A 72,089-nucleotide genomic window follows, 5' to 3' on the forward strand; every position below is an offset into this window, starting at 1 on the left:
GATCGAAAAGGATGAAAACATACTAGAATATGTGTGCCTCCATATAACAAGTTTATAAACTCACCTCAAGATCCGACTTCAGTCACCATCGCAGCTGCTCTCATTACTTCTTTAGGGTCATTTGAAACTCTGCCCATCATCACAGCTTGTATTGAGTTTCTAGTTTCTAGTGAGATGGCATTTTCGATGCAGAAATTCACAATAAACAAACACGTGCAGTTTATTTTTAACACAAGAACAATTAATTTAATTAAATTTGGGACTACATTATACTGCGGATATATACACAAAAGTTTTGTTTTAATTTAAATGTGTTTGAATTATTTTTCTTCCCACAAACGACAGGTGTTACAAGCAGTATAAAACACTTCGGGTCATGTGGTTCGGATGGTATATACCACCTCTGGGGTGGTTAAAGGCCACCTTTATTGCCACCTCAATCGTGGTATATATCATGGGAACCGCACGGCCCTTTGTGGTTTATACATATTACACTAAGAAGCCACATTTTTCTAATAGGTTAATTGGTTTACTGTCATTACACAAGTTCAAGTTCAATTCCCACCAAAATCTTTTTTTTTTTTCTTATATTAAGCAGTAGTAAATACAGTGGTTTGCAGATGTAGTCACCCCCTACCATAGTTTTTCAAACAAACTTTTTTTTTAATTCAAAGCTGCAGTGGTTAATCTAAAACACTGTTATATGAGGAAAATAAATGTCAGCAAAACTTGCAAAGAAAATGTACACAATTTAATTTACTGGATGCATAAGCATTCATCACGTTAAGTCAGTACTTAGTAGAAGCACCTTTTGCAGCAATTACTGCTATGTCTTTTTGGATAGGTCTCTACTAGCTTTGCACAGTAGGATGGTGACATTTTTGCCCATTCTTCACAGGAAAATTGCTCCAGTTCTGATAAGTTTGTTGGGGATCGTCGATGGACTGCAATCTTCAAGTCTCGCCATGAATTTTCAATTGGATTCAAGTCAGGACATTCACTGGGCCACTCAAGAACATTATTGGCGTTGTGCTTCAGGTCATTGTCCTGCTGAAATGTGAATTTCCTCCCCAGTGTCAGTCTTGGCTGACGCAAACAGGTTTTCCTCAAGGATTTGCCTGTACTTTGCACTGTCCATTCTCCCCTTCTGACAAGCTTCCCAGTCCCTGCTAAAGAGAAGCATCCCCATAACATGACACTGCCACATCATGCTTGACAGTTGGGATGGCATTGACTGGGTGATGTGCAGTGTTGGGCTTGAGCCAGATGTAACACTTGGAATTTAGACCGAAAAGTTCAATTTTTGTCTCGTCTTACCACAAAAACTTTTTTCCCCACGTCTGCAGTATCATCTACATGCATTTTCACAAACTCCATACATGCTTTAAGATGAGGCTTTTTGAGTAATGGCTTCTTTCTTGCCACCCATCCATACAGGCCAGCTTTGTGTAGGGAACCGCTTATTGTTGATGTGTGAACACTGTCTCCCATCTCAGACACAGAACTTTGCAGACCTCTCAAGGTCATTGTTGGCTTCAGAGTGACATTCCGAACCAGTTTCCTGTTTGCCCATCTGCTCAGTTTGGGAGGGTGACCTGATCTGGATGGTGTCTGGGTGGTATGATACATCTTTCACTTCTTAATGATGGAATTCACTGTACTGAGGGATAATCAGTGCCTTTGAAATTTTCTTTTACCCTTCTCCTGCTGTGTCTCTGTAGCACTTTATCCCTGACTTGTGTCAAACGTTTCTGTTTTTATGGTTGCTTTGTTGGACCACTATGCGAGTTGCAGCTTGAAAGTCTTTATATACCTAAGGGAAGTTATCTAAAAGTTAAACAACTTTGAGCACGCACGGGCTGAAACCATTTCACAAATTTTGTGACCTTTCAAAAAAATAATTTGCACCTGACCTGGTTTAGGGCTGCAGTAGCAAAAGGGTTGAATACTTATGCAACTGAGATTAAACTGTTTTTCTTTGTAAATCTTACTTATTTATATTATATATGCATTTTTTAACTTGATAAATTGTGGAGTAGTTCTTGTAGGTTCTACACGTAAAGTCTAATTTGAAGGCATCGTGGAGTACGCTCAGATGCCAACAAAATGTGAAAACTTTACATGGGGGTGAATACTTCTGCAAACAACTGTGTGTGTGTGTGTGAGATTATATATACACACACACACGCATTTGATAAAGTCTTGTGTCCTGTTTGTGAGTGTACAGTAAAACCTGTACAATCTGGTGTCACTTCAGACAGGAGCATCGTGCCAGATTACAGTTTCTTTATAAAATCTAATAAAGGTAAAGTCACAAAACTATTTGAACTCTAAGAAAACTTCATTACTGTACAGTATAACAAACATAATGCCTCAACAAACTTTAAATCGTTAAAACAGGCTTGTGCTATTCGCACAAGCTTGTTTAAGAGATTCCCATAAAAACGTCCTCTTGTTTGTATTGTAGCTGCATGGAGGTTTAAGGCACTTTCTGCTGGCATTTATGTTTTCTCCATTTTGCTTTTCAGGTCTGAAATGGATTGCCTCATGATTTCAAATTTTTCACTTCCCTCTTTTTGTGTTGACTTTAAATGTTCAGCTTTTCATTTTTTATAAAAACACACATTTTCTTTCCTTTAAGCTCATTGTGTGGATGTTTAGACATTTCTTGCTGTTCAACAGCTGCACAATTCAGAATGGCACCAGCAGGATACGCGAGTATATAAACAAGGTCTTGTTTTAGTTTTTTAGAATAGTTTTATACTTAAGAAATGAAAAATGTGGTCAGGACCCAAAAATCATGTTGAATTATATGCCGGTATTTAGTATGTTTTACTGTACTGGTTTCTAATGCTTTACCGTTTGTGTACTATATTTAAAAACTGCTTGGACTTTAAAACTATTTATTAATGCTCTAAAATGTCATTTATATGTTAATGACTGCAACTGCACACTTCACAATTAGGTCGCAATCATCTGACAAGCGATTAGTTGAGTACCAATTTCTGTCACTTTTCTATTTAACTATTTGGTACTACCCCTAAATCTACCACAGTTAGACCACTGGGTAAGACAATCTGTCTAAAATCTTGGGAAAGATGGCAGATAAGATGAACAAACAAATCACTGAACTCTAGATGCTACTGATTGTGCAGCAAGGCATACCCATGGGAGGGGCTGGAATCCAACTATGTCCTTTATCTGTGATGTGGTTAGATGCTGACATCCTACTCTTACCCAGTTTGGGGGGAGGGGGGGCTTAAAATCAGTCTTGTGCAGCAACAAACATGGCAAGCCAGAAGAGAATAGCACTTTGTTTATGGATGAAAAAAGGCTTTATATAACAATTTACTAAGGCAACAGCATGAGTTGTCTCGACACAATTTCAGTTGGACTGAAACCAGCCACAGATGATAAGCGAGCATCAATCTTTAGGGTGGTAACTGATTGTGACACAAACTGATTTAAAAGGTTCAGATGTAAGGTCTGAGGAACGAAGTGACCCTGTACATATAAGAACAGACGAGACAGATCACTGGAAGGGCAAAACAAGAACCCTGGCTATAAAATACACTTTATATGCAAAACAAACACAATCATTATTAATTTCTTCATTTTTTAAACATTGATTTCTGATGTGCCACACCCTGGTGGACAAAAACTGTTCCTTCAGGGAATGACAGACTAAATGTGGCCCACAATGAAGGAAAAAAAAAAATAAAAAAAAAATCAGTACCATGTTTTTTTAAATTTTTTTTATTGATGATGTATCTTAACAAAAGTGCCTCACCAACAGTATTTTATTAATCAACTACTTTCCTTATGTTTAAGTGCTCTGTTTTTTATTATTACAATTTAGGTCTTGGTCTGTGATTTGTTGGTTGGTTATTAATATTATTATCATGATAATTTTTTTAAAATTTGCATACCAAGAGTAAATTCCACCATGGGTGTTTCACTGTCCCTCAGTATGGTCCTTAAGGGATGCATGATTCAATAAAGAAGAGGAGGCAATAACATACAACAGAGAGAGAAGAGGAGGCAGGAAGTAACGAGGCCATGGGAAATGCATTCATCAATTAGCTTTCCATCAATCCATCCTTTTCCAGCTCACTTTAGAAGAGCTTTGATATCTGCACTCTCTGCTGCTTCGAAGGCTTTCATCCCATCAGGTCCTTTCGTTTCTTTATCTGCACCCTAGAAAGAAACAGAAAAAACACTGAAGCGCTCCCACTGCCTGCACTCTCCACCACAAGAACTTTTTTTCCTCCCCTGGGTAAGACATATGCAACCATTGTTTCATTAAGCTGACAGTAATTTGCGCTATACTGCTTCTTATTTATTTTGTAACTGATCATACTCATCAGGAAGAGTTTTCATACAGTAATACATCTCAATCCAGTCTACATGCAGCAATGTATTGGTTACCTGTAGAATGTCCTCCAACCAGCTACAGAGAAGGGACAATTTATCAAACTAGTCCTTATTGCACAAATTCTCAGCTCTGGGGTAGTTCTGAAACCCAGGACTGTGTTGGATCGCTGCCAATGTCAAACTCTGACATGCTTTTAACTCCAGGCCTCTCGGAGAAAAGTAATTTCTTTCCTCACTCTCAGAACTGACACACAATTACATGCACACTGCACAATTAATCCCAGGACAAAATTGTAATTATTTAAACCTGCTCACTGGACCAGGTAGACATCAATTGCAAACAGAGCTCTGATATTCTGGGTAGCTCTTGAGCATGGGGAAATCTATATAGTGAACTGTAACTGTGATTAATGGTGCGAGTATCTCTTTCAAGCTTCCCTCCTTATTACAAGGATGAGAAACAGATGACTTCTTTCCCACCCAGGTTAAGTGGTTGCACCAGAAATAATCAGTCAGCCATTCCTGGGATGGATCCATCCATCCATCGATGCCAATCTGATGTTTATCGCTCATTCCCATCACCCCTCATTCCAGACTCTGGGAGGCTTGCTGCTCAATCTGCACATCCCTCTAATAAAGCCATGGCATTCTCTAACCCCACAAACCACATTTTCAAGCTGTACAAGAAATAACATTAAAAAGCTACATGTTTCTGAAGCTCGATTGCATGGGAATAAGGATTTGCTGGATTAAAATTAAATGTTTGCATTACTGTTCTACGGTTACCTTCAATCAAATTTTCCACAAGTTCTGTATACTTGTGTTTTATATCCAGTATCACCATTACCTGTGTAGATTGTTTAAAGAGTTTTACAATCATAAACTTACTGATGTCTTCACAATCTAGGCAGTTAAATGACTTTTTGGTGGTGGGCTCTGATTTATGAAGAGTACTATAGATTACAGGTTGCTTCCAGGCAATCAGAACACCAGGTTCTGCTGTACGCCACCACACCTCACAAATAAACTCCAATCACAACATCAACTGCACAATAATAAGTTTATACTGCATTTTATTCTCAATATCAGTAAGGTTGATGTTGCCTGCTTTACAAAAAAAAAAAAATAAACAACATGTCCGAGGCACCGATCTGATTTCCCTTGAACTGCAACATCACAATCAGACTAAGCACATATTTAAAAAAATAAAATAAAATAATAAATAAAAAAAAAAATATGGACTTGTAACTTGTACGGAAAATAAAAATCACCGGACTGCAAGCATCTGTGTTTATGTTTTACAGTCCTAACACACCATCAGTACACAGATGGTCACCATGCTATAACCTGATAACATTCTTTTTGACTGGCATGGAAGCTCACATGGCACCCGCAGCACCAATTAAAGCCCCAATACAATCACAACTGAATAAAAAAACAAGAGGATATAAAAGCGTACTCTACATGACAGTTAGGGAAACTTTTCAACGTCACTAAAAGCCCACCCCCACACAATCTTTCTGCCTGAGATAACGAGGTCCTTAGCCTCTCATGATATTGGTCTGTCTGTGACAGATTTCTTCACTGTCAGAGCAAACTAATTGCAGCTTATAAAATAGTGGGCTAATTCCCCAATAGCACTCTGTGACAAGCCAGCCTCGTTATCTTTCCCATCCTCTTGTTTTATCGAAGAGGCCAGTAAGAATCCTCTGCCAAGAGGCACTTAATTACTCTGTGCCTGCTTATTTTTAGAAAGCTGAGACTTCAGGTATAAAGTTATCACCTGCTCATACACCTCCCGGTGGCATAACTCTTCTCTGGTTCATTAGAAACATCTCAACTTTAAAATGTATACTTCATGCGGTGACCCAGTTGTTCTATAAGAAAAATTAAGGGTTTGTCTTTGGTTCTCATCTGCAATAAAATTCAAGCTGCTTTGAACAAGACTCAAATCAATCCCAAATCAACTTCAGAAGATGGTGCTGGAATGAAAATAATGAGATAAAAAATAATAAACATTAGAGCGAAGCTTTCCATCTGTTCATACATGCACAGCTTTAATGGACTTCTAAGCAATGTGATAAAATGTTATCAGTCTATGCTTGTTGTCTGAACTCCACGCTACTGGGCGAATCAACATATTACCAGGTAAGTGTATTGTAGTTAATTTGACAGTTAAAATTGTTGTTGCTGAGGTAACTATCTCTGCATTTAATAAGTGTAATTAAGTTTTGTTAACTGAGGGCTCCTGAGTGGCACATCCAGTAAAGGCACTCATGTAGAGTGCAGGATGTGCCCTATACATCGCCAAGGACCAAGGATGGGAGCTTGGTCCTTGGCAATGTATAGGGGGTGGCGCATCCTGCAGAGCTGACAGAATTCCTCTCCCTAATTTGCACTTCAACTGACAAAATTCTATTCCTAGGTGATTTCAACAACCATGTTGATTTACCTTCTTCCCCTCTAGTGATCGACTTGTCAAGCTCTTGACATCTCCAATCTCCCCATCTCAGATCTCTCTCTCTGACCACTTCTTAATCACTGCCAATGTTAACATTCCTTCACCTTCAGCTACTACCGATACTGTTATTTCTGTCCATCCCAAAAATCTGCTAAATCCTATAATACTCTCGGAATGTGTCTCTTCTTCCCCTCTGACTGATACTCTCTTGTCTTTGGTTGGCGATAAACTGACCCTCTACAATACCACTCTTACCCAGATCATTACCCAGATCACTGACCCAGTTGCTCCACTCACAACAGATCAGTGAAGAAACAATCGCGACTGCCAATGGTATACCCTTGAACTCGAAAACTTAAGTCTACCTGCCGCAAGGGTGAGCGCAAGTGGAGGTTGTCCGGACTAACAGTTCACAGAGAGATCTGGACCGATCGCTGCTACCAGGTGAAATGTTTCTCAGAAATCATATCCATGGGACATGGTAAACTCAATATGCTCTTCAAAACCATTGACCAAATCCTGCACCCAGCTGCTGATAAATACATCTCCCATTTATTCTCTTCTTACCAGTCATGATTTCTGCTATTTCTTTCAGAACAGAATTGACACCACCTATTCTACGCTTTCCTGACACAAACCCAGTACAGTACTTGACCACTTTGACTCCCCTCTGTTTTCCCCTCCTGCTCTTTCCATTACCGATATTTCCAGCATATTGCTGAAATAAACTGCTACCATGTGCTCCTTTGACCACTGGCTGACAAATCTTCTCCATCTCTGTGCCTCTGATCTTGCTCCTTCCATTATGCACTCTCAACCTGTCCTTGGACTCAAGCTTGGTTCCTGCTGCCTTCAAGAATGCCAGAGTAATGCTAGTACTCAAAAAAAAAAAAAAAAAAAAAAAAACCTCCCTCGACTGGACTGTCCTATCTAATTTCCGTCCTATATCCAACTTCCTTTTTCTCTCCAAAACTCTTGGAAGGGCTGTAGCCAGCCAACTGACGAAACACCTCACAGATAACAATCTGCTTGAATCTCTGCAGTCTGGCTTCCAGCTGCATCACAGTTCTGAAACTGCTCTGCTCTGGATTGTAAATGATCTCCTGCTTAATGCTGATGCTGCTGCTCCCTCTGTCCTTGTCCTCCTGGACCTAACTACTGCTTTTGACACCACAGATGATAGCATTCTTCTTGACCGCCTTCAGAAGTATGTTGGGGTCTCTGGAACCTGTATCTCCTGGCTGTCTTCTTAACTATCTGGACGAATGCAGTCCGTTTTCTATGACGGAAGTAGTGCTGATGCAAACTTGGTCAACTGTGGTGTCCTTCAAGGGTCTGTTCTTGAGCCTCTTCTCCAACATCTACAGCTTCCCTTGGGTCACCTCATTCACCAACATAGCCTCATGTTTCGCTCAGTACTAACAAATCTGAACTTCTAGTAGGATCGAAAACTCAAGAATCTTAATATTGCTGCCTTGAACCTCGGAAACCGTCTGCTGCCTTCCCCCACAGTACGAAGCCTTGGTGTACTTCTGGATAGTAACCTCTCCAAATTTCCTCTGTAGTAAAATCCTCCCTCTAAACATCTCAAAGGTCTGTCCCTACCTTTCCCTCCTGGATGCAGAGATACTATGTCATGCATTCATCTCCTCTCAACTACTGCAACTCTCTCTATGGTGGTCTTCCATCACGTGCCACAAACAGATTGCAGCTGGTTCAAAATGCTGCTGCTAGGATCTTTACCAGATATAAAAAACAGGATCACATTACCCCCTGTCTTGCCCAGCTGCACTGGCTACCTGTAGTTCAGGATTACTTTCAAAATTCTCCAGCTTGCCTACAAGGCCCTTCATCACACAGGGCCAGAGAACCTCTCCAACCTGCTGACCCGCTATGTCTCTGCCCACAAGATGAGGTCCTCCGACTTAAGCCTGCTGGTTATACCCAAGCAAAAGTGCACCACACTCTGAGAGCGCACTTTTAGCTTCATGGCCCCGACTCTCTGGAAATCTCTCCCAGCTTTAAGCTCTTTAAGCCTGATATCTGTTATTAGCTGTTGTCTTTTATTATCTTATTATTCTTACTTGTATGATTCTATATGACACACACATCCACAATGTTTAGAATTCACATCCTAGCCTTGTATTTAATGTATTTACATAGTTTTTCATGGTTTGTATTTAAATGTACTATGCCCTGTATTTCACTATAGTTAATGTATTATGCATTGTTTCTCACTATCCTGTAAAGTGCTTTGTAATGGTGGTCCACTATGAAAGGTGTTATATAAAATAAATATTGATTGATCATAATCCTGGTTCCCTGAAATTGAAATGTAAACATTATTTGCATTTGTATTATGTACAGAGGATTAATAGAAGGTACTGGTTACATTTCTATTTCAGGAAACCAGGGTTATGTTAATAACATCCACTATCAAGCACACAATGTAACTATTACCTCATGGGTATGAATACCAAAGCTGTTGCAAGGCAATACTGCAGACCAACTAGAATGCTACAAGGTTAAGCCAATGGCCACCTTATGCGTTACCATGAGGAACCCCAGTACAAGTAGCTATGGCTCTATGTTTATGCTGTAATGCTGTAAGGGTCAAGCTTGAAGCCACCATTAACACTCGTTCCACACGACATTCAGCCATTTGAACCGAGTAAAAGCATGGGGAGTAGGCCACACTGATGTATCGCAAATGTCCCTGATAGATGTGCCCTGGAACAAAGCCCACAAAGTTGCCATGCCCCTGGTAGAATGGGCAATGAGTTTTTCTGGAGTGGGCAAGCTGGCTCGTTCATATGCAGTCTTAACTGTGTCTGTAATCTATCTCGACAGCCTCTGTTTAGACAGAGGTTTCCCATGGGACTTAGTTCCATAACAGACAAAGAACTGCTCATACTGCCTCCAACTCTGTGCCAAGGCATCTATTGCCACCGGGTCCCCGGCTCCTGTTATGGAGAAACAGAGGGGGCAATGTGTTGATTCTAGGGAGGCAAAACGGTTCACTTGTGCTCTCCCAAATTGTTGCCAAATGAGGCTCAGTGCTGCAATAATTCATCTGCAGCAAGTCAAACAAATATGCATAAAAAAAAAAAAAAGATTCAGCAGTATGACAAGAAATAGATTATGTTCCATTTTAGGGTTATGGCTAATTATGGGGTTAGTCTGGAAGCCCGACAAGAAAGAATACTAGAATACGAAAAAATACACTACAATGCCAGGATTCGCCTGAATAACGTTTCAAGAAAAGTTTCTATTTTGTCTTGCAAACCTGCATTTAAATGACAACAGAAAGCAGAAAAAAAGGTGAACTGTTTTGTTTACCAAATCCAAGAACTAGAAATATCACATAAAAACAGATTGATTTATTCACCAAGCCATAGAACTGGATTTACAAAACATTAAAAAGGACTTTACTGCAAAAGAACTGAGAATAAGCTTCCCTGTGCTAATCCTGACGTGTCTCAACAAATCTCAGTAAGTTTATTTAATACTTTGCTGTAGGTGTTTATGGCATGCTATATTACTGCAGTTTATGCTGTTTGTTTGGTTTTCGTGGTGCATAACAATGCAGGCAAAGATTGTGGTTAAAAAAAAAAGAAATAAATAAAAATTATATTTTTTTTGTTAAAAGAAACTAGCTGGTAAACAAATGTCTGCTGATGGCGTTACTTGCAGAAATGCCTATTTTATTAAGTGTTTATGCAGATTTTTTTTTTTTATATAAAAACAAAAAATAAAAATACATCAGGATTTGTAGTAATATTTATTAAACATTTATTTGCTTGTTTGATTTTTAAAATGCTGGATGATTGTAGGATAATGTTTGGCTAGTTCATTTTTGCACTTAGGTATAAGTAAAGAAATGGCTTTTGAGGGCAAGTCCATTTCCCTGTGGTTCTGGCCTGTTTGTAGGTAGATGCGTTCCTTGCAAAATTGCAAAGTATTTGTAATAAGTGTTTATTTGCATTGTTGATTCTGGCAATTAATAACATTCGTATAACAAGTGTTTCTTTGCAAATAACTATTTCTACATTCAGTCCAAAAATTATAAGAATAAAAGACGGAACAAAAAACTTACAAATGTCTTAAGTTTCTTGTGATATATAGGTTTCATATAATAAATTTTATTTTTGGTGTAAAATTAAGTAATTTGCTGATCTATCACAAGCGTGGTCATTTGTGTGCGACACGTGTGGTCCTGTAGGGTACAGTGCAGTGGCCATGCCTTAGTCCATTAATATCACTGTACCTTCACAAAGATAAACCCTGCTAGGTAATGACAATTTTTTTTTTTTTTTTTTTTTTTAAATGACCCTTTCAGATGAGCCTTGTATCCATGTTGTTTCATGTTATTCTTTCCTTTCACACTTTCAGCGTAAGTGCTCTGGCTTCAGCCTTCACCTAGAGACAGTTATTTGCATTTGCAAACCACTTTTAAAAATGTATACTGTTAATGCATTTTGCAGAAGTGCAAGGACAGATTACATACAAAAAACAAGGAAGACTACAAAACTATATACAGTACTATACTATTAAGTAATAACCAATGTTACACATTCTTAGCTTGAATAAGCATACCAACAGTCTCAAAGGTCCTATCATTTTTCTGCACATTGTGTTGCTTTCCAGATGGTGTTTTCATTTTGGCTCATGTGAAACCCATTGAGATCCATCAAGTGAATCTACAGTGTGAATCTACAGTTAGTCTAAGTGAAACCGAAAAACAAAAAATGGTAAGCCAAGAGGAACGAAAATGTTGGTTACTACCCCTTTAAATTATAAAAATAACATCCCTGCCAATAAGAGTTTAATATTAAAACAGTGTGTACATTATATTACAAAAAGAAAAAGATGAAAGCTTTCCAGGTGGCCACACTACCTGCATGTTATTGTATTTACTTGGTATTCTGTTATAGGATCTGGTATAGGAAATGCACAGAAAACACCACAATATTTGACCACTGGGACATCATGAACAATCTACTGCTTCTGGGCTAAAACAACAAGCATGCCGTGTCAGCCAAAGCAAAGGAGTCCAGTTTATAAAATAACAAAACTGATTATCTGCATTATCTTGGCATTAAAAAGCACCTGTTACTTAACAGCTATAAAAAGGACCCTAATATGTATCTATTTTTTATTTTAGAGTGTACAGTTACCCAATTTTCTCTCCAATGTACAATATTCAATTATGTTCCCAGCTCAGGAGAACTGAAGGTCAGTGGGCATCCTCTGTTCCCAATAGGTTCTTTACAATCACGTGCTCTACAGCTGATGTTGGTGAGCTACGAACTCCAGAAGGACAAAAGGACAACCTTGCAGGTGTCTGCTTGAATGCAATGAGTCAGTGCAACGCTCTGTGTGGAATCCCCAGCAAACAGACAACTCCGCAGTCAAGATCAAATAGGAAAACTCTTCCAACTGCAGAGTAGTCAATCAACTACTACAGCCCTCTTTTTCAAGCCAAACAACCTTCATGGCACAGTGCATGAAAAAATTTGGCAATTCTTCTGTTTAACAATTACGGAAATATTAATTAACAAAACTAGAACTGGTGAGTGTGTTGGTAATCTTTCACTTTTATTTTGATGACCCCAAATACACTCAATTTCCCTTCCCAAATTATTTCTTATAATAGCAAACAAAGTAAAACAGCTTCTTCCATTTTTGGCTGTAATCATGTTATCAGAGGTCTTCTGTGAAGTCACAAGCTTGGCCTGGGTGGAGTTAGAAGTGTTAATCAAGGCTTTCAAACCTCTTTGATCTCAACTCTTATTAGCATTAGCTACATTATCAGTGAAATTATTCAGGAAGATGCAATTTAATCCTTTAATCTCTAGCACTGTATCAAGAAAAAGGGACTGGTCACAATGTTGATAGCGTTAACAAGCGCTGATATATGTAGCTTTGAAAAACATTTTTGTAATCTATCCTGCATTCATTTAAATCCAAAAGACAGTATGACGAGGCAAATCTCACTGCTCCAAATTACAGCGCATTGCTAAGCAGATGCGGAACTTGATCTAAAGAATTAACTTTCTTAATTCAGATTTAAACCTATTTTCTTTTCCAGAATTATCATTGTTATATAAATAGAATGAATATTCATAGAGTCCTGTAGTATTTCACTCATATGACACCCTTTAGGGGATTGTGGGTTATTTGGCTATCCTCATTCGTGGAATAACTACTCTATGAAAACGTTCATGGAGTATCCTCAATGTACATACCCTGCCACGTCTATCAATCAAAAATTAGAGCTGCACTTTCATGAAAAACCACAATGATCTACAGCAACAGTTTGTACATGTACAAATGCAAGGAGAGCGCAACCTGCATGTACAACATACAGAAGGATTAACAGTCAGGTTCTTCGATGCTCTCATCTGCCAAGAAATGTCTGAATCAAGCTTTATCATGATCGGATAAGTAGTTCTCTAGATGAAAACTCTAAAGCGTGACATACAGACACTTCCACTATAGCCTCGGTAAGAAAATGTTAAAGCTTCACAGATCTGTGTACATTCACAAAGAAACCTGCCAGACAAGGCTAAAATATCTGCAGCAGGGTTTAACTTATTTTCTTTTTAAAAAGAAAAATCTGCCTGTAATGATTAATAACTTCTGTCTCTGCCACGAGCAGTGCTATTAATAATACTGACGTCCGTAACTCCATGGAGGACACCTGGGATCTCGCAGAAAAGAGAAGAGACAATCTGCGTTGATCGAGTCTAGGTGCTGTCAATGACGAACACTGCTCCTCTCAGGAACTATAGGGGGTGCCAGTGGAAAAAGCTTACCTCCATCAGCGCGTAAAATTCCTGCTGGAAACTGCTTTACGTGATCTGCTGTAGTCACATTTTTAGCCTTTAGGAGACATCCATTTTCTTGTTTACAGTGTGTAGTATTTTAAATTTCCACCTAGATTGCATATAGTCACATGACAATCACTGTACAGCACTATGTGCATGGCGAATAGTACATTAAGGCACAGTGTATTAAGAATATTGTAAAAAAAAAAAAAAAAAAAAAAAAAAAATCGCAGTATTGGGCTAATTTCAATTTCCGCGCAGCCAGTAGGAGCGGGATTTACAAAAGGGCCTTAGTTATAAATCATAATACAGAATGGTACAAAGGATCCAGTTTTGTTAAGACCGTGCCAGCAGATACTAAAAAAGTCACATTGTCATTCAATCATTCAATGTACTCAAGATCCGTTGGTTTCTAGTTTGTTCAGAAAAACAGAATTTATGTCTATAAAAATAACCCAATTTAGTTTTTGTGACAGCCTATCGATGTGTTGTAAAATTCTGCTAATCATTGATTACTGATCATCTGTATTTAAATTTCCCAAGCTTTGACTACTTATTGGCGAATTGATGCATCAAATTAGAACCCAATTTGAAGTCTCCTGTTGCTAGTACGGTAGATTAGCGCGTTTCTAGGATACACACTTTAGGCCTCTATATTCGAGTTGGATAAGCCAAACCAGAAGTAGGCCTATTGTATTATTTTTTTTAAATCAAGAAAACCTGAAGTTAATAAAAAATTTTTTAATCTCTTAAAATCTACCGATTACCGATTATTTAGTTTCAAAGCATGTAATATTTGGATTATATGGCAATATTTTATAAAAAGAAGCTGAATTTAGTAATGGTTCAAATTAGTCAGGATTTGTGAGACTAATTTAAATGTTTTGCTTTTAGACAAAATGTTAACAGTAATGAACAACCATAGCTCAGATAGAAATTACTTCTGTTACAACATAGCATTTTTTATTACAATGTTAAAGGGACATCTGATGCGGCCACACACAAATTCTAATTTGAACGCAAGTTGTGCGTTTGTGTTTAACTTGTGCACAACTGTTTTTAGTTATTGGATCTTCAGTTTAAAAAATAATTAATGGTCTTTACTTTGAAAAATAAAACGTTAATGCATCGATTAGCATTGATAAATGCTAATACAATAATTGAATACAAAATTAGCTGAGTGCACCACTAATCTACATTACACTTTGGGTTCGATTTATAAAATAATTATTAAACCATTCAACCACCTTCTCACCTATAGCACTATCCACAATCCGAGTCAGAAGCTCATGATCCACTGTGTCAAAGGCCTTAGAAAGGTCAAAGAACACAGATACAAACACAGATGCACACACTTCATGGCCAAGGTAACAACTTACATAACTTTTAGAATTTCTGAACTGTACGATGATTACACAGAAAACCAAACTGAATTTCATTAAGAATGTTATCAGAATTAAAATCGTGCTTTAACTATATATTAACTAGTGACTCAAGGACCTTAGCCAGAACAGATGAATTAGAAATGAGTCTCTCTCCATCCTTTCATAATGGTGTAACAAATGCAATTTCCAAATGAGACATTTTATTTGTCAAAATTGATGCATTAAGTATAAACATGTGGACATGCAGATGCATTAATCTCTAGACCTTTAAGTGCCTTTACAACTTCATTGTACTCAATAACTCTAAAATTACACTTGTGTGTTAACTGAAAAGTAAATTAATGCATGGTAAAAGGACAGCTTAAAGAGCTAGACTTACACTTTTGTTTTAATTTTTTTTTTTTAATGCAAATCCTGCCTTTGCAAAATGTTGATTAAACAAATTCAATATTTGTTTTGGCAAAGCTGATAATTTGCCATTTTCATTCAGCATTTTAGTTTTCCAAAGCAGGATTCTTGTGTCCGATCGCCTTCCTTCGTGTTTAAGTCCTGTGAATTATACGATTTATCTCAGCAGTGCCTCTCATGCATGAACAGTTCCACAACTAATAAACCCTTCTCCTGTTTGCTCTCCACAAATGACCAAAGCAGGAACAGACATCCTGGATGGTAAGGCAAGCAATCTGAGAACTTAGTGTGTTGGTTTTAAAATGAAAATATGTTTGCTATAAACATGTGCTTCTTCAGTAATGGCACATTTGAGAACAATGTAGCTAATGGAACTGCAAAACAGGTAAGATTTATTCAATTATTTTGTGAAATAAAACTACTTTATAAGGCATACCGCATTGTTCCCAGTACTTTGCACTGGATGTATTTATTGCAAGCAGCTTCCTTCCACGTTACATTGAGAGGAACCTGACTGTATAAAAAAGCCAGCACACTTTCCAAAGCTGTAAACAGAGGAGCAGTACCTTGGAGAGAAGGAGTTTGACACAGGTGACATGGCCCTCGTAGGTGGCCGAGAGGAGGGGAGTAATGCCATGCTTGTCGGGAGCCTGTGGAGAGTAAACAAGAGAGGAGATTATTAGTTGTAGAATGGTTCATGCATGAGAGGCACTGCTGAGATATATCATATAGCGACAGTGTGGAGCTTTACATAGTGTTAGCCTTCACAGTATCGCAAACAGGACATATTCTACACATCACAGAGAGGGGCGGGAAGGCAGTTTGAATTCAGGCTCAATAGAAGACAGAAGCCGAATAAATCCTTGTCCTTCCACAACTCGAACTGGTAAGCAATCATCTCTGATGCTAGATCAGCTATTTTATCTGCTCTTACCAGATCACAAAAACGATGGCATGCAAATTGTGTTATTCTGGGCTGACTTGATCTGTATGTATTAACTACGATGTATTAACCAGAGATGATTGAGCACTACACCTGTGGAACCTGTGCAATAATTTAGCAAGTTTGAACAAACTGCATTTTACAGTTTATTATTGCACTTATCACTTAAATCCCTTACCTATGGTTGACTATAGCGTTATAAAGAAGCAGCACTGTATACAGTGTAAGGTTATTTATTATTCAGTATTTAAGAGTCTCTATTGATGTGCTTCTTGCTATGGGTTATCCGAGTGATTATTAGCAATAATGAGCCAGCCATTGCTGATGTTTCCAGCTTACTGTTGAAATCAACTACTGCCATGTGCCTCATGGACCCCTGGTCAACTAACCTTGTCTGTCTCTGTGCTTCTGATCTTGCTCCCTCCATAATGCACACTCTCAACCTGTCCCTGGACTCTGGCTCGGTTCCTGCTGCCCTTAAGCTTGCCCGAGTTACGTCGGTACTCAAAAAACTCTCAACTGACCTGGCTGACTTAGCTAATTTCCATCCCATCTCCAATCTCCCTTTTCTTTCTCAAAATGGCTGTAGCCAGTCAGCTGATGAAACACCTCACAGACAACAATCTGCTTGAATCTCTACAGTCTGGTTTCTGGCCGCATCACAGTATTGAAACTGCTCTGCTCCGATTGTAAATGATCTCCTGCTCAATGCTGATGCTCCCTCTGTGCTTGTCCTCCTTGACCTAACAGCTGCTTTTGACAGAGGAGACGATGGCATTCTTCTTGACCGCCTTCAGAATTATGCTGGGATCTCTGGAACCTGTCTCTCCTGGAGGTCCTCTTACCTGTCCGGACACATGCAGTCTGTTTTCTATGCTGGACACAATGGTGTTGCAAACCCCGTCACTTGTGGTGTCACCCAAGCATCTATTCTTGGGGCCCTTCTCTTCAATAACTACATGCTTCCCTTGGCTCCCTCATCCACCAACACAGCCTCATGTTTCACTCCTATCCTACCCAGCTCTACTTAAAACTCGACCCTGGTAGCCCCTCTGCCATGTTCCGGATGTCTGCCAATTTTCTTCAACTGGACACTAACAAATCTGAACTCCTCCTAGTAAGATCTAAAACTCAACTTAAGAATCTAAATATAGCTGCCCTGAACCTCAGAAACTGTCTGCTGCTGCCTTCCCCCACAGTACAAAGTCTTGGTGAAGTTCTTGTTAGCAACCTCTCCTTCAATGCCCACATCTCCTCCATGGTCAAATCTTTCTTCCATCATTTTCGAAACATCTCCAAAGTCTGTCCCCACCTTTCCCTCCCAGATGCAGAGATACTTTGTCATGCATTTATCTCCTCTCGACTCGACTATTGCAACTCTCTATATGGTGGTCTCCTAGCATGCACCATAAACCGACTGCAGCTAGGATACTTACCAGATGTAAAAAAACTTGATCACTCACCGTCTTGCCCAGCTGCACTGGCTACCTGTAAAGTTCAGGATTATTTTCGAAACTCTCCTGCTCACCTACAATGCCCTTCATCACACAGGTCCCCGAGTACCTCCTTAACCTGCTGACCAGCTATGTCCCTGCCCACAAGCTGAGGTCCACCGGTTCTGGCCTGCTTGTTATCCCCAAGCAAACGAGCACCACACTTGGAGAACGCTCATTTAACTTCATGGCTCCGACTGTTTGTTTGGAATTCTCCCAGCTTTGGTGTGATGCTCCCACCATCACTCACTTTAGATCAGCTCTCTAGATCCACCTGTTCTCTCTTGCTTTCCATGCTCTTTAAGCCTAATATCTGCTATTAACTGCTGTGTTGCTGCTACTATTTCACATACTATGTCACTATCATGCACTTTCCACTGTATTTAATGTACTGTCATGTATTATGCACTTTCCACTGTATATCATGTATTATGCATTTCTCTGTATTTAAAGTACTATGGATTTTCTTGTTGTTACTGCATCTTTTAGAGAGAATTGTGACGGTGGTCCAGGCGCTATATAAAATAAAGATTGATTGATAACTCAAGAATGATTTGGCAATACTAGTTTGTTTCTTAAAATATAATAATAATGCTAAACTTTTATAATTTTTAAAATCACACTGTGGTTTAGTTATTGTGCACATTTTGTCAAGACAGAGTGAAGATGAAACTCCTGACAACTTAAGCTCATACTGCATATACAGCAGTACAGTAATCACAGTTTATAACTGCTGACATTTCAGTCAAGGGAGGACACAAATATATATATATATATATATTATATATATATATATATATATGCTATATAATATATATCAGAATAATATATATATATATATATATATATATATATATATATATATACACACACACACATTCATGATATATTCACAGGCATGGTACTGCTGTGCTATACAGCAGTTTGTGAGAGGGCTTGCCACTGTTTCCTGCTGTTACAGATTTTGGTGTGAGCAACATTGGATTAAAGTGTAATTAGTTTAAAATTGCACCAACTCAAATACTGTGTTACTTAATTTTGGAGTTTAGTAGCTCTACAGCAGTTGCTTGACACATACATAATGCAAGCTAGGCTAGATACTGTAACAAAATGTTTCTTTATGCAATTTATTGATCTGCCACTTTGAAAGTAAGTTTCCTTTCGTTTTGCTAGCAATGCACTGCTGTGTACTAGACCATGCTGGGCAGGCAACTAGGAACCGAAGAACAACTCCTGAAAACAATCAAACCTGCTTCATACAGACTATTGAAAAATAATTGCAATAAATACCATAAGAATGATTACAAACATCATCAAAAGGTAAGGGTGCTTGTAGTTTCGGTTTCCAAGCCCCGTCAACCATAATCACCCACAGTATTCAAAGTGCAGAGAGCGGAGTTCCTTGCCAAACACTGTAATCAGTACTTCATACCCAAGGATTAACGTGCAGTTCCTCAAACTAGTCTGATAAGTATCTGAAAGCAATTACTGCAACGACTGTTGTCTTTTCTGTTCTAATGAGAATTTAGTTCTGCCTTTTTAAAATCTGATTCAGTACTGAATGCACCTGTCATTACAATTGTGAATACACATGTCCACACCTGATTTGTTAGGCACACTTCCCACATTCTAATCCTAAAAGTTTTATACTCCTTTCAAGTGCAAGACCCTCTGAAGCTTATTAGCAAAAGCAAACATGACTGGTAACAATTTAGATGTGCTATATTTCTGAAATTAGGAGCTTGGAAGTTTAAGACATAAAACACTTTGCCATTTCATCCTGTAATTGTCCCATACCAACCACATTTGTTTTTAAATGACTATTCTCCTATCTCAACACATGTTAATAAGTGCACTGGCATGGCACATTGCAAGATGTGGTTGGTTAAACTTCTAAAATGTGCCTATCCCCAACAGCTCGGAAATGCATGTAAACAAATAGTTACAACTGTATACATATATGATGTATAAAAGGTGCATTGCACCACTGATCTCATTCTGTGCACAAGCTGCTGCACAACGCTCATGTTGTTTTCATACGTTTTCTTGTGTTTGGATGTTTTCCATGAAAGCTTGTGGCCCTTATAACTTCTGAACACGTGTTATATTAATTTGAAAATTCATGTATAGGTTCATAATAGAGGCAGACACAGATTTTGATAACAAAGGGTTCCCACAAAACACCCCAAAGACCCATCCGCCAACAGATCTATACACATTAATTTGTGAGCGTACATAGGTGTGATTTGCTAGGCAAACAGCTTTCTAGTTTTGGTTAATGTTTTTTTGTTTGCTTCACATTATGCATGCCAATTCTGGTGCTCACAAAATGGGGAGCAATTTACAAAAAAATGACATTTTATTAACATTCTGTGGTGGCATAGAGATGGCAAAATCTAATTTTCTACGCAGCGATGCCTAAATAATTACTAAGCTTGAGGTCTGAGTGGGGCAATGAAATGTACCTGCAAAAGATATATGAAAGACATTATAATCACAAAGGACTGTGAAATTTCTCCCATCTCACAGGAGTGCTTCCGTACTCACATTGATATCTGCTCCTTTGGAAAGGAGGAACTCCACCATCTCAGTCTGTCCACAGTCTGCAGCATAATGTAGTGGCTTCCTTCCCCCTTCCAGTGTCCGGTTCACATCTTCACCCTGCAGAAGCACACAAGAACATGGCGTCAGGTTAGTGCACCCATGACCTTGGCAATCCTGGGTATCAACTTTTAGCCCATTTTGAGGATTCACATAGACTACTGGGGATTGCATTCTGACTGATTTTTTTTTTTTTTTCTAACCTTAAAGACTACACTCATTTGGCAAGTCGTTTTGGGATCAAAAACGGACAACACCTGGAGGAAAAGTCAAACAAATAAGTCTCACTGAAGGCCATTAGGTACATTTATCAGACTATTTTACTTTTTGTTCAGAATCTGGATCTTAAGCTGGGCACCGCAACAGCAAATCAAAAAACACAAATCATTCATAAAATTTGGGTCATAGAACAAAAAATGTTAAATATGCCACTATTAGAGAATCTCACGTTCTCTGCTCTCATCCCGGTTTGTCAGTACGACCTTGTTGAAACTATTGTTACTAAAATAAATCAGCAGCCAAGCAACAGGATTATAGTAGAGGGAGCCGTGCATTAGTGGTGTAATCGATGCATCGATTATTGAACATCTGTCCTTCAATTTCCCAAAACTTCGATTACATACTGGTAAATCAATGCATCAAATTAGAACCAAGTTTCCTGTAGGCACGATAAGTCAGCTGTGCAAATCTGTCACAACCAAATATCAAAGACACAGTTACGCCTGGGACTCACAAAAAACAATGCCCATACATTCTCCAGCCGCTACAACCATGACAAGGCATGTTGCTGAATGTATAGCCAACTATATGAAGCCACTGAATGTGGTTGAATCCCCCATTTTAAAAGGAGCACGTTGACAGCTTTCAGACCAGAGTACAATTTGCACTCATACCCGCATTTTACAAATGTAGTTTTGAGAAGCATGTACAAAGAAATGAAGGCTATGTTGAAATCAGAAACAGCAACTGCAGACAGCATTAGTATCACTACGGATGCAAGGAGGGATATGTTACTGTGACTGCTCACATGCTAGATTCTCACTTCAAACTGAAGTCTTACGTCTTGCAAATGACTGCCATGACAGAGTCACACTGCACAGAATTTTTGTGGCGTGCTAGCTAAAAAGGAGAAAGAATAGAATGTAAACATTAGTTATTGGATCTGTTTAAAAAAAAAAAATTGTGATGGAACTTGGTTAATGCATTCTGTAGAAGGGGTTTTCAACCTATGATCCGTGTACCAGTATGTGACAGGCCTGCAACTGGTACCGACTGGCAGTTGCTCCAAGACGACATGATTCCTCAACCACAATACTCCCTCAAATCACACCATCGTAACAAATCTGTTTGTACCACTGAATCACAGAGAAGAGAGAAATTATGATGAGATATCTGTTGTCAACTTTTAAAATTACTGATGGGGAACCAAAGCAGCCACTTTGTGTTGTTGATTGTGGTGAACTCTTGCCAAAGAATTAGATTATGCCGTCACATTTTAATGGGGTGGGTTTCTGTTTTACAACAGCCATTTAAGATTACACATAGTTACTGGTACACCTGGTGGTCTCTGCTAGAAACAATTATACTTGAGATGAAAAGGTTAAAAACCACTATTGTAGCAAGTTATTGAGTGTATCAGAGTCCGGGGGCATATGTCTGTCAAAGCTACATTTTACATTTTATACAAGTCATTGTGACTTACTTTAATGACTGACAGCTCTTGTAATTACAGCCCTTGGCAAAGGGTATATACAGTGGGTTTATTTAATTTTTTATTACTTTTTCGGGCCATCCTTTTCTATATCGCGGTACTTAGTTTGTTACTGCCTGTCTTCAGCTATTCACCAGTTTGACGTTAGGTCAGCATTTACAGTACATTGCTGGCTTAAACTATTTAATGGTATTTTTTCTTTTATTTTTAGTAGTTTTGTTGCATTTTCTTTCACGAAACAGTACTGTGACTAGGGATGGGCACGTGTAATCATTTATTTGAATAATCAATTAAACTGTTCACCGTTTATTAAATTACTAATTGTATAATCCATCTTGTACTGCAACAAATATAAATTGTTTGAACAAATATTAACTACACTAAGCCTGCCACTGCAGCCCAACGTATGAATAAATATTTTATAAATCATTATTTCTTTCTATAGGTCTAAATTACTCAAGTTCCAGGGTGATACCAATAGAGTAGCTATGGGTAACAGAGGTGGCTGGAATGCACCATTAATCATATTAAACCTTTATTACATTATTCAATTCCTTTAATAAATAATAGTTGTATTTCACAAAAAAATAAATAAAAAGATATCATACAATGCAGTATTGCCAGCGGTCAAGGTATAATAATTCATACTGAAACCACTGTGGTTAATCTTAATAAAGCACCTACCAGCATAAGGAGGCCCAGCCGCAAGCCTCGGGCTGTTGATGGAGAAACTGAGAGCCCTGCACAAGCATCAGAAGTACTGGTAAATCACAATGAACTATTACAGATTGCACCACCAAACGCAACGATAGTTAAACATTATTTAATCAGTACTGTTGGGTTAAATAAAAAATAAAAAACAATAATAACTACGTTTTGTAGTTTTAACTTTACTTTTAGCTAAATGACATTCAACGATTGAACATCTACTATGTACTACATTATAAGGTTTCATGTAGCATAACATACCAGGAGGCATTTTAATTTTAATTTGGCAGACGCCTTTATCAAAGGCAACTTACAGGTGTCACAGGGCAGTATGTAACGTATTTAATACACTATTATTTAGCCATTTAGGTGGTCCAATGGTTAAAGAAAGGGACATGTTACCAGGAGGCTCCAGGTTCAATTCCAGTCACTGATCCACTGTGTATGATCCAGAGCAAGTCACTCAACCACCTTGTGCTTCTTCCTTCGGATGAGACGCAAAACCAACGTCCTACTGCAAGTGATTTTGCAGCAGCAGCAGTTGTGACGCACAGTTCACCTCCATGTCTCCAAGTCGCTTCGTATAAAAATGTGTGCTAAACGACTAAATAATATATTACACCCACACCTCATTATATCGCTATACTGCAGATTCGAATATATCGCAGTCCTGGAGTTGGCTCCCCATTTTACTGTAACTGCATACGCCTTAGCTGCAATATACACAGGGACTTAGAATTACTGTTCATTTAGAATTGTGTATTGCACATCACAAACAAAAATATACAATTAAAATCAAAACATTAATATGGTACCGTTATCATATACACACGTATTGAACAATAACACAAAGCAAATTACACATCTACTTGCTGAAGTTTTTATTTTAGCCAACCGTCACGTGGCAGCAATGCACTAGCAAAAGTCACAAGGCAGTGGTGTCAGCTCCCCAGCAACATGCCTCTGTTGGGAATGGATTATTTAAATGCAGCGGGTTTGTGCATTTGAGAAAGAAGAGGATGTTGATGAGAAGCAATTACCTTCCACAGTACGAATTAAAATGGTGTTGCTTTTTATATGAAAAATGAAAAAAAAGCGGGTTGCGTAGAGGACATATATTGGATTCTGACGCCCCCGATAAAACGAGGGAGTGGTTGTACAGTATGTGTTTTTCTACAGGTCTCTCACTATATCGCAGCCCTCGATACATAGCAGATTTATATTGGACCCCGACTCCCGTGACAGTCAAGTGGGTGGTGTACTTCATGTAAACACATTTATATTTGACATTATCCAATGAAGACATATTTATTGATGCATTATAATCTGTACGTTATGTTGCCTTTAATTGCACTTTGGAAATTACGCAAAAGTTGGAATCCCGAGGGAAACCTGCCTATACGCGATGCGCTCTACTGAACTCCAGAAAAGAGTGGTCAACACAGGACTTCAGGGTCGGACACCAATGCGGAATTTTCTGTGGATGGGGTAATCTCCTTCAGCCCCTTCAGGAAGCCCCACCAGTTACTGCAACGATTTCTGTCCTCAGGGACTGCAATCTTATCCTACACAGCATCAATACGAGCGTTGCACTGATTGATTTCGTCTTCATGTTGGTGAAGATCAGCTCTGGTGACATCCTGCCTGGCAGTTAGCTGTTTCATAGAGGAAGCAATATCAACAACCTCCCGTTTAAGAGCGTTGAGTATTGTAGCTGTTTCGGTTACGTTTCGAATCACAGGCCGCAAAGTCATGTCAATTGCTTCCCGAATTGATCCACGGAAAGTGCATACAACCTCAGCCAAGCGAATGTCCCAATCATCGGGGCTCAGTGACCTCTTCATACGCTTTCCCTCTGGTGTGGATTGACGGGAAGCAACGGGTCCCTTGTGTGTATTATGTGCATTATGCAAGCATTATTTTTAGCCAGTGGCACACTGATGTAGTGTATAATAATGCAATTGTTTCATAAGTTATGATTATTAAACTTTACGGAAATGCACATCCCTAATTGTGACACCTTTTTCATTTGATACATGTATTTGATCCATTTGAGAAGCTCTGAAAAAATGATTGCTTTTATTTTGGGCGATGCATTTTTATTTTCTACTAAATGTCGTAACTACAAAACCCCTCAGCTTGTCCTCTTATTTTTAGAGACGAGAAGTTTGGCTTTAGAAATATGAAGATCGAACACCCCCCTCTCTGTGCACAACAAGGCGCTCAAAGGAAGTCAAACATGCTTCGTCAGTCAGACTGCCAACCTCATCTAGAACCAATACACCAAAGATGGGGAAGCTTTCTCTCATAAGAGTACCAAGACTGAGTTTGGTTCCCTTCTGCGAAACGACGAGTACAGTAGTAACAAGACAGTCATAACTGGAAAATACCTACAGAGCATCCCATGTAATTCCAACAGCCAATACCTCTGCTGTTAACAGAGTGTAAGCAAGTACTTCTATTTGTAATATCCATATTTTGAAATGTGTTGCTGCCCTTTTCCTATATGTACATTTGTATCTGTATAGAGATGGAAATAAGATTCCTATTGCATAGCAGTTTCACTTATTCCAGGTTTTAATATGTCCTGATTAGCCCCAGTGTATAGGTAACAACATCAGGTGTGTCTTAATAAACTCATATTAAAACTTGGAATGGATCAAACTGCTACGCAATGTCTTATTTCCATCCCTGCTGTACTCTCCTTTAGTTACTTCTCTCTATAAAATATTAGTTTTAAGTAGTGGTCCATGGTAATATCAGGGTCACATTTTTTAGCTTTTAAAATGAAAAACTCTGTAATTGCATGGTTTAAAAACAATATAAACTAAACTTACTTATTTCCGCTTAGCAGGAGTGACCAACTACTATGCTGTGCTTTCTGGTAAAATTAAATTATTGCAGCTGTAATGGCGAATGCCGGAGAAAGAAGCTTGGTGTGTAACTATTTTGGATTTTAGCTAGATAACACTGCAATCTGGTTGAAGGTGGAAAGTGTTTTAAAGACATGAAAAATAAGGGAGGAAACACCAACAATTTATTGAAACATCTTTCAGATCGCTAGCCCGATCTCTGCTGAAGTTTACTTTTTTCTTTTACTGTAGTTTCTTCAGTTTAAGTGTATATTACTTATTTAAAAAAAAAAAAAAAAAAAACAGGAATGCGCTAGAAGCTGATCAAAAGGGAGTTCACTGATGCTTTTTTTTTTTAAATTTCATCACTACAGTGCATTTGCTATAAGCTGCAAAAATATAATTTGACGTGTCATTAAACTCTACTGCATGACAAACGTTAACAATGTTTTTATATTCTTTCGATTTTGTGGTAATCTGTATTTTGCGTTATGAAAGGATAAACCCCCCCAAAAAAATAAATACATGTGGAGCTGTGGATTACTGTGTAACATTGCAAATGACACTTTAAAAACTGTTATGTATATTAAATAGATTACATCAGTTTATGCATATACAGTAGTAATTAAATATGTTAAATGTCTTTTTTACCTTATTCGTGTTGATTTGTACCAGTTAGGGGTCAAAGCAAAATAAAAATAAAAAGTAGTTTAAATCCATAACTAGTCAGAGTAACAACCAATCAAGAGAAAAACTATGCAGGACATTAACAAAATGCAAAACAACAACAGCAGTGCATTTCTAAAACGCATATGTAAAAGACAACATTTTCCTTTTTCATCCCCATCCAATAATTTTGTTTATATTATGAAGTAGTTTTATGCAATGCAATGTGTAAAAATTGTTCCACTGTTCCCTGCATCCTCTTTTAAAAAAAGAACAAAAGTTCCAGAGAGGTCCCATGTAGTGTACCAGCAGAACAGGGTTTTAGCTGTCAGAACAGAGGGCAGACCAGCAAACACTCTCATTTACATGAGGATCATCTCAAACATGATAATTTAAATGGGAGCGTCCTGAGAATTATTAAGACTTTGATTTGGAAAGAACACAAGTCCTTTTTTGATGTGGGTGCTAAAAGAAAAATTAAATAACTTTTAAACAGCAAAATTGTAAATAGTTATGATGTTGACAGCTTCCCGCAGAGGCACTGGTACATGTTCTACAACACTGATTTTTACATTGTGAACAGGGTGTTTCATGGTAAGCTTTATGTTTATTTCTACTACCATTATTTATACTGTGTACTGTTTTGCATTTTAACTTCGTTAATCTGAAATAGTTACACAGGCAAATAATATAACTGCAGATGTTATGGTTGGAAATGCTGATTTTTAAAGGCTAGTGTGACCTCTGCATCTCAATAAATGGTGACACAAATTAGTTGTGTTACTGAGTATCCCAAACATTACTTTTCTTTCTTGTGATTTTACTTTAGAAAATAATTATCAAAACATCAAAAGGCATTGTAGCTCCGGCAATACAATATTTGTAATTCTTAACTTGCTCTTTTACTTTGATGACTCCTGCACAGATGCAATGCCATCAGTAAACACTCACGGGGGGGTCAGACCTGAGAGGAACAGAAAAGCTCCGTGCTTACTGCAAAAAATAATTGCAGATTCCAACTTTAATGAAAAAATAAGCTTTCCTTTGCTTAAACCCTTTACACAAAAACTATGCACAGGCTTGACTATCACAGGTTGTCAAACGGTATGATGCATTGACACATTGCCTCAGCCTTAGCTTCAAGGAAAGTATTTATGTGTTATTTTGTTATATATAAGAATTCACAGATGCCATGTAACTGGAGTATTTGAAGCTGTCCAAAATGCCAGAGTTCTCTTTTTATATACAAGAAATTAAGAAAACTGTGTATTTTATACTAAGGGTTGCACTTTCTTACTAGTTTTATTTGAATTTTATAGTTGCTGGCAATGTCCATTGAATACACTTACAGTGGCTTGTGAAAGTATTGACCCCCCTTGGCATTTTTCCTATTTTGTTGCCTTACAACCTGGAATTAAAATTGATTTTTATTTGGATTTCATGTAATGTACATACACAAAATAGTCCAAATTGGTGAAGTGAAATGAAAAAAATTACTTGTTTAAAAAAATTCTAAAAAATAAATAATGAAAAGTGGTGCGTGCATATGTATTCATCCCCTTTGCTATTAAGCCTCTAAATAAGATCTGGTGCAACCAATTACCTTCAGAAGTCAAATAATTAGTTAAATAAAGTCCACCTGTGTGCAATCTAAGTGTCACATGATCTCAGTATATATACACCTGTTCTGAAAGGCCCCAGAGTCTGCAACACCACTAAGCAAGGGGCACCACCAAGCAAGCGGCACCACCAAGGAGCTCTCCAAACAGGCCAGGGACAAAATTGTGGAGAAGTACAGATCAGGGTTGGGTTATAAAAAAATATCCGAAACTTTGAACATCCCACGGAGCACCATTAAAGCCATTATTAAAAAATGGAAAGAATATGGCACCACAACAAACCTGGCAAGAGAGGGCCGCCCACCAAAACTCACGGACCAGGCAAGGAGGGCATTAATCAGAGAGGCAACAAAGAGACCAAAGATAACCCTGAAGGCGCTACAAAGCTCCACAGCAGAGATTGGAGTATCTGTCCATAGGACCACTTTAAGCCGTACACTCCACAGAGCTGGGCTTTATGGAAGAGTAGCCAGAAAAAAAGTCATTGCTTAAAGAAAAAAATAAGCAAACACGTTTGGTGTTCACCAAAAGGCATGTGGGAGACTCCCCAAACATATGGAAGAAGGTACTCTGGTCAGATGAGACTAAAATTGAGCTTTTTGGCCATCAAGGAAAACGCTATGTCTGGCCAAACCCAACATCTCTCATCACCCCGAAAACACCATCCCCACAGTGAAGCATGGTGGTGGCAGCATCAAGCTGTGGGGATGTTTTTCATCAGCAGGGACTGGGAAACTGGTCAGAATTGAAGGATTGATGAATGGCACTAAATACAGGGAAATTCTTGAGGGAAACTTGTTTCAGTCTTCCAGAGATTTGAGACTGGGACGGAGGTTCACCTTCCAGCAGGACAATGACCCTAAGCATACTGCTAAAACAACACTCGAGTGGTTTAAGGGGAAACATTTAAATGTCTTGGAATGGCCTAGTCAAAGCCCAGACCTTAATCCAATTGAGAATCTGTGGTATGACTTAAAGATTGCTGTACACCAGCAGAACCCATCCAACTTGAAGGGGCTGGAGCAGTTTTGCCTTGAAGAATGGGCAAAAATCCCAGTGGCTAGATGTGCCAAGCTTATAGATACAAACCCCAAGAGACTTGCAGCTGTAATTGCTGCAAAAGGTGGCTCTACAAAGTATTGACTTTGGGGGGGTGAATACTTATGCACGCTCAAGTTTTCTGTTTTTTTGTCTTATTTCTTGTTTGTTTCAAAATAAAAAATATGTTGCATCTTCAAAGTGGTAGGCATGTTGTGTAAATCAAATGATACAAACCCCCAAAAAATCCATTTTAATTCCAGGTTGTAAGGCAACAAAATACGAAAAATGCCAAGGGGGGGTCAATACTTTCGCAAGCCACTGTAAAATGGAAATATTTAATGAGCAAGCATTCCACCATGATGTAGCATTATTAACTGTATTAGCCTCTTACGCACGCTGCACTTGCAGAAAAAGGAATTTGGCAGCCATTTAACATGTTATTAACATAAGATCCAAATTATCGTGATAATATCGAATATCATGATACTGTCATGGTATTGCACTGAGCCTCCCTAAATGAGGTATTGCAGAACCTTTGAATGCGTTTCAGACATACAGATAACTATCAACACATCAGTGATATGTGGAATAGAATGTAATAACAAATATGCCTCAATAACTCAGTCATGCTAGTAGCACAAAAACTGTAGGTCACCATTGTCCAAAATTCACAGTATGAGTAATAACGTCTTGTAACCGACAGCCATGTTAAGTTTATCAGTATACCAGGAGGTCACAAAGTTTCATAGCCTACACAAATAAGTCATAAGCATGTATGACTACATAAATACTTTCAGAACTAAAACAAAGTGTGCTAAAACACAGCTAACATTTAAGAATGCTGTTACCCCACAGCTCAATAAAAAATAAAATGGTCAAAACCGGTACCTCCCTACACGTAGCAACTAAAATCGATGAAAATGAAATGAAGGGTAAAAAGCATCATGCAATAAACAACAATGGCAAGATGCTAGCTTGGGGTGCGGGTCATTTCTGGTTCACACTCAATTATATTGGAGGGGAGGTAGGCAAGTGATGCACTGCTGGTACAGGTTGACACCGGAAGATGGAGACGTGGTTAAGACGCTTGCTTGGGGAGTATGAGGTTGCAGAGTCGCACCAAATATTCACTCAGTAAGCCTTTAAATACAATATAAATCCTGCTACACAATACAGGTCAGTGTTTTTTAATTAAAAGTAATGACAATTTAGAAATGACAACAGAAGTGTACCGTAGTTCACATAAAGCTTTGCTGTTGTACAGTAAGTATTTCAGCTAATGTATGCTTCTCCCCCTAGACATTCAAGCAGCCAAATATTGTAGTATACAAAAAGCAAAAATAACAAAAGTGGGTCAGATGAGGCAAAAGATGCATAGCACTGCAAATATAGCTGCACGGAGGTAGATGTTTGCACTGACAATAAAAGAACATACAGAAAAATAAGCAACACATTACACTAAAACAAAGTGAACTTAGAGACACGCAACCAGTTTATGAATTTTTTCAAACGATTTAATAAAAAGAGAGCGCAGAACGATTGTGTTAATGAGTTTGTCAGAACGCTGTGCTTAGCTGGACAGCCTCTATTTATTGCAGACTGCAGAAAGGTATGTACTGGTGACTTCATGTGATGGTACTGTCCATCAGCTAAAACACTGCCAACCTTAAATCGTGAATCTTTGACAGAAAATGGTGATGCTTTGGTAAACTTATGTAACACACTGATGGAAATGTCCAGTGTGATTTTTGACGCATTTCCTGATGGCTTTCACCACCCAGTTCTGTCAATTTTCTTTCTTTTTTTTTTTTTTTTTTTTTTTTTTAATGATTTCAAGGTGATTAAACCGGGCTTGTTTTGTGCTGATGTTCATACCTTCTGTAGATACTATTTCAGTCAGAAACAGCGATTACCCAAACATTCTCAAAGTACCAACTATATGGGAAAAATGCGTCCTCGACTTGCACAGATTCTGCTTCATCATACATGCCAGGGACATTAAAGCTAATTAGAAACCAGAACTGCTACGCACCATATTACACATGTGAAGTGTGTATAATGAGATTTTTTCCACCCGATGTTTCAATTAAAAACTATTTAATAACGATTTGATCCCTATTTTAATATACTGTATGTATAATAACTTTTTTTTTTTTTTTTTTTAAAAAGATAAAAACCAAAAATGCAGAACACTAAGTAAACAGAACAAAATGGCAAAGAAAAAGTCAGAAAAACAGAGCCTGCAGTTGATACATTCAGTAACTTTAGCTAAAGATGGTCCTTCCCTAGTTTTATCTGAGTAGGACAAGTGGTTCTTTAGATTGCTGCAAAACAGAAGAGTGCCACTAAAGTGGCTACAGTACTCCCTCCTCCACTATATCCCCCCTAAATGAATCACTAATCTGGAAACAAGTCAAAATGTGATATTTAACTACCGCATCCCATCTAGATTATCTCTCGTTTTATCTGCCTTTAGTTTGCAGTTGTGTTAAAAAGTCAAATCAACTACTGCTTCTGCTCTGCTGCTGCTAATAACAAGCTTTATGGAGAAATAACTGAAAGAACGTCACTGTGATGATTTACTTAGTTGCAGGAAACCACGTAACCGTACGTGCATAAAGTTTATAAAACATTACGTCGTTGGTAATGGCTGTGATTACAACAGAAAAAAAAGTCAAACCTGTTTCGTTGTTAAACGTTTATTTTTTTCTTTTAATAGAATTAATATTATCATCATGAGAAAAAATATATTATTATTATAGAAAACATAAGTATTTGAATAAAAACATTTTGCACAACTCTCAGCCACAGGGAATTGTTTATTTTTGGCCAATTTAAACACTATATTTTCAGGTTTTATTTATTTCCTTTGCATTTTATAAACATATCCCTTTTCAAAGGCTTAAAACATTCCTTTATTATGCACAGTTCAAACATATGCATTTTCAATTGGCATTTAATTTTTAATGTGACACGGATTCATTAATTTGTTGCCTTTATACTATTGTAGATGCAACAAAGGAGGAAATCCCGGAACAGACTGACGTTTCAGTAAAGCGTTTAAACAACCGTGCAGACGTGGTGCAGAGGCAGCCGAGGCGATGGACTTCACATATTGAAAGTTAATCAAACTGACCATCCTAACTAGTGGATTATAACATGATGTACGTGTTACATTTTATCACTCAATAAAAAAGGGCTTCTGTTTTAATATTTCGTGTAGTGTATTCTTGAGGTAACAATAGTGAAAAACTGACAGCGAACGTCATTTTTATTATAGTCTGTAGGTGTTCCACAGTTACAAAAGTAACAAAAATAGTACACTTGCAGAATAAAACATACATTGTAATACTGAGTTTTCTGCTTAATGTGTTCTTTATGTCCTTGAGCCATGTGTTGTGCTGCTGCTTGGTTACTGCAGTAATTCAGATAGCTACAGTATTTGGTAAGACCAGATAAAGGCTAATAATCGGTATAATAAGAGGAACATTTCATAAGGAGTGAGTCGGGGGGGCTGTATTTCATAGGACAATGAAAATTATGCTGGTGGGTGGGGCCATTCATTCAGTGAAGGTGACAGACATGGACATTTTTCATAGGATGACCCATGACATCCTATGTAAAAATGCCCCACCCCACTATTTTACATAAAATAATCCATGAAAAAAATAAAAAAATTTGTGTCAACGTCACAGCCCCATCAATAACGGAATTGTTACCATTTGTCCCACCTATATATTTGCCCTTTTTTTAAATGACTTGCCTCTATATAGCAATGCATTGAAAACACGTAAATCAACGTGCTGAAAAAACTGAATATTTTCTTTAATTTCTACAGTTTTACTTGAACTGATTTGTTTAAAAATATGATATACATACATAGTAAAATTCCTAGACCCATGAATATACTGTAACGCTACTAGTGTTAAGATGTCTTAAAGTTTTGTACATACTGGTAATAATAATAATAATAATACCATTCGTTAGTGCTAGGTCAGCTGGTTAGTGCTTTGTTACCAGAGTATCCCTTTAAGGCAGTGCATGTAGTGAAGGGGGGTGTAAATAGCAAAGGTTAGTAATTGTATATTTGGGGTTTTTAACGGAACATCACTGTTCATAATGTATGTACACTCAAGGTAAGCGGGCTGAATAATAGTAAGCAGAACTTGAAAAAATTTGAGGTGCAAAGAAATCGCATCCGCAATGTACACTTGTTTCAGATTCATTACACTATGAAACAGTAAGTGAATAAGAGAAAACACTTTTTTCTATACTTTCCTATAAATTGTGTTAGTATCTCGCGCTGACTGGAATAAAGCTATACCAGTGATGAAAGAAAGACTTAACTTTCTTCCATTGCTATATATTTCTTAGTATTGACTTGTGTGAGCAGCGTCGCTTACCAAGACATACTGAAGGAAAACATCATTAGCGTTAATTTTGCAGCACTAACGAACGACCCATATATGGTTTAAACCTGTTATTATAGGTGGACTATGACGTCATGCCCTAAAAAAATCATGAATAAATCTTGAAAGAAAACAGCACTAATATTAATTTTACATAAGTGACCAGCACAAACGAATGAGTGAGACAAGTTTGGTTCAATTCCGGTGTTGCAACGGCACATGCAAATTATATGTGACTCAACGTTTGTGCTGTTTGTAGGGGGGCCAACTTCACGGAGCTGGGAAAACAATGTATTTAACATAATACGTCTCGCTCCTGGTGTATTAAACCACTATTGGACACAGTTAAAGTAACTGAAAAACAACCGCTACTGTCGTGATAATCAGTGTATCGTGAAAGATTGGGCTCACAACTACTCGTATCGTGTAAATGTACTATCTTTTCATCCCTAGGCAGGTTACCGCCCCAGATCTATGCCTGTGCATTACCATTAGGCAATACACTAGTCAGTAAACACACTACGGAAATGAATACAGCAGGTTCATTGTATTCTGGACTTATCTGTCCATAACAATATACGCAATATAATTCCTTGTATTAATATAATCCGTTTCTGACAAAATTCAAAAGACAAAACATTAAGGAACAATATATATTATAAAAGACTGTTTTATAGTTTTCTTTCTGACAAAATTCAAAAAGACAAAATATATATTCAGGTGACAGCCGGGCCTTTGCATAGCTACTAACCTCTACCAACAGTCAGCCACTATCTCTGGGGCAACTGGTACAAACATATTATTATTACTGTAACCATCAGCACGGTAACATAATTAAACTGAAATTCTTTTTTTAAATAAAATATTGCCGCCCTATCCCAGCCAACCTACTCTGCTCTCAAAATAAAGAAATACATAAATAAAAACACATTGCACTTGGCTTGAACTTGACATTTTGAAATCGATGGCTGACAGGCACCACTTCGCAAAACGGTCTCGATGTTAGAACTTTGTTTTGTACCACCACTGGCAGTGACACTAGCGTTGTGCATACATATTTGAGTTCCTCCACATGCAGCAACGACTACGTTAAAAAACACGACTCTGTAATACAGCAGGCCTCTTTTTGTTTACAGTTGATTTATTTTACATGTTATTAACCCCGTTATACTAAAGTTAGTACCTCCCATCTTCTCTTTTCCCATTTACCTTGGCTATAAAATCTTTCACCACATCAAGATCTCCATTTTTTAAGGACCACATCAGCTCCTTGTCCCCCATCTTTCCTGATTGTGCAGCTACTTGCTTCGTCTAGTACTGCGGCTGCGTTTTCAAGTTTCAGATGATCCTGCCTGCCTCTCGACCTGATGCGTTGTTTTTTTTTTATTTTATTTATTTTTTTATTTTATATTATTTTTTGGAACCACTCTGTCACCTGCTGCAAATAAAACTAAGTAAATATTTTAAATGTGTAAAATAAACTTTCACACAATATGCTATTTGTGATCCGCCTTTCTCCACAAAAAAAAAAAAAAAAAAGAACTTCTGCCCCCGCAGCTCCGGAAGTAATACTCTTCCCGTTAGAGTTTCAAACATGGCGTCGACATGGATTTACCGTGAAGCTTAAAGGAATGTATGGTTCCTTTACCAAAATGGCGACCCATTTTATTATTATTATTTATTATTATTGTTGTTGTTGTTGTTGTTGTTGTTGTTGGTAATTTCTTTTACTTTGATAAATACCTCTTATTCTGCAGTTATGACAACAGAAAGGACGTTAATGTGTATTCAAAATAAATTATTTATCATGTTATGCTGGTTAATACACCTGTAATAATTTGCAAAACTTGCAAAAGCATGCTGCCACAAGTAGTCTAGCTGTTTAGTTCAGAGAGCAAGAGTGACCAGACTAGGGTTGCCATCTTTTCCACAGACCAGCCAGGACATATTTCTAAGTCAGCCTAGCTCTATCAAAATATTAACAATGTTCCCTTTCAATTCGAAGATGGCCACCAAAACATCGTTGTGGGATATACGCCTGCCTATTCATAGGTGTTACTGATCTCTTTCTATCAAAGTTGCCGATAAGCCCTTTCCCCTCGGTGACCCAATCGGTCCCGCCTACAGAGGGTACTTAAATGTCACTCAGCGGAGACTCGCTCTCTCTTCGCTTTTCAAGATTGGTACGGTAAGACCTCTCTGTGTTGCTTTGAGCCCTTTTCCTTCTAAAAAGCACTGCGTAAGCTATTGCTAATTCCCCTGCAGTTTGTGCTGAAAGCCAGCCTTCGCCTCTTTTCCTGGAATCAGTAGTTTTAATTCATAGCCTTTTTATTCTGTTTCTAACTATCAGCACCTGCTCGCTTCGCATGTCAGACTGCTTATCTCTGTCTGTCCGTCTTAGTACAGAAAGTATTATTGTTAAAAATGGTGTGTGTTTTTCACCCTTTCTTACTTGGGAAAGCACTATTACTCCATGGGCCTGGGCTTGCCTTGTCCCCGCAGTTGAGTTAGCCCACCAGCCGCCTGTGGGCAGCAGATCGGGCTTTGTTTTGATTGTAGCTGTGCGTCCCTGTGCTAGCGCAGAGGACTAGCTGCAGTGCAGCTGCTTACAGTCGGACCAGCCATACACTCCTCACCGAGGCTTGCTCTTTATTGAGTTGAGACGTACACGGGCTGTGTTGGCCTTCACCTCATGTGTAGGTCTCACAATCAACAGACAGTGTGCTCTCCCCCATCTGTCCTGTAATATTTTAACTGTTTTTGTATTTAAAAACTGTTTTGTATTACTGTGTTGTGAAAGTTAATCGCCCGGCGCGGCTTCGGCCCTGTCCACCTGTTGTACCCTACGCACTGCTCAGGTGTGTGACCACGCGTTCAGAGTAGGCACCGTGCATAGCTGCCCCGGTGTTTTTTTAATACCACGGTGCGTAAGACTCTGCCCGTGCTACTTCAGTACCACGGTGTGCACGGTGCTCATTGACTTGCTGTACTGATACAGGCTAGCGTTCTGGTGCTGCATGGTACTCGGTGCACACGGTGCTCGCGGTGCCTGGAGCTGCACTGTCGCAAATAACGCTGAATCAGCTAGGCTGGTCAGTAAAACATTGAATCCTTTTGTATGGAGAGTATCAGTAACTAAGGCTCATGGTTCATCAACTGATTCAGATTCAGTTGTATTGAGTTTGCCCACCAATGATGATAAACAAACTACAAGTTAGGTGCCTGCTGATATGAAAAACAGTGAGTTTTGGCCCCCTACTGTATTCTGGATGAATGGCATCCCTTCAAAGTGTCTCCATGTGAGCAGAAAGAAGTGTATAGTAACAATGTGTACAGATCCAGAACTATTGTACATGGTGCAGAAGTAACCCTGACACATAAATTAAAACATAATCCTCTTGTTAATTGTGCATGTAATATGTGCCAAAGCAAGTCATCAGTGACTGGGCTCAGACTTTGTCCGGCATGCAGTTATTTGGCTAAACACTGTAGAATCTTGTTTGAATGCAATGATTCTCATTTAAATGTAAACCCCAAAAGATATTAAGAGGATTGAATGCATGAGTTGTGAAAGGGTCACTTAGTAAAATGGGCGCATCTGGGAAAATTAGAATGTGAGGAAGGTGTCCCTACTAAGCGTGTACAAGTGTCTTGTAGGTACGAAGTCAAGGTCATGGCGACTCACACCTGTGATGCAAGACGATGGATTCGAGAGCCTATTGTCGTGTTCGCTGAGCCAACCCGAGTGGAACCTGAGACCGAAGTGGAGTCCTGCTGGGAGTGAGCTGAAACCCTTGACTTTGTGCCTATTTAAAATGAAATGTATTAATGCAATAATATGTGTTATAATCCTTTGTATTGTTTGTATAATCTTTAGTTTTGAAAATTTGTGTAAGTGTGTAATCAAAAGTAACGCGTAATGCTGTTTTAATTCTTAATTGTGAAACTTATGTATTTTCTTTATATAAAATCATGCAGTAGAAGCTGATATAGTTTGATACAAGTGGCCAGTTTTTAGGCAGTTTCTTATCAAGATGGGCTTGATTCCCAGAATTGAATGCAAGTTTCTGCAGCACCCTTTTTAGCCTAAGAAAATGTTGTTAAATGTTGAAATAAGGTTTAATATGCTTGCTTTTTACTATAAACTATTTGTGCGTGTAAGACCATATGCTTAACACTGCCTGTTATAATAATATACATGAAATTGTTTCTCATCAAGATAGGTTCGCATTTAAGATAGTTAGTAATCGTGTTCTATAGGGAGTAAACTGTCTAGTTTGACTCTGAGTTAATGATGATGCAACATAAAGAGATGTTGTTTGAAATATAAAATAAGAAGCTTAAAAAGTAATTTTAAGAAAAAGAATAGAAGATGGGTTTTAAGAAAGTAAAAACTTTATAACTTGCTGTGAGCCTGTCTTGAAGTCGTGCCAGAAAGTAAAGGGATAGTTGGCATGAAGAGCGGAGTTCTCTTATCAAACAGCGTCAAGGTTAGAGTGTCTTCTCGCCATAGAAAAATTGGAAAAAACTTTGATTATCGCTGGAAATTGGAAAGCTAAGCGCACAACTAGAAAACTGGATTTAGATGGTTTTTGTGCAGCTGAAAAAAATAGGAGGTCGTCCGCAGTTCAGCTGAATTCGTGCTGTTAGGAAACTCATAGGACAGAGACATTACAATCTTACACTTAAATAAAAAACAAATAGATTATCCATGAAGAGAAACTCTATATTGGAAAAAACATAAGATGGAAGTTCCCTATAATATCTGTTAAGCACACGCCTGTAAAGAGAGAAGGAAAACTAATTTGAAGAATAGAATGGCATGAGGGAATATATTATTAGACATTAATACATATAATCAATATAATCATAACTAATAGTGTTGTATATATTTCAAACAACACTCATATATTCAAAATAATATTATTTTCTTTGTTTCACCTAGCTTTTTAGATAGAGGAGGGGTCGAGAAATGAACGGGTGAGATCATGATTGGATGTGTAGACCAGGTGTTATATCTTGAAAAATTGCTGACACAAGGCTCTAAATTTTTGGGCTGTTGTGTGCCAAAGAGATAAGAATTGGACTTGATAAAGATTCTCCATGTATTCCTATGGAGACGAATCCTATAAAAACTCACACTTTTCGCAAAAGGGTACCACATTCAAGACCTTTGCTTGACAGGGTGAAGGGGTCCATCACTTGCAGATCTCTACCAGACTGATTCCTTTGTTGACGCTACTTTTCCTTATAAGAGGAGGTAAGCATATTACTAACATTATTATGTTTTACATGTATTGGTTGCATTGCTATAAGGTTTTGAAACTATGTTTTGGTTTTAAGAGAGTGTTATATTGAATGAAACTGAAATATAGAAGTGGGTGCTTGTAGACTGCATGTGTTGGAATTTGGAGGTCTGATCAACCTACCTTTTTCCAAATATTAAAAGCATTTTAATAAAGCGAAAGAGCATTGCTCTGATTCGTAAAACTTAAAATGAATGAGTCTTGAGTGTCTTTCTTTTCGATTAAGTAAAGGTTATATGGACATACTTACAGCTCGTCCAGTGCTCGAACATAAACCACTAGGAGTTTATAACATCTCTGTCCTCCTAACGTCTACCCTGAGTTAAGAGTGTGCAGAGTAAATAGAAAATAAATAAAACCGAATAAAAAGAGTATGTGAAAATCTACGAAACGCAGCAGACGTGACAGCACGTTACTCGGTGCAGTTGTGCACGCAGCACTTGGTGCAAGCAGTAGCCCGGTGCTCGGTGCATGCTATGCTCGGTGCACGTGGTGTACATTATACCCGGTGCTGTACAGCACGCGGTGCACATTATACCGGTGCTGCACAGTACACACGGTGCTAAGTGCACGCGGTGCCCGGTGCAAGCGGTGCACACAGTATCTATTGCTGCATGGTACTTGGTGCACATGTGCACACGGTACAAGGTGAGCTTTAGACTGTGCTCAGTGCATTCCGTGCTATGACGTGCAGGGCTGGCTTCCATGCCTGTGAGGACTGTGGGGATAATATCCCACAGGAGGACAGGCATTCCTTGAAAGGCTCTTGCGACATCTATGCGGCTTTTCAGCCCTGCATGCTCGCCAATCGCCTGGATAGTTCCTCATCCCCCGCAGCGGGCCCCTCCCAGCCACGCCTCCAGACATAATCACAGAGCCCCTTCTGGGATATACCCTGTGCACAGGTGTCTGTGTCTACCCACAGCCGCTCCCCGTCGCCTACGGCTAGATCGGTGAAGAAGTCCCGGCAGGCGCAGGATATTATGGACATCAAAGCTCAGATCGGCCGGATCAAAAAGCTTATGGAGAGGCAGCAGGCCCCACCGGCTCTGGCCGTAGGCCCCTGTGTGGTGCCCCCCTCACCGCCTGCACCGGTCACAGTCACTGTACCGCCCCCTGACACCTCCGTGGGAGAGCAGGGTGAGCGGATTGACCAGGTAATTTGCTCAGACGAGGACGTGCTCTCCATTGCCGCCTCGTGGGGGGAGTCGCTTTCACTCCAGATATGGAGTTCGAGGCAGAGCCTGCATTTCCTGCTGAAATGGCCCCTAGTTCCGAGGTTGCCTCGATCACTAGCGGGTCCCCTGGACAGTGCAGACAGAGCCACGCCGTTCCATCTTTCGACCTCATGACGTGGCTTCCCAGGCTCAACCCTTCCCAGCTTTCCCTGATTTCATGGAGGAGGTGCGTTCCTCTTGGAACCACCCAGCCACAGCACTGGCACCGTTGAGACGAGGTTCTCCGCTGGCCTCGCTGGAGGGGGCGGAGAAGCTGGGCCTGGCCAGGTTTCTCCCTGTGGACTCCACCATCTCAGCCTTGGTTAAGGCTCCACCGGTAGCAGGTATGCCCAAACCTGTAGTGCAGAGTTACAGAGACACATGTCCGGAGGGCTTACATGGCGGGGGGTCCAGGGTACCACTTGGCGAACACATCCAGTATGCTGGTTGCGTACTTGGATGGTATTTTACGTGACGCCCCACTCCCAGAGCTGGTGGCCATGGAGTTGCGATTATTGTCGCATATTTTGCTCCAGATCTCCAACCTGCAGGGGCAGACCCTGGGTCGGAGTCTAGCGGGTCTCGTGGTAGCACGCAGACATCTGTGGCTGTAGCAGGCACCAAAACCTGACGCTGATAAGGCTGCGCCCATATCACCAGGCCATACCTTTGGCCCAGCAGTGGAGGAGATCCTACAACGGTCCCTTCTAGAATGTGAGGCGCCGAGACAGGTAGCCGCGTTGCTCTCTCCCCCCGCTCCGGTGCAGGGCAGGTCGAGCCGCTGGCACTCTACCACGACGCGGACAGTGAACAGGACGGTGCCGGTTCCTTCAGCCCCGTTAGGTGACCTTAGGCATCGCCTACAGGCTTCAACTCAGGCAAGAGGCAGGACTAACCCTCAACTTGGTGGGCGTGGCTGTAGCCAGCCCACGCAGCAACAACCTAGAAGGCAGTTCCAGGGTATCCGCCCTAGGCAACCACCACCGCTAGCCCCGACTCAGCATTAGCCGCCCAGCATGGCCCCTGAGGGCTGGCGGCCTTAGACCCAATTCACGGCACAACAGCTGCACTACTGGCATGCTTGCACCATCGCTTTATGGGTGCTCGTAACCGTACAATATAGTGAGTTTCGCTTGGGACCCACTTCTTTTTGAGGCGTCATGACTACGTAAGTGACAGAGCTGCTTCAGGCCTCGGTGCTTCAGACCGAAGTTGTAGCCTTGCTGGACAAGCGCGCTATTCGTCTCGTAGATCCCATCTCTCTCGGAGAGGGGTTCTACTCGAGATATTTTCTAGTGCTGAAGGGGGGCGGTGGCTTTCGTCCCATCCTGGACCGGTGGTTTCTCAACCGGTTTCTGAAACAGAAAGGATTCCGAATGCTGACTCATCGTCACATACTCCAGTCTGTCCGGCCGGGCGACTGGTTTACCATGGTGGACTTGCGGGACACATATTTTCACGTTCCCATTCATCCACAGCACAGGAAATATCTCTGCTTTGCCTTTCAAGGCAGTGTGTACGAGTTTTCCGTGCTACCGTTCAGCCTCTCCCTAGCTCCCTGTACGTTTTCAAAGTGCGTTGACGCTCTCCTCGCCCCCTTGCAGCTGCAATGGGTTAGAGTGATGAACTACCTTGACGACTGATTGATCTGTTCCCAGTTGCGGGAGGTAGTGGTGGCCCACACGGCGCTAGTGACGGAGCATCTAGTGAGGCTAGGCCTCACCATCAACGATGCCAAAAGTCAGCTGAAACTGGTGCAGTGCATAACGTATGTGGGGCTCCGGCTGGACTCAATGCGTGTATACCTGTTGGACGACAGGGTAGCAGCTGTCCAGCACCACCTCTCCCTGTTTCAACAGGGATCGAGGGTGCCCCTTGCTTTGTGCCAGCAAGTACTGAGTCTGATGGCAGCAGCGGTATCAGGCATCAGGCCTGGCTCAATTCGTTCCAATTACATCCGAAACGTGACAGGCACCATCAGCTGACAGTGTGCCTCGTGTGTACGGCGGCCCTGCGCTGTTGGAGGATTCCCTGTCAATTGTGCCAAGGAGTTCGAATGGGAGTGGTCTACAACCGCAGGGTGGTGACGACGGACATTTCCAACACTCTCAGAGGGGACTGATGAGGCAACTATTAATAAAGGTATTTCAGAGTAATTTTGCTCAGATTCTTGAATGCAGATTCATTGGACTTCCACCACTGTAGAAGATCTTCATTCCTTGCAATCATCTTTTCCTCAGTGTATCGGTGCATTTTGACATGTGCTTCAGTGGATACTGTACGATACTGCTGGAATGCCAGCACTTGAGAACTGAATTCTGCCCATATTCCACCATCATGATTTTCAAGTTGCTCAGCACAAGAAGCTGATGCTGAATGGCATCTGTCAGGGCTGTGTGGTGTAGTCCCTGCACTTTACTGATGAGTTGACCTTTAATGTTCTCAACATTTCTATTGTCAGAGAACACAAGATTCTTGAATCTGATGTCCAACATTGTGCTTGCAGCAAGAGTATAATTCTGTTCTATATTCTGGAACCGACGTTTGCATTGCCTTGATAGGTGTATTGCCAGTGAATTATCTTGTCACTCTGCATTTGACATTGTTCTTTGTAGTAGTGTAGCAAGGGGTTCTGCTATTCTATCCAACTTGTAGAAGATGAAATTCTATCTAGTTTCCATTGACTGTATTAATCTATGTTCAGGAATATTCAGCTGCTTTTGAATTTTTTCAAGCTTCTCTGCTGTTTTTGTGCTGTGATGGAAACATCTAAAAATGGCAAGACTGCAGAAGGGACTCCAATATAGTCTTCCTTTAGTGAGTCTTTAACTACTAAATTCAAAGTATGCACAAAACATGGAATATGTTTCCATCCTGCTTTACGCACAGCAGCAGCCATGTCAGCCCCATTACCTGTAATCACGGCTTGGATTTTGTGATTAATGCCCCATTCTAGTGGGATTCTTACCAGATGCTCAGCAATGTTATCTGCAGTGTGTTGTCCAGGTATATTTGATGTTTCCAGAATGTAGGACTGTTGTTGCCTTGTTCTCATCTATAAAATGACAGGAGACAGTGAGATATGCCTCAGTTGCCTACATCTTCCATGATCTCTTCACATCCATCTTTACTTTATCATATAGTTGAGGGAGTTCAGTAGGCATCAGAGATCTCCTGTTTGGAATCTTCTGTCGGGGTTCAAGCACCTTTACAAACTTCTGAAATCCAACATCAACAATAGAAACTGGCTGAAGACCCATCACAATCATATCTATTAAGCTGTCTGAAATGGTTTTTGTACTGGGAGAATCAGCTAAAAATAAGAAAAAAGATAAGAAAAATGCATTATTTGGCTGTGCTTAAAAGTAATAAATGAATTACCTAAGTACACAAGTCTGCTAAATAAGTATTATACTTATAATAAGTTTAATCAGTGCAGAAAAAAGTGTTTGTTATTAATATATTATGGAATACCTTTCGATGCATAGGAAGAAAGTCCCAATATTTATCCATTGGAAAAAAAAAAACATTTATTCTGCACAATAGAGCTAGTGAAAACCACAAGCTGTGCTTTTCTTGCAGCTGACACATCTGCTGATCACTAGCTTATACAAAGGTTAGAACGCTTCATTATGTCTATTTTTACTGTCATGATGGTCGTGTCGTGTTGAGTTGGGGGGATACATCTATTATATGATAATAAGTGTTTTTTGTGTGTGACTCCCGCTGAACAGTTTCCAAATGTTGGCAAGTATGTATGTGAGTATTGTTTTTATGTAATTCCTCAAAACTTATTTATCAGACTGTGAAAACAGCAGTCTTTAAATAACTGAAAATAAAACTTTGTGAATAGGGAGACAGAAAATATAGGATGACTTGGTGTACAATACAAGCTGGTTGCACCACAAACACATAAGCAGCTGCTCTCGCCTTGCTTATATTCAGTACCCTGTTTAAAATTTGTATAATGGTTTATGGATAAGGAAATAAATTGCCACTTATATAAGTATCTGGTATTCCAGATAAGAATTCTGGACTATGGAGGTAAATCAAACCTTTCCCTGGTGTAAAGGCTTGTTTTCTTAATAAAATATTTCCCGTCAATTACATTTTATTATGCAGTTTGGTCTTTCTGTCACATTTTCTATCACCTGTTTTTATTCAATGTTTTGGCTGTCAGCATGTTCTTGTCATTTGTATTTAATGTGCTAGCTTTTCACTTCACTTTGTAGGTTAGTTGTTAATAATGTAGGTTGCAGGGTTACCTTTTAGCTTTTTTTTTATTGTCCCCTCACCTTTTTAACAATAAGCAAAACTGCACAAGTGGGCCTACATAGGAACGGTCTTTAGAAATAAATCCTAGTCCAGTTAACCATGCTGAGCTCAAATTCTTAAAAATAAGTTTCAAGGACAAAAACAAAAACAGAAACAAAACAAGAATTGGAAACTAAATAAGACGAAAGACGTGTAGGTAAGAACATTTTTTTTTGTACACCCTATTTATTCTGCCTTTACAACAGTGATTATTTTTTTGTATATACAGTACACTCGCAATATTCATTTAGTATAGAGGTAAGATATAATTAAATCCCATCTGAAGTGTCTTTCCATGAAAAACCTCTGCACAGCATTACCAGGCATTAATAGTCTGCTGCCAAACTGGCATATATATTGAATCAAAAAATAAATAATATAACAGGACAAGATTTCCTTAACAAAATAAAAACTAATTAAATAGTTTTTTTCCTTTGTTTTTTTTCTGCTTTAAATATCCCGAGACCAAAGGTGTTGTTTTCTTATGCTGATTTGTCTTTTTCAGGTAAAAAGTGAATAAATGACAAACAGTATACATGCACATCTTTGAAGCACTGTATATTACTGTTTTATGTGAACAAAAAACAAAGCACCCCCATGGTACAGTGTAATGTAAATGATATTGCTGCAAGAATGGTACTCTTTTTGGTGTTTAATGGATATGTTTATGTGTAAAATGATTACTGGTTTGAAATGATGGTAATATACAGTATAGTAGATGGGATTTACCTGTAAATATTTAGCCCCCTGTACTTAGTAATCTTATGGCTCATCTGTCTACAGTTGGCATACTGTAAGCCACAATAGGTTTCTGTGCTCATGTTTGGACCAAGTTTGTTTTCTATCCAGGCCGTTTTGTGAATTGTGAAAAGAAAGGCGGCATGTTTATCAATAAATAAGATAAGCACTGTGGAAGTGGAATCCGGCAGAGGCTTTGCTATTGAACACATTCAGTTGTGTTTAGGGAGAGAATAACAAGGAGGTAATGAGATTTTCACCAATGCGAACAGCTTCAATGTCGTCTGAATAAAATCTGAAAGATATATGTGCAAGGGAGGGAGGAAAAGGAGACTCGATGTCAGCAAAGGCAGTTCTAATGGGCCTCAAATAAACCAAGCATCAAGGATGCCACTTAATTAGAGTTCTAGCAGCGTGCGAAGAAGACATGAGTGTTTAACACATTTTTGTTTTATGTCCTAATCTATCACGTGGCTTCCAGACAATTGCAGTAAGTGTTTGTCAGTTGTGTGCATACTCTGAAAACTAATTCCCCACCTGTACTAAAAATTGATAATGACTATTTTTCACAAATTTGTTAGTTACCAGTAACCAACTCAGCTTCTTACAATAGATACTGTTCACACTGTCACATTATTAGAAGAAATGTGTTACATATACAAGACACTTCGTGTCATTCCAGTCACAGTCAAAACCAAGAAAGGGGATTTGGTTTGCGAATAGTTACTGTACTGGGGTTATTGCGAGTTTGGGAGTTACGTGTACAATGAAGCTCGTTGCTAACAAAATGGCAGAGATTTCAGATTTCAATAGCTTTTCTTCTGATTAAAATAGCACTAAATTTAAAGAGCTATAAATGAATCTTATTTTCTGCAGCTACTTCATGAGCCCTATCTATTTTGCACTGTATCTTCCCTTCCCTCTACCAAATCTCTCAGTGAAATAATATAACTTTATTCCTGCAATAGACACAGCATTGTTAAGGTGGTTAAAAAGTTGTATTATTTGGTCCAGTATTCTGAAACAAAGTTGAAAGTGATGAAGCAGATTGACAGCTAGTCATAGAAAGAAGGGTTTCTATTTTTGAAAAAGTAACAAAGAGCCTGTAGACACAAGCCAGCTAAAATGCAGAACAGCAGCAAAAGCAGGAATTCTCAGTACATTTCATATAATTAAATCAAATTCACGTAAATGGAAATTGCACTTACAGTAGATAAACTGTTTTGGAGCTTCTTCTCTTGAAGGGAATAGAGAATGGACACCAAATACAAAATGTTGTGGAGTCTCTGATTTCTTTTAATGAGTCTTCCTTCTGCCAATTATCAAACAGTGGCTACATGTGGGAAAATGCTTAAACAGGAGACCTAATGGCAACATCTTCCACGTATGCACCTGCTGTTTGGGTAACAATTTTCTGGATGATGTCTGCTATTAGCAAAGGTTACTTACAACATGAAAATACAATGTAGTTTAGAGAGGTCCCCAAGTGGCTCACCTGGTAAAGACATGACTGTGTGGTGTGCATGATGAGTCATATAGTCAAGGGAGAGCTGGCTCTGCCTGGCTGTGCAAAGTTGCCACTACAGTGGACCCTACTGGCCAGACAACTGGTGAGCTCAGGCAGATACCTACAGGGCTGATCTCTGTCCTCTAGAGGCCAGTAGCTCAACTGGGTGTAAAAAGATTGCCTTGGCTGTGGGATCAGACGACATATACTGACCCTCTGTTCTCTTGTGCTTTTGTCCGGAATTGCTGCTGTGAGGGAGCACAATTGGACATTTGAAATTGGGGGTAACATAATTGGGCACCTAAATGAAAAAAATAAATCAAAAAAGAAATGCTGCAGTTGAACTTAAGACTGCAGTCACTGAAAGCAAGAATGACTTTAATAACACTAATACAATCCACAAGGTCCAAAACAAGAAGTGACTGCTTTGAACAAAGCAAAGTGCTGAACCACATGTTATTAATGGAAGGGAGAGCAGTCTACCCTGCTGTGTTACTAGCACAATACAAAATAACTATATGTATAGCAATTCTTCATACCCAGTGTCTAATTATGCATTCAAGTCTAATATTCTATACAAACATCAATAGGAATGTTGCCCCCTTCTGGCACTGCTTAATGATTTTTTTTGTTTTTTCCACATTTTATGAAATGCAGTATTCTCTTCTGGGGACAGTTTTGCTTAAATTAAAAATCTCAAAATGCATGACACATTTTAGTCTGCAAATGAATGATGGCTGTGCGCCACTTTAATGAAGTCAAATCAGTTTCATTAGCTCTGCAGCAATGCCATATTTCCAGCACTAATTCAATTATATTGAAATTAACTTGTGTTTTGGTTTGAAAGCAAAAACATGTTGCAGTGTATTTAAACTGCCAGTGTCAGTTAAGAAAGCTACCCAGTCAGCTTCCCAAACCCACTTTACAATCCTGAGTGCAACATCGAAAATTTCCATGACAAACGGGTCTTCTTTTGTAGTCAAAGCTAGTGTATGCTGGTCAGAATTGGTGGCTCCCACCTGATATTGCTGGTTCAGGAGCTGGTTAAGATGGTCCCATAAAACACTTTTATGGTAAAGTTCTACAGCCAAGTTCTTGTTTGCCGTCTACATTCCTCAATTAATTTGCTGTAAATCTTGTTTGGCATTGCGTATGTCTGCTGGGTGCCCAGTAAGAAGCTACAGTAATAAATAAAGGTTGATAAAGGTGCATGGCTGCTGTATTTATTTCAGTGTCTTGTTGAATTCCACTGGTTTATGTTCTTTCAGTTTGTATTTTGGTAACTAGTAAGTTGAATTGCAGGGTTGAGTGGGTGCTATCATGGGAGTTTGTTTAGGGCAATGTTAGGTGTCTAATTTGAAAGAAGACAAGGTTTTTAAGACAGTCTTTGCTATTAAATCCAGTTTGGCTTTTAAACTGCTGTTACATGTCTCTTGTTATTGTTTTGCTTTTAAGTGCTGTCTAGTGGTTTATTTAATACTTAGTGTTCTTTGCTTTTGGTGTTTATTTTTGAGGTGCGCCTAAAATACTATAATACATTATTTTTTTAACTTTGGTCAATAAAACCTGTAAATTGTGAACCAAGCTTGTAATATCATTTTTTTATGTATCTGACCAGCCTGGACATAGTGAAACAAAATGCACCATAGAAAGATCCCTATGTTCCCATAGGAAAATGGTGCCAGCAATCAGGACCACAGAGAGGTTTTAACCCATTTCTGTATTTGTAATACTGAAGTTAGGAACAGTTTTCTATTTTAAATTTTACATGAAAGATACATATCTAATCAAATAATGACATATGCAAGGGTTACACATGAAAGTTGATAGATACTATTCTGTATTGTTTACCTGCATATACCTGGCTGTTCACTCATAAATAGACAAACCTGGCAATTAATAAGTTTCACAATTTGTTTTCAGTGATGAACCCAAGTCAGTTTAAAACAAATACTTCAGTCCAATGGGTGATTTATTACAGTATTTTGTAGGCTCTGAAACAAATAAACTGACAATACTGAAATAAACTACAAATTGAATTTGGGTGCCATTTAGAAGTACAATTTAATCTAAGGATAAATAGTGGAATCATAATGGGCTGGGGGTTCAAGATAGAATTCCTGTAACAAGTTTCCAACCTTATGTTTCCTCCTCTATCCTATAAGGAATTTTGTTGATAAGGTGTCTGAGATCATGTTTCAGGCACGGCATGAGAAAAAATTATTTTCATGGCTTTCGATTATTGGTGCTGATTTGTGGGCATGATAAAATTCTTAAGATGAACTGAGCAGAAACCACAACTTTAATCAGCAAGCATTCCACACAGCCCCTGGTAGTCCCCTTTGTTTCTCACTGCACCTGGTGATGCTAAGTGTTAGTGAATATAAACCTAGTTTTGAGCTTTAGGGAGTGGAGTTCTGCACGCTTTCAGTTACCTTGGGGGATTTCAAACAAGTTTATCATCTGTGTTTTGAACACCATGGCTCCTCACCACTCCCCCTCCGGCTCACTCCATACTCAGGCCTGGCTAATCATAACTGAAATTCAAAAAAATAAATAAAAAATAAAGATTGTAAATTAACTCCCTTAATTTGTTTCTTTCTTTTTTTCTCAGCACGTAATTCTTTGTTTGCTGGGATTATGATTTGGATGCTCACTGAGGGATGGAGTTGTGTAATTAGGTCAATTTCTCTTTTACAGTCCACAGATCTCCCCATCTGTTACAATAGTGTTGAATACCCTCCCTCCTCCCTTTCAGTACTTTAAACATTTTCCAGTCTTGTTTGTACTTGTTGTTGGGTATGAAAGCTAATAAAGAGCACACATTTTCACAACCATAAGCAAACATGTGCAATAAAAGCAGGGATCAAAACTTAATGCTTTAAGTTAATATGAACAGTTGATCCTGTCTCTTATAGAATAAGAGTGTCTTGTCTTGAGCACTTTGGGTGAGCAAGAGGATCGTTAGTGTGCAGTATATTGTATATGTATATACAGTATTTTTCACAAGGAGCAGTCATAACATAGATTACAAGAGGTTATCATTTAATGCTTAAGAGGGCGAAGACTTGACGCAAACTAGTGGCCATACACATTGCAAACAAGCATCTTAACCAGTATGCAAAAGAACATAACTATAGAGCTCTTAGGGGCTGATGTAAGGATATGTGCAGAGTGATTTGAGGCTGCAAAACACCCATATTGCGGCCAAGTGGGACTTTAGCGGCCACTGACTTTGCCATCATTAATCCATTTAACTTATACAGAAATGTATTCAAATAAAGAAAAGAGCACGGAATTGGGCAGGGATCTGCAACATTAAATGGGCACAATTTTGCCTTGCTCTTGGGCAATTGCTGACCCTCCAAAACTTCAAAACCATTGTAGAAGCGAGTAATTAAGAGCTATATAAAAGTACACACCTTCAGAGACATGTCATTGGCCTCAGGATGGCTGCTGTGGTACACTTGCTGATGCAGTGACGCTTGAATCTTGTTGAGGACAGACAAGAAAATCTTCGGAGGAGAAGAGCGAGGTGGAAAAGACCCTGCATATTCACTTTGTTTGGGATGCTGGAGGATGCGGTGGTAAGGCATTAATGTCTCACCCCACAGGTCATACTATACCTAACAGCTGAATTTCATCTTTTTATCACCTGGTTGACTGTACTCCTTGTAACACTGACAGCATTGACTTTCTTCACAGAGGACTATATGGCTGTGATGAGTCAAAGGGGTTTCGGTCTGCAATTCAGCCTCCCAACAGTAGAAGGCATCAAACCAACTCGGGATTTCCCTTACCAAGGTCTTGTGACCATGACAAAAGTCATCTTTTTAAGGGGCGGCACCTTGGTGAGGGGCGGAAGTACGAGTATGTAAATTCCAGCCACTGGAGTCAAGTGAAATTAAGGATACCTGTCAGTTTGGGATTGGTGATCCACTGACTACCGGGGCGGGGTTTGCATACTAAAGGGAACGTGCTACTGTGTTCGGGGTTGGTCCTAAGGAATAGAGGCGGGGAGAAACAGGCTGGAGGAGGACTTGGTTGTTGTGGACTGTGTCACGAACGGGGGCTTTACTAACTGGTTCTTTTCTGTTTTTATTCCTTTTGTTTTATTTTTTGGATTAAAGCAGAACGCGACGAGGACTAAGAGGCTCCCGTTCCTTTGTTTTTGATTACTCCTGCACTCCCTCCCTCACATCCTTTTTTATTATTTTTTTCTTTTTTTCTCGTGTAATATTAAATAAAATTTTAATTGTTACACGTAAATCACTGTCTGGAAAATCCATTTGTACTCACACGCCTCACACGTGGTGTCATTGTGGGAGATGGATCCAGCTACAGTTTTGGCGATGTTTAGGGAGCAGGAGGAGAAGCGAGAGGAGAGGGAAGCACGGCGCCAGGAACAGCTCGCCCAGTTCTTTGGTCAGCTGGTAGAGAAAATCTCGACACCAGCGGCGGAAACAGCGGTTGCCCGGATGTTTTCTTCACAACCAAAGCTACAGAAGATGACTCCGGAAGATGATCCTGAGGCGTTCTTGGTCACCTTTGAGAGAGTGGCAGAAGCAGCAGGGTGGCCCAAGGAACACTGGGCCATGAAATTGGCACCCTGTTTGACAGGACAGGCGCAAGCAGCGTACAGAGCCTTGATGGCCCCGGAGGCCGCGGATTATATAAAAGTAAAAGAAGCCATTCTCTCACGCCTCGGGATCACGGAAGAAACATACCGGCGCCGTTTCCGGGAATACCAGCTGTCCAAGGGGGTGCGGCCCCGGGTTGCGGGACAGTATCTCCTGGATCAGTGCACCCGGTGGCTGCAACCGGAAGAACACACACCCCAAGAACTGGTGCAGAAGATCGCTATAGAGCAGTTCACCTCCATACTACCGCCAGGAAATCGGGAGTGGGTTAAAAGGAATCAACCTACCACTCTCGAGAAGGCCATCATCCTGGCGGAGGCTTATGAGGATGCGAATGAAGGCGCCGCCTCTGACCCCACTCCTGCGCCTAAACTAACCAGGACCAACCCATCAGTGAAGCCCAGAGGAGGTAACCAGACCTTCAGACCATGGAGGTCGAGGTTAGCCCCATCTTGGGCGAGAGAAAACCCCCCTAACCTGTCGGTCACCGACTCACAGGACAAACAAACCCCGTTGGTGCCTTCTACCCCAGTTTGTTACCGATGCAATGAGCCCGGACATATAGCCAGGGATTGTCCAATGATGGAGGTAGACCTGGCAAGAAGATCCTGGTCGGCAGTAACAGGTAAGAACACTGGGGAATGTCGGGAGGGCCCTTATCAATTAAGAGTACAGGTCGGGGATAAGAGTACTTATGCATTTGCGGACTCTGGGTGTGCACAAACATTGATTCGACAAGCTCTTTTGGAGGGGGTAACCTGGGAGCCACAGGGTAAAGTGGCTATCTCATGTATCCATGGAGAAACTCGGGTTTATCCCACCACTAAAGTTAGACTTACTGTTGATGGTTACTCAGCTTACGTTAAAGTGGCTGTAGCGCAATGTTTACCATACCCTGTTCTCCTGGGAAGAGACTGGCCGTTTTTTGATCGTATTTTAGGTCGGGAAATGGTCTTAGTTTCTACCAGGGGACAATCTAAGCAACAGGAGAAAACAATTGGCGAGATTTTTCCGTTACAATCCGACCTGTTTAACCCTAAAATCCGCCCAAGAAAAACAAAGAGAGAGCGCAGGGTGGAAAAATATGAGGGAACTCTGAGACGACAAGGGGAGGGGTCTGACTCAAAGGTAAACCAATCTTGTAAACGGCAGGGTAAAGGAGTAGGTGTTCAGTGTGACCGGGGCTGCGAGGTTACTGATGTGGAAGGTCACATAATAAAAGACACTCCTCTCAGCGTACCTAATCATTGGGACCGAGATATTGACCTGGGCTATGAACAACAAAATGATCCCACATTACAGTATGCTTGGAAACAGGTTAGATATGTTGAGGGGAAGGATATGCAGGAAGGACAACCAGTGGTATTTCCGCATTTTTCTGTATCTGGGCACTTATTATATAGAATAACCCGGGCTCCCGGGACGGGACAGCTCGTAAAACAGTTATTGGTTCCTAGGCCTTTTCAGTCAGAAGTCATGAGATTGGCGCATGACATTCCATTTGCAGGTCATTTAGGAACTGAAAAGACTCAGGAACGAATTCTGGCCCGGTTTTTTTGGCCAGGGGTTTATGGTCTTGTGCGGAAGTATGTATCTGAGTGTCCGGAATGTCAATTAGCTGCCCCTAAGTTAGTTCGCCCCGCACCTCTGGTCTCACTGCCAATTATTGGAGTACCGTTTGAGAGGATTGGTGTAGATTTAGTAGGCCCTCTGGAGGGAGCAGAGTCAGGATATCGGTATATTTTGGTAGTAGTGGACTACGCAACACGATATCCAGAAGCTGTTCCCTTACGCTCTATGAGTGCAGAAGTAGTAGCAAATGAATTGGTTAAAATATTTTCTAGGGTGGGAATCCCGAAAGAAATTCTCACTGATCAGGGCACTAATTTTATGTCTGGCTGTATTCAGCAATTATACAAATTATTGAAAATCCGTTCAATTCGAACCTCAGTTTTTCATCCTCAAACGGATGGGCTTGTTGAACGATTTAATCAGACTTTAAAAAGTATGTTGCGCCGCTTTGTAGATCAGGAGAAACGTAATTGGGCTAAACTGCTTCCCTACTTGCTCTTTGCAGTTCGTGAGGTACCACAATCCTCAACGGGGTTCTCTCCGTTTGAGCTCTTGTACGGTCGGCAGCCGCGGGGTATCTTGGATCTCATAAGAGAAGGCTGGGAAGAACAGTCAAAAGACTCTAAAAATATAGTGAAATATGTATTACAGCTACGCGATCGCTTAGAATTAGTCGGTCGATTGGCACATGACAATCTCAAAGTGGCACAGCAGAAGCAGCAGCAAAGCTACAATAAAAATGCAAGAATTAGGAACTTTCGACCTGGAGACAAAGTGTTGTTGTTGCTTCCCTCATCAGAATCTAAGTTGTTTGCTAAATGGCAGGGTCCCTTTGAGGTCATTCGAGCAATTGGTAAAGTCAATTATGAGATCCGACAGCCTGGGCGTCGGAAGGAAAATCAAATTTATCATGTTAATCTCCTCAAACCGTGGAAAGAACGGGAGGTCCATTTTATATCTCCCGAACAGGAGGGAGAGGACTATGGACCCTCAATTGAGCCAGTATCAGCAGCTGGGGTTCCGATGGGGGAACAATTAACTCCTGATCAACGCAAAGAGGTAAGCAATTTAATCAAAATGTTTGGTGATGTGTTTTCTAACGTGCCCGGAAGAACGCATTTGATTGAACATGCTATTATCACTCCGCCAGGTCTGAGAGTTAGACAGAGACCGTATCGCATTCCAGAAAGTCGGAGAGATTCTGTCCGGAGGGAGGTGGAGTGTATGTTGAAACTTGGGATAATTGAACCTTCCCGAAGTGAGTGGTGTAGCCCAATTGTACCAATAGACAAACCAGATGGGTCACTACGGTTATGTATAGACTTTAGGAGGGTGAATGCTATCTCTAAGTTTGATGCATATCCCATGCCTCGGGTAGATGAACTCTTAGACAGGCTGGGGCGAGCTCGGTTTATTTCAACTTTGGATCTGACGAAAGGATACTGGCAAATTCCATTAGCAAAAGCCTCTCGTGAGAAAACGGCATTCTCAACCCCAGATGGTCTTTTTCAATTTTGTACTATGCCGTTCGGACTTCATGGAGCTCCCGCAACTTTCCAGAGACTGATGGACAGGGTATTACAACCTCATCGAGAGTATGCAGCTGCATATATCGATGATGTAGTCATATACAGTTCTTCCTGGAAAGAACATTTGAGTAGATTAAAAGCCGTCCTACAGTCTCTGAGGAAGGCGGGACTCACAGCGAACATGGCAAAGTGCGCTATTGGAAAAGAAGAAACAAAATATTTAGGTTTCATAATGGGTAAGGGTAGAGTGAAACCGTTGGTTTCAAAAGTCCAGGCTTTGTTGGATTCACCGGTACCTACCACGAAAACCCAGGTGAGATCATTGTTGGGATTGGCTGGTTATTACCGCCGCTTTATTCCACACTTTTCCACTATAGCCGCCCCTCTCACTGATCTCACTAAAAAGAACGCTCCAAATAAAATTAAGTGGAGTGCAGAGTGTCAGACAGCCTTTGAATCTATTAAAACTAATTTGAGTCAGGCCCCAGCATTAATAAGCCCGGATTTCAGCCGAGAGTTCATCCTGCAGACAGATGCATCGCAGACTGGTCTGGGGGCGGTTCTGTCCCAGGAAAAAAATGGTATAGAACACCCGATATTATATATTAGTCGGAAGTTACTGCCGAGAGAACAAAGGTACTCTGTGGTAGAGAAAGAATGCCTGGCAGTAAAATGGGCGGTGGAGTCCTTAAAATACTATCTTCTGGGACGACCCTTTGTACTCATCACAGATCATGCCCCTTTAAAGTGGTTAGACACAATGAAGGATTCAAACGCTAGGATTACGCGGTGGTACCTGGCGCTCCAACCCTTCGCCTTTCAAATAAGGCATCGTGCAGGTAAGTTACATCAAAACGCTGATTTTTTTTCCCGGGAGGGAGGGGAAAAGGAGGGGTTAGAGGTTTCCGAGTGTTCCTTCGGCTCCACTCTGAGGGGTGGGATATGTGATGAGTCAAAGGGGTTTCGGTCTGCAATTCAGCCTCCCAACAGTAGAAGGCATCAAACCAACTCGGGATTTCCCTTACCAAGGTCTTGTGACCATGACAAAAGTCATCTTTTTGAGGGGCGGCACCTTGGTGAGGGGCGGAAGTACGAGTATGTAAATTCCAGCCACTGGAGTCAAGTGAAATTAAGGATACCTGTCAGTTTGGGATTGGTGATCCACTGACTACCGGGGCGGGGTTTGCATACTAAAGGGAACGTGCTACTGTGTTCGGGGTTGGTCCTAAGGAATAGAGGCGGGGAGAAACAGGCTGGAGGAAGTACTTGGTTGTTTGGACTGTGTCACGAACGGGGGCTTTACTAACTTGGTTCTTTTCTGTTTTTATTCCTTTTGTTTTATTTTTTGGATTAAAGCAGAACGCGACGAGGACTAAGAGGCTCCCGTTCCTTTGTTTTTGATTACTCCCGCACTCCCTCCCTCACATCCTTTTTTATTATTTTTTTCTTTTTTTCTCGTGTAATATTAAATAAAATTTTAATTGTTACACGTAAATCACTGTCTGGAAAATCCATTTGTACTCACACGCCTCACAATGGCCTATTTGGTAGCACAACTATTCTTGGTTGAGGCTTTTCCAAATAGTTTAATTTCATGCTGAGTGACCTCAGCCATAAAGACTCTTAGCTCCTCCTCAGAAAACTTTTCTTTTCTGTGCATCAAGAGGACTTTGCTGACCTTCCTGTGACATATTTATGTTTGGTTTAATTTTTGTACTCCAGAAATCTCATACAGCGCCTACTGCTCTCAGTAATCCCCACTCACCTCACCTCTGGGATGTAAGTGCGGCTGCTAAATAGCCAGATGCACAGGCGGTGCTCATTGCGACCCTTATTATCATGTGCGTGTTGAGTAATTTGCATTGCTCTTAAGCTTACATAGACCACAGTGCAAAATAATTGCCTGGCCGCTAGGCAATTTGGATTTTGCAGCCACAATTGTTTGCACTATGCCTAGCCTTACATTAGCCCCTTAGTCTCATCTCACTGAGAGATAGAATCCATAACGGCAATGCATCACAAAACACACAACATTGCCTGCTCTGCTCTCTGCAATATTACAATATATTTACTATATAATTGTTGGAATTTCTCTATTTGTGTACCCAAGCTGTTTGAGGCCAAATACATCCCAGCAGAACAATTTAAACACCTTGTAGACTGTTCACATCAAATCAGCCCTGTCCTGGCTACTCAGTGCTGACAGATTAGATTCTCTGTGGCTCAGAAGAATTCTTACTTATCTGGCACAATATTAAGAAAAAACACATCTTACAACTGCAAAAATCAAATGTGACGGCAAGAAATGCTGTATGTTCCAAATGAAAATGGAAATGGACCACAGCACTGTCACCCAGTAGCCTAATGATGCTGAGAACTCATTCCTAACCCTGTAGTGTCATGAAAAATCCCATTCCCAGTGGAGATGCTGCCTCGTATACAGTTGTAGTCAAAAGTTTACATACCCCAATGGAAATTTATAATTTCTAAACATTTCTCGAAAACAGAATTTTAGGAAAAATCTTTTGTAGCAGATGTTTTGCTTTTGTGGATGAGTAAAAAGTTGAGAAATAGATGTCTAAAATTATTTATTTCAGCATTTTTTTTTTTTTTGCAAAACTCCAAAAATGCTAATTCAAAAGTATTTATACCCATTGATGCTATGATAGCATTGTCTACAAGGTGCTAGAAATTTCAGTATGATAATGCAGAATCTAATTTTAGAAAAGTCTAGAAAATGCTGGATTGTACGTGAATGTTCTTAGAGAGTATAAAAGGATTAGGCATAGGACGATTGCTGTCATTACCAAAAAGTAAAGCACTATCTGAAGACCTTTAGAAAATGATTTATTGTCATAAAGCTGCAGAAGGATACAAGAAGATTTCCTAGCATTTGAGTATCCCAATTTCAATTATTGTTTCTATTATCAAGAAGTTTTAATGTTTCAATGCGATGAGTGGACCTGTTTTTGTGAACAAAGTTGTTTGAAAATTAGAGTTTTTAGAATTGTTCTGGTTTACTTTTCATAACACGAATTTACAGAGAAGGGAAAAAAATGATTATATTGTATTTTTAAATTGAGAATTACAGCAGAAATTGATTTGTGTAAATTAATAATCTGTGACGTTACAATACACCTATGAAGTACCAGCACAGTCAGAGCTATGAATCGCCAGCTATAATCTTTATTTATAAAACAAATGTTTGGATGCTGCACACTGATTGGCTGTTGAGGATTTTTTACAGTGCGGTTATAGGGTACTGTACAATGCACAGCTGAACTTATTTTTGCCACAATAAATATACAAACTGGCAATAAATATACACTTGTTGTGATGTCGTTTTTAAAGTTTTAAAAAATTTGTGACATTCCTTTTGTCACATTTGGACTTTTCAGAGGCATGACAGTAGAATGGCTAGAAGAAACCACACCAAGAGACACAAAGATTTAACAAGTCAACAACTTCATGAGATTAAAGACATTACAATTCTTGAGCAGCTGGTGTTTTTATTGATTTGATGAAACAAGAAATGGTAATCAACTTAAAGACAGTATGTCTTGAAAATGTAAACGGTCTGTTACGATAATTCTTCAGTCAGTGCATAATTCTGCTGGTCAAGAGTACTCAATTTTGTTGTTAGCCTCCCTGCTGGTCTCAATTGCTCTACAAACAGTGCTGAGATAAACCACAATGATAGTCTGTTAATGACCAAGCATTTAAAAATGTGAATATTTTTTTGGATTGTTGGCTTCTCCAGGTCAGCGGTAGTAATGTGTGCATAGTGAACTTTGTCTGTTCCTCCATTTCTGTATATTCATTATTAACAAACTCACTTGATTGGCATTTTTAAATAATTAGTCACTCACAAGGTTGTGGTTTATGTCAACACTGTTTACAGAGGGATTGAGACCAGCACGGAGGCTAACTTAACAACATTTTTAGCCTCCATTCCAACTCCTCCAACCCAACTACAGTTGTATGTTAACACTAGAAGAAACTGAGATACTCATACCTAGAAGCTCCGCAGCAGTCTTTCTGATGGCTGTATTCAAAACACTGTAAATAGTATAACGAAAGGAGAAACAGTCAGATGTAATTGGTTATTTTATTGAGAACGCCACAAACATCTGAACAACTGAAGCATATATATATATATATATATATATATATATATATATATATATATATATATATATATATATATATATATAACAAATCAAAACAAGAAAATAAATAAACATCTGAACAGACATCAGTTTACAACATATTGTACATATTTATAAAACTGAAACGATACATTTTTTTACTTTTCAACAACAATTGGCTTATTATCAGATGAGCAAAAGCAACTGAACAACGTAGATAAACAGAAAAAAAGACATTTTACAGACGCGCACGACACAAGAAGTTATAGAAAAAAAGTATCCTTTATTTTTCTTTTTATCAACAAAAGAGTATTCCTTTACATTTTAGGCTGTTCACAATCAGCAAAGTAATGTGCTTCTCCACGCCGCCTTTTTGCACAGGGCTGTCCAAAGTTTTATTTTTATTGCACTTGCCAACCTGGCATTGGCGTCTCTTGCGGCTCTCAACAGTGTTGCCAGCTTCAGCTGTGGGTACATGCTTTGCAGTCTCCCTCTGTTCCAAATGCATCTTACGAAGTTCCTGTGCTAACTATAAAATATATTCTCTCCTTGGTAAATTCTTCTCTGTGCATTCTTTGAAAAGTGCCCAGGAGTTGATGGCTGCTAGATCCAATACATTGTAAAACATCTGAACAGACCACCGTTGGGAGCCAGCTTTCACAGAATACTTCCGTGCCATCTGATCCAAAACGTCAACTCCATATGTTGTTATATTGTTGTCATCCTATGCATACCTAGGATGACCAGACATCCTGGTTTTCTATTAAAGGTCCCGGTGTCACGACATGTTTCTCAAAATCTTAAAAAATCCCGGTTTTTAGCCACTTCCTTTAGCATGACTCAATCTAAATAGCTTTTATCAAAATAACATGAACAGCATCTTCTATAACTGGCAAGTTGAAAAAAAAAAAAAAAAAAAAAAAAAAAAAAATAATAATAATAATAATAATAATAATAAAAAAACTACCTGGGTACTCAAGAACATTATTTATATACAGGCATGCACATACATGCTTATTGCCATGCGGTATCATTTAGTTTATATTAAATTATCCTACAATACTGGTGGGATTTAATTAAGAAAGTAAAGACAGTAGCAATATGTATATAACACAATACTGGTAGGGAAACTTAGCCACAGATATATTTGGGAGTGTACTGAAATTGTATGGCCTTAGAAAGCTGTCAAAAATAAATAAAATAAAAAAATAACATTTTAAAAAGAGGATGGCTATTTAAATATTTAAAAAAGTCTGAAAGAAAAAATGACACCAAAGTTTGGTGCTTCTTTCATTTGTTTGGTGTGCAAGGTAATCAAATATGCAATCTTCAGGTGTGAAAAAGTTATTGCACCCCCCCCCCCCCCCCCCCCTTAGTTAACTCAACCCAATTAAAGGGATAATTAGGGTCAGCTGTTTGAATACTTTGGTTAACAATCAGGCCTGATTTGGGCCAGCCCTGCCCAATATAAATCTGACTAACTTTGGCCCTTACCATCAAAGTGATGTTGTCAGAGCACAGGTTCTAGAGGCACATCATGCCACGATCAAAAGAAATTCCTGAAGACTTCCAGAAATAAAAATAAAAAAAATAAGCTGTTGATGCCTATGAGTCTGGAAAGGGTTACAAAGTCATTTCTAAGGCTCCGGGGTTCCAGTGAACCACAGTCAGAGCCATATTGTCCAAATGGAGAAAGTTTGGAACAGTAGTGAATCTTCCCAGGAGTGGCCGTCCTGCCAAAATCTCTCCAAAAACAAGGTGTAAAATCGTCCAGGAAGTCACAAAGAACCCTTGAACAGCATATCTAAGGTCAGTGTTCATGACTCCATCATCAGAAAGACACTGGGCAAAAATGGGATTCATGGCAGAATAGCAAGGCGGAAACCACTGCTCACTAAGAAGAACATGAATGCTCGTCTCAAGTTTGCCAAAAAGCACTTGGATGATCCTCAAGAGTTCTGGAACAATGTTCTATGGACAGATGAGTCAAAAGTGGAACTTTTTGGCCAACATGGGTCCCGTTATGTCTGGCGAAAACTACATTCCACAACAAGAATCTCATACCAACAGTCAAGCATGGTGGTGGTAGTGTCATGATTTGGGGATGCTTTGCTGCATCAGGACCTGGACGACTTGAAGAATTGATTCAGAGAATTCTACAGGAGAATGTCAGGCCATCTGTCAGTGAGCTCAAGCTGAAGTGCAGCTGGGTCAGAAATACACAAGCAAGTCTACATCAGAATGGTTGAAGAACAAGAAATTTTAGGTTTTGGAATGGCCTAGTCAAAGTCTAGACCTAAACCCCATTGAGATGTTGTGGCAGGACCTGAAACGAGCAGTTTATGCTTAAAAACTCATAAATGTCATTGAGTTGAAGCAGTTTTGCATGAAGAAGTGGGCCAAAATTCCTCCATGGTGCTCTAAGAGACTGATTAATAACTACAGGAAGTGTTTGGTCGCAATTATTGCTGCTAAAGGTGGCATAACCAGTTACTGAGTCTAAGAGGATGATTACTTTTTCACACGGGAATTGGGTGTTGCTTAACTTTCTTTAATAAATAAATGAAATAAGTATAAAAGTGTAGTGTTATTTGTTCATTCAGGGTCCATTTTATCTAATATTAGATTTTGGTTGAAGATCTGATAACATTCAGTGTCAAAAATATGCAAAAATGCAGAAAATCAGACGGGGGGGTAAATACTTTTTCACGGTACTGTATAATATTATATAACTAGTCTCATCAATTATTTAACAGTGTGTCCTGGTTTTGAGCTTTGAAAATCTGGTCACTCTATGCATACAACATATGACAACAAACATTTGAGGAATAATACAAGTTCCTGAGTAGAATCTTTGTTTTTGTGATTCATAAGAAATGAATCCCCTGTGAAAGGTGACATTTTATAACAATAGGATTAAAGAACAATACTGATGATCATCATCATAATGACAAATTACCATATCTGGTAACGGAAATTAAATAATAGATCTGCCTAGCAACAAAAGGATAAATCTGCATATGACAAAAACAGTTCTCCAGGATCCCATTATATTTCAACAGAACAAAATTGTGGATTATAAATTGTTCCGTGCGACTCTGACTGTTGTCAAGCAAGGCTGGGAGCACGAGCACAAGTGGGGAGCTGTGATAAGAGACAGAGATGAAGGGCAGCATTATTCACTGAAGTCACAGCGCCCCGTCCCTGTGTGCCCTGCAAGCAGGATTAGCTTAGAAAAGGAAATAATGCAAAGGTACAAGCAGCAGCATATAAATCATTTACACTGCAATACTAAGAGGAGCAGGGCTCTGATTCTGTAATAATAGGGAGATTATTTGGCATATTTCTAGGAAAGAATGGCAGGTTAATTCCTTGGAGTGGAATGTCATTGTAATTTTTATAGAATCTGGAAGGAACTGCAGGTTGAAATAAACAATGACTAACATTCACATTTGTTTAAGCTCTGGTGATAGACCACTTGAGGGTTTTTTTAGAACATTTTATGGAAAAAGCAGCTCTTATGTTGTGTTGTTGCCTCTTGATGATTCAGGATGCCATCATATAAAATCAGCCATATTTTAAATCCTATTGTTCTGATAGAATCAAATTCAACAGTAATGTACAAAACTGAGAAACAGACAATCTGAAACTGCTTGAGATATCCAATGATATACTTCTTGGTTTTGTAAATTAAATATGTGTCTGTTGCAGGGTCATGCTGCAGTGTAACGTGCAAACACACACTTTAATAAACAAAAAAACACAAAAACAGGAACAAAGGAACAGGCACATGGGCCAAAATAAACTGTTAAACAGAAACACTAATAACAGGCTAACTGTGCATTCTCCTTCACAGACTAAAACACAGACACCAAAAACACAGTGTAACAGTGTTATTATCATGGTAAAGCATATAAAATGACAGATTTACAGTATGTGGAATAACTTCTTGTGATCTAATGATAAATGTATGTATGTATGTACACCCCTTTGTGTATTGTATGATTTTGTATTATTATTATTTCAATGTATTGTTTAGTTTATAAAAACACTGCTTTGTTATTGTTATTTTGCAGCATGGATGGGGTTAAAGTTCCCCATTCATGCTAATCTCATTTAGAATGTGACCATCTCCAGATTCATTAATTTATTCCTAATTTGGAGACAGTCAAATGTATAAAAACCTGCAGCTGTGGCCAAGCAGGATTAGGTGTTCAGAGGCGGAACGAGTGAGCGAGACAGTAAGAACCGTAGGAAACAAATATAAACAGCTGCTACTCATGCTGGCTTTAAACCAGCATGATACTTGTTTGATTTAGTGCTCGCTTTGTTTTGTGCTTTGTCTGCTTGTTTTGTCCAACCCACAGTTTTGTTTTGTAAAGTATTTCTGTTTTGTTAAACCTGTTTATTTATTAATAAAACTTGCACATTTCCACAGTCCTGGGTTACTTCTTCCTGGTCTGACATCACCCCAAAGCCATCCTGTTGACATGTGGTGTCAAGAAATGGGAAATAACGCCTCCACACATTTTTATGTGCATGTGTATTTTTGGGAGGAAGAAAGGAGTTAAAGGGGAAAGCAGAGGAACGGCCGGTCGTAAAGCCTGAAGGAGGAACCACGTTTTGGTGCCTCGTATGTAACAAACATGTTGTGCCGAACACCCACAAGGGGAAGCCCAAACCTCCAGTGCCACCAGTACTATAGCCGGAATACCCCACACCCCTGCCAACTACATAGTAGGAGAACCTCTGGGAAGCCTACCTCCGACTTCCTGGCCAACTGCCCCTTCAGGAGGAGGAGAAGGAACAGCAGCCGGAGTGCCCAGCATTGAGGTCAGTGTTGCCGATGCCTCCACCACCAGGGGGGGACTACCTGCTGCTCCCGCCTTCGCTGTCACGAGAAGACTACCTGTAGCTCCTGCCACCACCACCAGAGGGAGACTACCTGTTGCTCCCACCACCACCACCACAGAAGCCGAAGGAGGATCAGCTCCCACCTTTACCTCCCAAGGATCAACTCCTGCCCAAGCCTGCAAAGCCTGCATCGCCTAGGGCTTCCGAGCCGGCAACACTTGAGAAGGCCAAGCCTGCAATGGCCAGGGTGGCTTGTTCAGCCACGCCTGGGGAGGCCTGTTCGCGACCACCAGGGGAGGCCTGCTTGCCATTGCTAGGGAAGGCTTGCTCATCATCGCCTGAGGAGGTCTGCTCGCCATCACCTGGGGAGGTCTGCTCGCCATCGCTGGGGGAGGCCTGCTGGCCATCATATTTACTATCTACCCCCTGGGGGTTAATATAAAGACTACTACTAATAATACGAATGAAAGACTTTCCAAAGCTGTGCTTGAAAGCCAGAGCAGACTACTTCCTGATTATCCATAACAAACCTATACATTAAGATATCCAATCAACACTCTTCGTGGTGCAATCCCAACCCACAGCTCCCAAAGAGGGTACAGAGGTCTGGTGAATAAACTTGCAGCAAGACTTTCCATTCAAATAAAGGGTGGGGTGAACCTCTACAGTATGTGTGTCAGTCTGCCCAATGGAGAGAGGAAGAGGGTTCACTGGGGTTTCCTGGTTCAGCTAAATTGTTACTTAACTGATGGGTTTTAATGTAGTAGTTTAGAATTTATTGGGAGGAATCTTCTTCACATCTTCAATGTCAAGGTTAATATACAATATGCATGAATATACAACAGTTAAGAACCACAGTTAGTAAAGAACCTAATGTAATACAAGATATGTGTTGGGATTGGGAAAGGTATTCTGTGTTTTATAGTGTTTTTGACCAAATCTTGTTTTTGTTTGAAACTTTTGTTTGTTCCGGTGCTTGTTTGTTTTTGTGAGTTATTAAAAGTGTGCAGACAAGTGCTAAACTGCTGTTCCTGTTTTTTGGTCATTTGGTTTAAGGGCTTTACCACACTACATTACTATCCAACCTTAACGATGAATGTTTACTCTTAGAGAAACATGTAAATAACTTGTATGTTGGCTGAGATTCATTACTACAGTAGGCTATGGTCATATGCGGGGGTGTGTTGAAAAAAACATGAACTAGTCTGTAGTATTATAGATACACAGGCGGTAATGGGGTGTAAAACTAAATCTGTTACTTCTTACAATTCTCAGATTTAACCAGCATACATAGTTCTACAATGCCTGAATCCTAAATGTGGACATCCTCAATTCAACATAGGAAGTTAAGCTTTGTATATGCATTAGTGTATTTTAATAACTGAAAAATTACAGATTTTGCAAAATAATAATAAAAACTGTAAAAAGGCCCTGAACTAAACAAAAAAAATAATTGAAAAATTCAAGCCCTAATTATACAGCTCTCAAATGTGCAGAAACACATATCTTTATTTCAAAACATTTCAAAACATATATATGGGTTTCTTCACAATGATGCATGTGCAAAGCAGTGTTAGGAGACACCTGACAGAAAACAGCCTACTAACATAAATAGGGAAGGGAGCATTAATTGAAACATTTGGGGTGAGAAAAAAAAAACTAATTTAAGCCTGGAGCCATACACCTTTTTCTGTTCTGATCAGAACTGACTAGCTAAGAATAGCTTAATGCCCTTTAGAAGACTACCAAAGAGCTGAGCTGTGGAGGAGAGGGTGCTGGCAGCTTTGGAAGCACCCCACCCCACCTCACAACATCCCACTGGGTGTCAACACAAACTGAAGACTCAGCAAGTTTTTAGGAGACAGGCCAACTCTTTGGTCAAGCTTAAAATCATGCAGTTCTGTCCTTCCATTCTCCTACAAATATATTTATTTGCTAGTCAGGCCAAACTCTGATTGGTCCTGACAGGATGCACTGCAGGCATTTTGGATGTGATAGAGGATTGGATGTGACAGGTTATTAGGTTTGTATCACCGGCCTGATCCTCAGTGTTCGAGAGAGACATTGGCGAGCTGCACTGCAAGCTGTTATTTCATTGCTCGATGCAATCTTGTCTTCACCTTCCTTTATTTAATCTGTCCATTACCCCTAGGAGCTCGATTTGATAAGACCTGCAAGGGAATTTAAGGACAAATGTTTAAAACAGAGGAAAACCAGTCCAAAAAAGAGCAGGGGATCTTAATACTTATCTATCACATTTCCTCTTAGCTTTTGTTGTTAAATATAATTCAACACATCTTGCCTGTCATGGATTTCCATTCATAGAACAGGTATCTGGTACTAGCCAAGGTTAAGGTTGCATTCTCTTGGCCATTTCTTCCCTCTGATTTTGGCTTCTTTCTTGCCATTAGCCAGCCTACTGCATCCTCCATGACTGTCATATATTATGCAAGTACTACTGTGACCCTGAAGGCACTGCTAAGGTGAAATGACATAGGAAGTGTGACAGATTTCCTGACTAAGGCTTGGAAATCATGGTGTACTACCAGATATCATGTTTAAAACATATATAAAATTCCTTCAAAACTGTACATTTAACCTATGTAGCTAATGCAAGTGCAAACAGGTAAGATTTATGTTGGATCATATTTCAAGCTGGTTGGGTCATGTTTTGAGATCCTGGGGAACATCAAAAATATTGTCACAGACCCAAAATTGGCCCCTTGGTCAGAATGGATTCTACTCAGCCATCCAAAGGGCTGAATTACACATTTCCATAGAGCTTGCACAGTTGTAACAGCAATCTGATCGTGTGTGGGCACTGCCCAAGCAAATTTAGTAAAGTAGTCATAAATTAGTAGTATTGACTGATAATGATCACTAGGATGTCCACAAAGTTAAATAGTCAGTTGCTATCAATTCTAAAGTTCTGAAAGTTTTATGGGAACCAGCAGTACTCTTTGATCTGCAGAGGCTTTTCTAACCACACACCATTCACAAGCTGCACCCCATGCTCGCATATCGGCACCGATTAGTAGAAACGGGGACGGATTAAGACATCACTCCAAAATGACCCACTTGCTCATGATAACGAGTCCATACTGACTGCCACTCTGCCCAAGGAACCGTATTTGTAGGTGGGGCTCTCCATCCTTTGGATCAGTCCAACTCCGTACTATGATGCCGTACTTCAGGGTTAACCGATCTTGTTGCCATCACATCTTTCCAAAATCCCTGTGTTTTCCTTGCCATTTCTACCCCACTAGTAACTCATTCCCTGCAAAAAGAAACACACTCAAGAAACAATCAGACCCTTCATTTGGGCATCCTACCAGTCCCCAGGGGACTCGCACAATGACAGTCAAAGGTTCTACTTACCCACTCCCTGGTCTGGCTTGGCAATATGCCTGTACCACTTCAGCAGAAACTGTACAAAAAGACATAATCTCAGCACCATCTTGGGGGTCATCTACATCTTTTGGTAAGGGTAGAAAACTGGGTAGAGGGGAATAAACATCAGCATTGACATTGTTTCTTCCTGGTCTAAACTGAAATTAGCAAGACAGGCAGCTCAATGTTGTTCCAAAGCACCTACATTTACAGTCTGTTCGTGAGCTAAGGGGTTATTATCAGTGCATACTGTGAAAGTTGTCCCAGTTAGATAATCTCAGAATGTTTCAGTCAGAGCTACAGGCTCCTGCTGGCATAAGCAATTACCCTCTCCTTTCCATCCTGTGCCTGTGCTAAAACTGCACCTAGCCTGTAAAAACTGGCATCTGTATACACAATAAAGGGTTGATTGAAGTCAGCAAAAACTAATACAGGGGCTCGCTCACAGTCTGTTGACCTTGATGGGGTATATACCTCTTGCCTAGGGGTATACCTACTAGGCAATTATGCAATGGAGCAGTAGTCTTAGAAAAATATTTCACAAAACACAAGACAACTCTCAATTTCTCAGGATCCACGGATGCTTCCTGTTCCTCCATGATATGTCCCAAATAACGCACTTGCTGTCGGCATAATTTGCATTTTCCAGGCTTCAACCCATACTGCCTCAGTTTACTAAAAACTGTGAGCCAAATGAGACTCAAAATCAGGGGAGTAAACACTTACACCATCCAAGTACATTAGCAATGACTCTACAGATTGATTCCCCAAACAGAGTTGTATAAGGCACTGGAAAGTTGCAAGAGTGTTGCAAAGTCCAAGGTGCATGTGAGCTGTAGCTCATTAATGTATTAGTCCATCTGCAAGCCAAGTGCTCAAACAAAACAAAGTCCAGGGTTCATCAAAACAATGCACGTCATAATACAAAAGTGTAATAGTTCAATAACTTAAATTGTGATATAAATAATACAGTGTTAATACTTTGCAGGTATGACAAGTGCACAAGGTAAACAAGTAAGGCCTACTGCACAATTTGCTTTTGCTTGCAACATAAGAACAGTTGAGGCATTTACTGTATATAGATTACAGTGCAGTCATAACTAGCAATAGATCATGGTATTACATGGTAACTACTGGTGGAATGAGTGTGTACAATGGTTACAATGGTTAACATGAAATTACATCAAAATGTACACAAGGCCAATTCCGTAATTACACAGTAGTAGTAAGAGCAGGAACCTCTGGTAGTCACCAAGTTATTAACATGTAATTACATGACTATTCATGTTATGATGGGTAATTGCAGTCAATTAGAAGGGCTGGGTTGGGGAAATTGCTTTTAAAAACTAATCTAAGTTACTTAAACAAAATATGTACTTGTTACAGTATTACTTTGAAAAAATATAACTAGTTACAGTTTCAGTTTCAAATAGACACAGTTTACATTTTACAGAGATTTTTTTTTTCAATTTGGTCAGGCTGTAGTACTTGTTTAAATGTAGCTAAAAGTAACTACACTGTTTTTTCACATCAAATGTAATACATTAGCACGTTGAGGGGCTGATGTAAGGATAGGCACAGTGCAAACAACTGCTGCTGCAAAATCCAAAGTGCCTAGCGGAGCAGGCAGGCAATTATTTTGCACTGCGGCTTATGTAATCTTAAGAGCAATTCAAATTGCTCAACATGCACAAATAATGAGCTGCAATCATGATAATGAGGGTCGCAACAGCTACCGCACTTATAGCCCAGAGGTGAGGTGAGGTGAGTTAAGAGTACAGACAGCAATAGGCGCTGTATGAGATTATACAGACCTTTATAGGTGCATACATCAGGGCACCCCCACTATGGTCCAGGCAGCGAAACTGACTCTTCAGGATGTGAAAAGTTTTCCTGATGACACGTTGCATTGATACACGTCACATTCGCTTGGTTGTAGCTAACTTGATCTTCGGTTTCTGCACTGCTCAATAGTATCATCACCCAGGGTTGCAGGCCATAGCAACTATCCCCTAAAATTGTGTCCTACTATGTTATAATTAGGGGTAACGTGAAAATTACATTTTTGGGGAGTCCATCGCTAAAAACATATATTAAATAATACATTAACATTTTGCCGTATAAGTTATGTATACACAGTTTTTTATTTTGTCTTACAAAAACGATTAAGAATGCTTTGGTGCATTTTTTACATTTTTTCCTTACACTTTGATTAAAGGCAAATTAAATAGTGAAATAAACAATTTGTTTTAATAAGCAAACTTTACTCAATAAGGTCAATTAATAAAAAATCTCACCAGCTTTTCATGAATTACATTAAACAGCAATTTCCAATAGGTGCCATCCAACATTACTGACTTTGCCCTCTCAGTTTTGCCAGCCTGTTGCTGGAAGTTTTAGGGCCATCAGGTTGTTGTGCCAGAACCTTTTCCTCTATAGTGAAATGACTCATTTAGTCTTGGCTTACTTACATGTGGGGTTTTACGGAACAGTGTCAGGCTGTGGCTTTTATCACTTGAAACCAAATGAGCTTCTTGCAAACAAGCAATATCAACCTTTTTTTCTTAAAAGATAATCTAAGTACTGTGCTCATTTTATAGAATAATTGGACCCTCACAAATTTCAGGAATTAATGACAACACTACCCATGGTAAAAAATAGAGATCAGAGAGAATGATCGAGTAAAAGGCATAGCACTCAGAGAGCACAAAAATATGACATGGAGAAAGATCCCCGACTCACAACTCATCATATGGCAATAATCTATAGGACAGCAGCATAGTAATAACAAAAGCTTAGAAAAATAAACAGAGATTGGAGCATGGTTACAAAAATTTAAGGTGACAAAGAGAAGAGCCAGAGGGAACACATTACATATCAGAAAGCTCAAGCCACAATTAGGATCTGTGCTCCCTCTTGCTCGCAGACTCTACTCCCTACCTACCCCCATTCCCAAAATCTCAGCCTCTCCTTCCCTACTTCCACCTCCCTAGCCTCCCTCCCCACTACCCAGCCTCCTTCCCCACCCCCCCAACAAATCCAACAATTGTCAATGTGAAGCAGATTAACCTGAGGGGCCTTCCTGTGAGCCAAACTACAGTACAGATTTCCACCAATTATAACATCAGTGTCACAGAAATTAATGAAGACATAATGACTAGATTAATGTCAAGAAACAGCAAGTGGAAATGTTTCCACTTCCATACTGTGAAGGTACAAAAAATAATAATCCTGAGCAAAGTTAGTTCATCAATACCGACGTTCAGTCTGGGCTAAAGGATGCGAAGTGCAGAGCCCTATGCGCAGAGGGATCAATAGCCCCCGTTGTATCCTGAAAACAATGAGCAAAGAAAAAATCGAGCTCTTCAGGAGTAATGAAAGACAGATGCTCCCCTCTATGATGAATCTTCAGAACAGCTGGATACACCAAGAAATTGTCCTCTCCCTGGAAGCTAAGTTTCGCTGTCACTTCACAAAGGCCCTCCTGTTCACGGCGGTGACAGCAAACCACTTAAAAATGCAGCTTTTGCACCTGTACAATGACCAGAGTGAATTTTCAAGCAGCCTGAAGGAGTCGTTGTTGATCAGTGTAACAAAGGCACTGAAATATCATGTTGCTTGGTTTATTGGAATCCCGAGGGCCACCTGCGTATACGTGAAGCGCTCTATTTAACTCCGTAAAAATGGATCAGCTCTTAACTACTCGCTTCTACAATGGTTTGCACCTTGTAAGAGGAGGTGCAATGTTTTTGGAGGGTCAACAATTGTCAAAGTGCAAGGCTAAATCCTTCCATCTCATTATAATGTTTGTGCCCGCTTAGTATTCCAGATCCCCACCCAATTCCATGGTCTTTTCTTCAATTGATTACATTTCTCCATTTAAATGAATTAATGATGGCAAAATGCTAATTTGACAGCGGGTGCAGAACGCCATTTTAAAATGATTCTTTACATACGGTGCATTTTTAATGACCGCAAAAGTCACACTTCACGGCAGCCGCAAATCACTTTGAACATATTCTTACATCAGCTCCAAACTGTCTGAAAAAGAGACCATCACAATTACAAGTTATTGAAAAATGTAATCAGATAACAGTAAGGACACTGGCTGTTTTGTGGCTGAAGCTATAGGTTTTTTGGTTTATTTATTTATTCTTTTTTTTTTACTTGTAAGTTAAGAAGTAACAACGTACTATACATAAATTATAAACATACTGATTTAGAGAATTTGTCGGAAATGCCATTATGTGAAGGGTGTGCTTGTTAGATGGAACACAGGATGTCAGATGAAATCTTGGTTAATTTCAGCTGAAGGTTTTGTTCTAAGTTTAGTTTCGTTCTGTGCTTGTTTTTGATGGCCATCATGGCAGAAAAGCCAGTTTCGCATGGGTAGGTTGTACAGAACAGTATCACAGATTTCAGTGCCCTGTCAGAAATCGGTGGATACTCCTCTCTGAGATGCACTTTCCTGAATTCCAGCTGAAGCCCACCATCACATGACAGCTCTATCAGCTCTTCCCTTTCCCTAGTGAAGAAGTCACCCAGCACGGTGTTCTCTTCAAATGAAAATGGGTCTCTGATCCAGTTTTCATTTGTTACATCTTCGGGAAATATTCAATGCAATTTGATGTCAGACGAACACAGTGTTCTTTAATGTCAGTAATCAGGTCTGGATGAAGTTTCTCTTTGAAAGTTGGGAACGATTGGCAGTTACTTCTTTGTATTTTTGGAATTATAAACATTTGTTTCAAATTACAAATGCCCTTGTTTTGTCATGAACATTAAAATTAGTTGTTTTCAGACCTTGTAAACATTGGATGTATTAAGACTCGTGAACATGCCTTCCAAATAAGCCAGTCTTGACAACCACAGCTCATTCATGAAGCAATCAGAAAACTCCAAATGAATGTCACTGAGAAAATTTTGCACTTCAGAATGGAGTTCAAACACATGGGTCAACACCTTTCCACGAGAAAGCCATCTCACTTCTGTGTGGAAAAGCAGCTTTTCATGACCACTCCCCATTTTGTTGCACAACAGCGAAAAACAAACATGAATTGAGTGATTTAATAAAATTAACCACCTTCACAGCCTGATCTAAAACTACCTGAAGATTGGGAGGCATTTTGTATACTCCAGTGTGTGAATTTAAACTTTTTTCACCTTTCCCAGATCTCGAGCCCCTTTAATGCACATTGAAATCCATTTTGTGTTATATACTCAAGTTTCTTAAATATATCATCTGCTGTTGTACGACTTGACAGCTTCACAAAACAAGAACTCTTCTTAATGGTCACATCAGATTCAAACCTGCCGTATGTAAGAAGGTGCACAAAATTAATTATATCTGTGAACCCATCTAATTGTAATAAA

The 72,089-nt window shown here is 39.6% G+C and overlaps 1 protein-coding gene across 1 annotated transcript; it reads right to left on the reverse strand.

The window, feature by feature from the left end:
• Positions 1 to 3,920: 3,920 nt before the first annotated feature.
• Positions 3,921 to 35,034, reverse strand: LOC121319553 (myotrophin). The gene is made up of 4 exons (XM_041257123.1): positions 34,711 to 35,034; positions 20,442 to 20,555; positions 16,025 to 16,108; positions 3,921 to 4,197 (listed from the first exon to the last, which is right to left on the reverse strand). Exons 1-4 carry the CDS (start codon positions 34,780 to 34,782, stop codon positions 4,111 to 4,113), a joined length of 357 nt encoding a protein of 118 aa, XP_041113057.1. The 5' UTR covers positions 34,783 to 35,034; the 3' UTR covers positions 3,921 to 4,110.
• Between the last annotated feature and the right edge of the window lie 37,055 nt (positions 35,035 to 72,089).

The sequence above is a fragment of the Polyodon spathula genome, chromosome 8, assembly GCF_017654505.1.
Source record: "Polyodon spathula isolate WHYD16114869_AA chromosome 8, ASM1765450v1, whole genome shotgun sequence".
NCBI lineage: Eukaryota > Metazoa > Chordata > Actinopteri > Acipenseriformes > Polyodontidae > Polyodon > Polyodon spathula.

What these genes read in the sequence shown, in the direction of transcription:
- LOC121319553 (XM_041257123.1), bottom strand. Translation starts at nt 34,782, where the DNA reads ATGGGGGACAAGGAGCTGATGTGGTCCTTAAAAAATGGAGATCTTGAT. An exon ending in CCAAAGGAGCAGATATCAAT is followed by an intron (nt 16,109 to 20,441) that starts GTGAGTACGGAA and finishes TACTCTCCACAG; the next exon opens with GCTCCCGACAAGCATGGCAT. An exon ending in TCAAACTCCTTCTCTCCAAG is followed by an intron (nt 4,198 to 16,024) that starts GTACTGCTCCTC and finishes GTTTCTTTCTAG; the next exon opens with GGTGCAGATAAAGAAACGAA.